Source organism: Pomacea canaliculata, linkage group LG2, assembly GCF_003073045.1.
Source record: "Pomacea canaliculata isolate SZHN2017 linkage group LG2, ASM307304v1, whole genome shotgun sequence".
Classification (NCBI taxonomy): domain Eukaryota; kingdom Metazoa; phylum Mollusca; class Gastropoda; order Architaenioglossa; family Ampullariidae; genus Pomacea; species Pomacea canaliculata.
The window spans coordinates 23,452,888-23,524,385 of NC_037591.1; the positions used below are offsets into that span (position 1 = coordinate 23,452,888).

At 40.3% G+C, this 71,498-nt stretch overlaps 3 protein-coding genes and 1 long non-coding RNA gene across 6 annotated transcripts in view; 2 read left to right on the forward strand and 2 right to left on the reverse strand.

Moving 5' to 3' along the window:
* Window positions 1-5,388: 5,388 nt before the first annotated feature.
* On the reverse strand, window positions 5,389-44,146 carry LOC112556680. Of its 3 annotated transcripts, XM_025225901.1 has the most exons (10): window positions 43,789-44,146; window positions 14,968-15,075; window positions 12,305-12,628; window positions 10,909-11,036; window positions 10,468-10,642; window positions 9,521-9,775; window positions 8,074-8,226; window positions 7,846-7,935; window positions 6,903-6,968; window positions 5,389-5,669 (listed from the first exon to the last, which is right to left on the reverse strand). In XM_025225901.1, exons 2-10 carry the CDS (start codon window positions 15,038-15,040, stop codon window positions 5,599-5,601), a joined length of 1,335 nt encoding a protein of 444 aa, XP_025081686.1. In that variant the 5' UTR covers window positions 15,041-15,075; window positions 43,789-44,146; the 3' UTR covers window positions 5,389-5,598. The 3 variants fall into 3 exon arrangements, with proteins under 3 accessions (XP_025081686.1, XP_025081685.1, XP_025081688.1); XM_025225900.1 differs by lacking the exon at window positions 43,789-44,146 and having other exon boundaries at window positions 14,968-15,358; XM_025225903.1 differs by lacking the exons at window positions 9,521-9,775; window positions 43,789-44,146 and having other exon boundaries at window positions 14,968-15,348.
* LOC112556679 (cytochrome P450 3A41-like) lies at window positions 30,656-38,610 on the forward strand. The gene is made up of 12 exons (XM_025225899.1): window positions 30,656-30,795; window positions 31,700-31,796; window positions 32,053-32,105; window positions 33,801-33,897; window positions 34,163-34,282; window positions 34,762-34,853; window positions 35,552-35,706; window positions 36,000-36,109; window positions 36,282-36,536; window positions 37,261-37,349; window positions 37,608-37,745; window positions 37,889-38,610. The coding sequence occupies exons 1-12, from the start codon at window positions 30,746-30,748 to the stop codon at window positions 38,127-38,129; spliced, it is 1,497 nt and encodes a 498-aa protein (XP_025081684.1). The 5' UTR covers window positions 30,656-30,745; the 3' UTR covers window positions 38,130-38,610.
* Window positions 44,147-60,562: 16,416 nt separating the features above from the next.
* On the forward strand, window positions 60,563-68,059 carry LOC112556678 (cytochrome P450 3A18-like). The gene is made up of 12 exons (XM_025225898.1): window positions 60,563-60,681; window positions 61,826-61,922; window positions 62,187-62,239; window positions 62,853-62,949; window positions 63,210-63,329; window positions 63,768-63,859; window positions 64,602-64,756; window positions 65,062-65,171; window positions 65,345-65,599; window positions 66,521-66,609; window positions 66,869-67,006; window positions 67,150-68,059. Exons 1-12 carry the CDS (start codon window positions 60,632-60,634, stop codon window positions 67,388-67,390), a joined length of 1,497 nt encoding a protein of 498 aa, XP_025081683.1. The 5' UTR covers window positions 60,563-60,631; the 3' UTR covers window positions 67,391-68,059.
* Window positions 67,884-71,498, reverse strand: part of LOC112556681 — a 5,092-nt gene continuing 1,477 nt past the window's right edge. Inside the window, exons 4-6 of the long non-coding RNA XR_003097804.1 lie at window positions 70,983-71,237; window positions 69,504-69,754; window positions 67,884-69,192 (exon numbers count right to left, since the gene is read on the reverse strand). This is a non-coding gene — a long non-coding RNA (uncharacterized LOC112556681). The remainder of the gene's footprint in view (window positions 69,193-69,503; window positions 69,755-70,982; window positions 71,238-71,498) is intronic.

Genomic DNA, 71,498 nt, shown 5'->3' on the forward strand with positions numbered 1-71,498 from the left:
ACAAACTGTCGTTACCTGGTCCAAATTTATCTCAGTCAAAACCAACATTATAGAAAAGATTATCTGCTAGAAGAGAGGAGTTAAGAAAACGAGAACATGCAAGCAAGCGAGCGAGAGAGAGAGAGAGAGATTTCCTCATGAATGAAATAAGTGGAGAAACAGACGATAAGGCTACAGAATATGAATATTGTGACATTGCCGACAGGGTTCCGCTCGTCTGTCACAGTTGTCACGCTTCCTAATGTTAATGTAAAGCTTGTGATCTGCTGCTCTCCCGGCAGGTAGTAAGTACAGGCGTACAGGTGAGGCTCGAAAAGTACGGAAGAGGAAAGCAAGTAGAAAAGGCGGTTTTAATGGTGGAGGAAATAGGCGAGTTCTCATCTTGTCTTCCTCAAAGCAAGTGAGTCATACTTCTTCTAAGAGATAGACCATGTCGTCTAGATGGACAAACTACCCCGGGTGCCTGGAAAAACCTTTGTTTTATATATAAATACCATTGGCTGCAGACTAGGGTCTTGCTGTCACGAGACATGACATCATTGGTTCAGCCTCTAGAGATGAGGTTAGTGAAGTCACACTACTCAAGTTTGTGACAGTGGATATAAATATAACATTTGTAATATTTTAAACCAGATTTTCGCACAAGTTTTCAAAAATCCTGGATTGTCATAAAACTAAAATATTTTTTAAAGTATGGCTTAAACAACTTTATTTATTTAATTTGGTAAACATAAATCTACAAACGGCTAAGCACCATCAAATTTTCCCCCCTGTATATTTTCGAAACAATGTGTCATCCGCAAAGTGTCAGCTGTGCAGATAATTAATTTTGTTTTAAAATTTCTTACCTTTTTTCCTCGTTTCCTTTTCTACTATCTGTCATTCATACTTTCTTCAAGCTCTTGAGAAAAAAAAAATGAAGTTCAAGGCAAATGCGTTTGCTCCATTTATTTCTTGAAATAACCAAGTGTCCTGTGCCTATAATAAATCTCTTTTGCGCTCGGTATTATAGGTCAGCTCGACACTACATCAACTTTTCAGCATCCAACAAAAATAAATAACAAATACTTGCAGAAACATTCAGACACGACAAAGTACACGCAAAACTTCATCGACTTGAGATACTTTCAGCCATTGTCTCTTGTTCCCAGAATGTCTCGCGATCTTGGCAGCCAGTCATACAGTCATTTGTTTCTTGATGTGTGCATGTTGTTAGAATGGGTGGGTCGGTGGGTGGGGAAGCGCATGGGTAGACGTGGCAGATGACTCACGCCAGTCTTGGCGATAGTAAAAATACCCGGCACGGGTACCAGTCCACTTCCTCGTGGTTGTAAGTTCTTCCTCGCAGCGTCGATCACCTTCCACTGTTCCTCGAAGGACAATCTTTGATGATGTCCTGCTGGGTCCCAAGACCAGACCAGCTTGCGCCTCTTGACTGTTACAATTTGGAGTTTCTCGTGGTTATTTCGCAAACGGTGACCCAAAGGGCGGCTGGGTCATTGCCAAGCCTCCTATCTTATGCTAATGGACGTTTTAAAACTTCCGGTCTTTTTTCAAAAGCGATGAAGGGAAGAATTAGCCCACTTCTTACTGAATGGTAATAGGTGTCGGTTAATTAAATCTCCCCTTTTTTGCACCAGCTTCATCAAATGCAAGAACATAAAATCTTTCAAAAACAGACGTTTTAAAGCCGAAAATGTTAACTCTCGAGGCAAGACATGCATAGGTTTTTGGGGAAAGTCAGAGATAACAATAACCAAGTGAAAAAAGCCAGAACTACCACATCTCGGTTCGCCCTAAATATGCATGGGTACTACTGCAAACATTTTTGGTAGGTACAAAACAATTGTCTCATGACAAGGAATACATTAAGATTTTCCTCCTTAAACATTACGACGCGTCAATAGTCACATTTGAAGGATATCGAGGGGAAGGGTTCCATGGAAAGTTTCGTTACCGTGAGGCGGGGCTGCCATAGCCACAAGGAAACACACTTTCGTGTGATGTTTTCTTTTTATAAATATATTTTAGGCCTATAGGATGGGATTAATACTCTTTCTCTGGTGGGAAATGGATGTGGCAACGACAGATTGCAGCTGCAGCGTGTGTCGGAATTGATATCACTGTCAAAAATGTTGGCATTTACCTCTGTGTAGAAAGCCAAACATGTCTGGACAATGATTAGACGAACGGCATGGGCGATATGTGCGTATATCACTGCGATATATCACTGCTCTGTCTCCATTCCTGCTCACTGACAATTAACGTGTTTAAATATAAATAAAATTGTTAAATAATGTCCGTCTCGCATTAGAACCTCTCTATTTATGTACCACTTCACTCTGTGGACATAATTACACTTTCACTGACGAGTAGCAATATTCAATGAAAAGACATGTGTAAAATTCTACCTATATTGTAATATTGAGTTTTTTGTGACATGTTGTGTATAATAATTTATTGCTTACTTTTTAAAAAAATCATCTCATCGCACACCCTGTAAAATTCAGGATTTTACTTGCATTAAAAGTACATACTATAAATTATCGTGATGCCTTATCCTGAATTATAATTATGATCACTAAGCAATGAACATAAACATGGAATTTACACGACCTACACGAGAGCCATTTTTCCAATTATGTAAAATTTTAAAAAAATAGGAGATAAAAAAAATCTCTATTTATACGCTTGTCATCGTTTTAGGGGTGTGCTCATCCTAATAATATACTCTTTTATTTCCGCTTTCATGAGCAGATGAAGCGCATTGTACACACCGCCCAAACAATGATCGTGTGGGTGGCCCACAATGAGGCTGACGGCGATAATAAATGATTTGTCAGCTTCGCCTTCACAAACGTTTCCACCCACCAAGCCTCCTTCTTTCTTTCTCTCTCTCTCTCTGTCGCCGCCGAGTAAGGAAATCCTGTTTCAACACATGTATGTATAGCTGCGTCCCCTTTTCTCATGTGGAAGACCTTGCTATCAGTCTTGAGAAGGGAAATATATGGCTGTAACACTTGAGGATTTACAGTGACAAAGTAGAAGACAACAGCGCCATATATCCTGTCGCTGATGCTCACCCGAGTTGTAGCCATCACGAACGTGATGTTGTGATCTGCTCGCCCCATCCCTGACAATAAAGTTGACTGTCGCGACTGTCCAAAACCGTATGACAGGCTCGCAAGGTCCGGTGTACCTGTAAGAAAGGCTAAGAAAAACCCTCAGAAGGTGTCGCCCTAAGCTCAAAATAGTTGGCCTGACTCAGTACCCTTACAAAACTAGTCTCACACTATTTTTATTTTTTGGAGTAGGAAATCTATTTAAACATTTGTCAAACAATATCACGAACCACCTTCAGAGCATAAGGTCAGCAGGGCAGTTTCTGTCAATGATCAATGTCACCTTAAATTTCTTTTCCTGCACTTGTTGAACTCACCTGTCGTTGAAGGGTAAGGAGTATTTTTTTTTTTTGAGTCCTTGGTGAAAACCAGAAAACCAGAGAAATGTACTATTCCTAAAGATATTTCGATAAAATTTTAAATATGAAGAAGTCGCGTGACAGAAGCAGAAAACTAAACGTATTTGGTCCATGCTCACTTTTCTTCTATCTCTTGTGCACATCACTGAATCATCTCAGGCTATTTTATTTTTACCTGAAAAAATAATTGTAGAAGCACTTTCTACAATATACTTAATGATCTTTTAGTCTATAATTGAGTGCTCACAAAAATTCTCTCTCGGTGAACTTGTACAATCCTAAAAGGCCCTAAAATCATTGGAGAAAAATCCAGGGGACAGTTTTTCTACATTCACACTGATATTTTTGTTTACCTGAAGGAGAAGATTCATGCTCTCTGAAACTAAAGAATTTCAAAATTAAAAGAGACTACTGTTTAGCTGAGTCAGAAGCCACGAAGGTTCAGATTATTATCAATGTTCTCGATTTATGTTTTCTTCCGGGGGTGGGAAACGTCCGGGGTCAAAATCATTTGGTCTTGCCCTGCAACAGCATGCGCCTCGCGAACTTCAGTAAATCTTGGAGATTTTTTTTCCAGTTATAAAGTTAGCATCATAAAATTACATCAAGTGAATCATAAAAATAAGTTAAACATTGTGGCAAGCAACAAATGTCCATTACGGATAGTGAAGAGACATCAGAGCACATGACGAGACAGACAAGTATGCTTCTTGTCAGATGCCTGTGTCGCGTAGTCCGTGTCTGGGACAAAATGACCATCTGAGCATGGTCGCGCATGCGCATACCGAGCTCATTACCGCTCTGTATATCATCTGCACAATAAAAAAAATCTGTGGACAAAACTTCGCATGTGAGTGGTCTCTCTGGCTGTGAAGAGAATGAACTAAGACTAATTGAGCGTTAACAAGACGAGACGTAGACAGTTTGAAAAAAAAAAGAAGCAATGAGTTTTTGTCTGTATGCGCATGGGCAGACCATTTCAAGACGGTCGTTCCGTCACGGACATCGGGTACGTCTACTGTTATTGCGAGTGTATAAGTTACAAAATGTTAATACACTGTGACGAAGCTACATCTTTACCAAATATAGTAGGCTAATTTTTGTAATTTATAATTTTGCACGGCCTGCGAATGATCGTTATAAATATTCAAACTGTCATTGGCAGAAAAAGTCCCCCCCCCTTTTTTTTAGTCAAAGCTGATTGTTTTTCATATTAAAATTTTTGCCGTGATGATACAAGAAGAAAACCACTTGCAAGCATCAGGAACGTGTAGGGTTGGGAAAGAAGGAAACTAAAAACTATTTTTAATTATGCTATCTTCAGCTTCATCCTTTATCGAGGTTGGAGGAAGGGGGAAAAGAGGAAATGGACTGCTGTTCGCCGGGTTGTCTCCAAGTTAACAAGTTGGTTCCATGTAGCAACGCTTGCACGACACGGCGGACAGATATTTGTATCATTGTATCTCCCACTTTACTCCCTCGCTCACTGCTCCCTCCTTCCATCTTTCTACGTCTACAGTCACATTCTCTCAGCTACAAAGCACGTCTTCCTGCTGCTGTCGTCTGCTGCAGCAAGTATTATCCTCGTAACCTACTTCTTGTCTCGACGAGCAGCTTTGATTCTTGGCCTGTGGTGAGTGGCTCACCCTGACCTTGGCGCGATCACGTGGTCCAGTCGTAGTCAGTGTGGAAATCTTCAGATCATGATCCTAACATTAAAGTCAAGCATTATCCATGTCTCTTGTATGTGTATGACAGTCACAATGTTTTACACTAACTTCCCGAGACGCAGGATTTACAGAATCAAGCTGTGTTTACTGAAGTTCATCACCATTTTGCTACAAAGTAAAGTTCAGAGAGCAACAACGAAACACAAGATAAATATTGCATTGACGCTTCAAGAAAAATTTTTCAAATATAAAACATGTATTTCAAAACTAGTGAGCCATACAAATATATATTTTTATTTACATCTTTTCAACATAAAACTGTGTTAGAATCATGAACAAGGGTTTTCAGTAGTATTATATTAGTGGCCCATAGGTTTCTGGTCACTGAGAGTGTTGTCGTTTGGAATTATATGTCTGGAATCTACAATCGACTTTTAGCGAAGCAGATTATTTTAACCGGTTCTTTAACCGTGCCTTATCCACGACAGCATAGGTAGCGTCCATGTTCTCAGCAAGATCTGAAAAAAAAATAAAACAATCTCAAAATACTTTTTAATCTTTGGAATGGAACGCAGCTTCGAACAAATAATAATATTTAATTTTATTTTAAAATATAAAAGTAGTCCCTTGATCTTGCCGTCGTAGGGAACTGAGGCCCACTATTGTGTCGGCCAGATTGTGTGACTGAGTCCGTGTCCTCTACCTTGCTACATTTCCTTCACCAACCCATAAGGGCTTGGCTACCCACTCCCCACCCGAGTCAACATCAGTTTGTAGTTCGCTGGTGCTGTCCGGCATCAAATCAACATCATCTGCAAAGAGTATTTTTGTTACATAGTGGCCTTCCCCCAGCCTAACTGGTAGGAAGTGTGGTGGTCTTGAGGAGTTTTCGGTTTTCGCGGAATATTTTTCACATAAATGCTAAATAGCACTGGAGACAAAGGACGGCCTTGACGAACGCCAACCGGCATCAGAAAGGTTATTAAGAAGTACTGAGCTCCTGGATTATCTGTACAGTGCTTCAATAGTTTGAATGAGACTTTCTTCTCATTAATTTTTGCATCACGTGCCACAGGGTTTCGTGCTAGATTTTATCAAAAGCCTTCCTGAAGTTAATAAGGCAGTAACGATCCCTGTCGTGCTACAGATGTTTCCGATCACGATGAGACTGTTGAAAATCTTCTCAATTGTGTTCCTGTCTGCTCTGAAGCTGGATTATTCTCTTCCTAGCATCTCTTCAGTCACAGTTGTGAGTCGTTTTTAAATCACTTTCAACATAGACTTGCTCGGATAGCTAAGTAGGCTTATTCCTAAGTCGTTCTGATATACTCATTCATCTTATTATAAACAGGCTAACATTCAGTTTGGAAGATTTGACGACTGAATTGTGCAAGAGACGTTTACAACGTGAGTGACAACATTAATAGAAGACAAAATAAAAATGACAGACTCCCTAGAAGTATGCTATTTACTGTCGTGTGAAATAAACACCAAATCAAAATAAACGTTTACAAAGATAAAACTGTGCGCATGTTTATCTTGTGCTGACATTTGGTGCAAGAAAAGTAACTGTGATGATGTAATCAATTTGAACATTGTGTTAGAGTGGTGTACCTACTAGAGTGTTCGTTACAGGCTTACTGACAGGTAGTGCTACAGAAAAAGTGTCGGCAGAAATGTTCAAGTTTTAGTAAACATGATCAGACTCATGACATTTCTCCAGAATTCACAAATAAACAAGAACACGCTACCGTTGCTCTGGTTTGTCCGCAGATCAGCACATCCTCCATACAGGACGTTGACATGGTCCTCGAAGTCTGCAAAAGGGGAGAGAAGCAATAAACGTCTTATCGGAAGCTATTTTTGGCTTCTTACACTCATTTTAGAATAAATAGATACTTATCTTATATGTTACTATGTCCTACGGTATTGGTGCAAACAGTACATCATATCATTCAGTAAAACAAGAAGTAGACAAAGAAAAGTCCGTTTCGTTCTATTTTCATGTTTAACAGACTTGCTTGCGTCTTAGTTTGACTCAAATGTTATTGTCACCGTTGTCGAAAACAGAAAATAGATTTCAATAAGATATACAATTTTTAAAATAGGTGTCGAACGGATTTTTCGTATCTGTTTTAATTTGGGAAAACCAACAGAACAAAACATCATGTAATATCTGAACGCTTTTAGCAGATGTCTAGTCTGCACTGGCGGTTCAGTGGCTCAAGGGTTAAAGCCTGTCTAATACAGTGACAGTTGGCTGTCTTGGGTACAGCTCTCGTCTAGGTGTTCTGAATGTGGGATCATTTACAATGTTGGCTGTGTTGCCCTGACAGCCTTAAACTCTGAATCGGAGTAAAAAAACACTGATTTCCCCACACCCCCTCCCAGTCTTCACTGTTTAAAGACAAACAGGAAAGTATTCCCAGCTGTGGGACATCTAATAATAAGTCAACCCCAAACTTCCCCAAAATTCAACACCCCCCCCAAAAAAAAAACAAACCCAAACAAAACAAAAAGAAAACTACCAGATGTCACAGTTTTCATTTCTTCAAACACACCGTAAACTGAATTCAACGTCTTTCAGCCATTAGCATTCGACATTACTCATCGGCATAATTTGTTTCACCGTTTCATCAGGTCCTCATCTTTTGCTTGGGGTCACTTTAACACTTGAGCGTCGCATTTGTTTACCTTGACCGTCTTTTGTCGGAGCAGAGGGCGCTGTGTCATTAACGGGTTTTTCCTCTCTGTCCCTTCCCTTCAAGTTCATTCGTCCTCGATCTGTAAAACACATTTTAATTATTTAAATGTTGTAAAATAGACATAAGCAAACAGATCAACCCTACATCAGAACTTTCGTTGGAAAAATGCGCACCAGTCATGTCATATGCCGTGACACACGTCTAACATTTACTACACCTTGCTGCTTTCCTCTTCGTCTTCTGGTGATGCAGACGACCAGAATGGCCACAACAGTTATCACCAGAACTGCACCAACAGCTCCGAGGATTACCAATAACATGGGAAAACCTTGAGAGCTTGCTGATGCATCACCGCCTGTAGGTGAAGTACCTAATAAGTAAATATCTATTAGATATATGTTTTATTTTATTATTATTATTAATATTAATAATAATAGGTTAACATTCATTGTAATCAACATACGATCACCAAATCTTTAAACCAAGAGTATGTTTATTAAGTACTGCGACCAAAGAAGACGTTTACGGAGGCTGTACTATAATAACTGTTTGTTTAGTATTGATGTACAAGGGAGAGAACTGACATATACTGGCATCAGGCAAAGGTCTAGTTGGAAAGACCGTAACCCAACCATGTTGCAAGGTGTTCTGTTTGAGAATTTTACACATTCACATATACACATACACTCTGGATTGCTACTTGGGAAAGAGGGATACAGTGCACGACAGAACAATTATTTTCGGGGAAACAAACGAGTACTGTGTGAGTTGATATTATTTGATAGTTATATTATAATTATTATTTTTTTAGACAACATCTCTAATTGTGGAAAGTATAGCAATACCGATAATATGTTGCGGTATATGCGATAACATGATCGTGCTGAAATCAGTAGTTCGCCAAAGAAATAATTTTGCAATGTAACTTTTTTTAAAATAAATTGATACACTTAATCATGTGACATAAATGGAGGAGGAATTGGTTGCCGAGCCAACAACAAAGGCTATATCACGGCAAGGCAGGCAGCCCTGTAAACAGATGTCACGTGCAAAGAAAGAACACCATGCCCGAGACGAGAGCTGAACCCAGGACAGCCAACCCTCACTGTATTGGTGATGAGAGGTGTTAACCATTGCGCCGCAGGACCGTCAAACACATACATGGAGAGAAGTAGATCACAGTCAGTGTAAGGCAGAATAAAACATAGCGAAGGCATGTCTGATAAAGAAAGCACAATACAGTTATTGTTGATTTTTTTTTAAAGATATACGTATTGCAGCATTATTTGTGTTAGAATAAACAACAGTGAGGTTATTTCTGTTAGAAACACAATGCGAGCATTGTTGAGTTTGTTAATAGATAATGCGTACTGCGATATTCTTTATGTTAGTAAATTATCAGCAAAGTCTCCAGGGTGTTGCCATAATAGAGGCTGTTCGCACTAGTTTTAATACAGAGTTTGATATTATCCGTGGTTTGATGTGTCCGCTGTGTGTCTTGGAACGAGCTACCTGAGGATTCTTTTAACAAAAGGATAGTCTTGCCGTTACTAATAAACAGTGTTTTTATTATTCATGGGCGTTCACTTTTGCTAATCGAAGTTTACAATTTTAGGAATCATATTACAATCTTTCACGTGTAAACAAAATAAACAAAAACTTACTGGCCACAGTCTGTGTCACTGTTAGTGAGTAGAGTAAGACTCTGTACGTGTCATTGCGCCACACTAGCAGACACGTAAAGTTTGAGCCGTTGTTCTCCAGCCTTACGTTCTCAATTTCTAGAGTGTCACTCTTATATCCATCCCATAATACTAGACCAGGTGGAGTTCCAGTTCTGTTTGTCTCGCATTGGCATCTGAGGCTTTTCCCTTCTTCTATCACCTCCGGACATGTCGTGGACAGATATCCGGGTGTCTCTGCAGAAATTAGTCCCAAAGTAAAATATTTGAGAAAGGTAAAGCTACCTGTAGAGCGAGAAACTTTGTAAGTGGCTCAGCAGGTGTAGGCCAGAGCATAAAGATGGCACCACCTTCGTCTTTCCCTGGTAAACAGATCCCCATTCGCTGCTGGGTGTGAAGAGCGACAGGTCACCATTTGGTGATGGGCGGACAGGAGGAGTATTTTCTTTGCTCGTCTTCGCGAACATCAAACCTTCTACTGTCCTCTTTGGAGTCGTGCGTGCTGACTACATAGCTACGGAGTTTTCATTAAAAAATCTTCTCACTGACCACAGGACTACAGAACCCTCGAAAAATAATTTTCTTACTAAGCACATGGATACAGGACCTTCATAATGTTATCGAAGATGAAATATGTAGCAGTGAGTAAAACCAGATTAGTTGGAGAAGAAACTAGGTCAGTATTCGAATTAATGGAGATTTTAGATGCTCACATGAGACAGAAATACAGCAAGCGGCATTCATAAAGGAAACGATATGCAAATACAATGTAGTCCACGAACATGCAAACATACACGTCTATGCAGTGTAAACACTTGTATAGAGGAAGTTGCTAGTTTGTGTGTAAAGATTACAATACTATCCCATAATGATTTGCTTAAAAACTGTAATCACACTGGAAAATCTTGACAAAAATAATCTGCACAGACCTACGGTTATTGTACTTGAATATCCCTGTATCTGAAAAGTGTCAGCAGAGATGGTGTAGTTGTATATTCCTTCATCGCGCGGTAAAGGCTGTGAGAAGGAGCAGGTCCAGTTCTCCAAGTACTCGCGTCCAGTCTGGTTGCTGAGTTCAGTAGTTTCTGCATAGGATACATTTTGCTGCAAAAATATTAATTCCGTCTTAAAACTTTTAGGTGTTGGGTGAGGTGTCATGATCTGGTCAGTGAAATACATATTGCAACATAAGAATACACAGACAGCCACATATTCATGCAGGCAAAACAAGTTCACACTTGCACATTTACTCGCATGAAAAGAATAATGTCTGGAAAGGCACGCACGCACTCGAGCGTGTACATAGAGTGCAGTGAATAAAGCTTATTATTTGGCATACTCAAATACTTAAAACTAAAAGGAGTTAATACTTGTATATTATTCTGCTTCCAGATACATCTGTAAGTGCCATCAGAGGAGTAGGCGTTTGTCACTCGACAGATGCCAGTCACAGTGAAACCGTCGCTGGTTATGCTGCAGTTCTCGAGCTTTGGGTGGCCTGCAACGACAGATGCGAGACTAGAAAACATTTTAGCCCAGCTGTCTGTCTGTCTGTCTGTCTGTCTGTCTGTCTGTCTGTCTGTCTGTCTGTCTGTCTGTCTGTCTGTCTGTCTGTCTGTCTGTCTGTCTGTCTGTCTGTCTGTCTGTCTGTCTGTCTGTCCAAGTCCATAGCGTTTTATGCGAAGCAAGAAGAAATTACTGTGTCAGTGGTCATGAACGTCAAAGACCAGAAGGGTGGATTTTTTTCTAACGATTGGGTAAAGGTGAGTGCAAGGTTCTAGTTTATAAAATTCATGTTCTTTACCCTCTTACATTCTCGAAATATACATATATAATTAACATCATCATGCACAGAGAGAGATCAACAACACAGACGTCTGATAGCACATGGATAAGTCTATGTTGTAAAAGCTGGAAATATATTTCTATTTAGCCAGTGTGTGTGTGTGTGGTTTGTAGGCGTCTCGAGAACAGATGAGGAGTATTCACGCAGAACTTGAGAAACTTCATAAGAGCTATATTGATAACCTAAGCATAAAAATATCTTTTTAAAAATATTTATGAAAACCGTAAAAACTACTTGTGTATATGATATCATGAGTGCCACGGTTAAAGATGTCCTTATTCTTTTGTAAAAGGTTTCATGTGATTATACTTGTAAAGATGGCCTTGTACAAGAAATTACGGGATTGGTGCCACTGTTGACCATGATCATTAATTTTGTGTGTAGCATCAGCAGTCCACAATTCTTCCAGGACTGGGTTGGTATTTCGTAAAGATTGCGGGAGAACATGCACCCTGAGATATATATATATCCACGCATACTTGAATTTTGTTCTTTATTTTCCTGTTATAACGCCTTGGCGTTTCATTAATTTTTTGACAGTGAAAGGGATAAAAAAAAATATTACACAAACAAAACAGGGTTAATAAATCAACATGATCACAAAAAACGCCAGTAAAACCAAATTAACCGTAAAGTATCAAGAGATATTAAGTTTTGCAATAATAAACTGAAAAAGAGCCTAAAAAGCAATGACACTTACATATTTAAGCATTTCTTGATCAATTTTAATGTGTATGATCAGTTCTACACTTCCAGGTGTTTTAGTTTCACCTAACATCAGCATCTGATCATCTCACAAAAGATCTCAAGCTGAATATTTTATTATTTCATAGACACAAGACTAGTCCAAGTCAGTCTAGTAATATTAGAGAACAATTACCCGATGTGATTTAATGAAACTGGACAAACCAAAAACTTACTTTTAATGATAAGGTGACATTCTGAATCGGGCTGAAGCCGAGTCCCATCATGACAAAGAAGAGACTGATTTTTATAGTTGCGATGGTCTCTCCATATTGTCATGTGACTCTCTGTGAGACTTGCTGATCTGCTGAAGTTGTGTACCTGGTTAGGATAATGAACTTGGCAGCTGCCGTTCTTGTAACAGACTCCTATCTCAACATAACTACCACCTAAACTCCATCTGACCTCAGCATTGCGAGGAATGTTTGTACAAGTGAAGGTTGCAGGTGAATCTTCAAACACGAAGATTGTCTCGTTGTGGCAGCCACGTATCGGAAAACCTGAAAAGACCGAAACATGTCATGAAAATGAATCATGTCACAAAAAATTGTGCTCATCTACAACCACTCTCAGTGGTGGTGGTGGTTGCGACTTACCAGGGTGAAATATTTTCATATATTTTATATATTTATATAAATATATAATGAGATTTCAATCCGTTTAATGAGTTTTATCTCCCTTTATCAGCACTGGTCATAAGCGCAAGTTCGACTGTAAGGCTGTCTCTTTTTGCACATTTGTCAATCAGTATATAAACACGGTATATTAAGTCGGCACTTTCTAGTATGCTAGTAATCTTGTCCTTATACTGGAAGAGCTGCCAATGATATCTGCACCTTACAGTTTATTAATAGATCGTTACAGGCAATATACTACCAATGCTCTGGCTTCAATTCAGGTATGATACTTTTAAGATTATTTTTCTGTATCGGTCTGTTCACTGGATTTCCAACTTTCACTTCTAACTTTAATCAGACTTTTTCAGTGCCATCGATCAATTACCTACTAATATCAATTATAGATAGGCAGCCATCCACTACTTAGTAACCAGATTAAATGTATGCGTACTGTTTTCACGTTAACTCCAATCTGTGTGACAAGTGTGTGTGTGTAACTGAGAGACTTACTGTTTACTTAAAGACAAACCTGAACGGATTGCGTTTTTTTTTGTTTGTTTGTTGTTGCTGTTGTTGTTGTTGTTGTTGTTTGTTTTGTTTTTTTTGCAGATATCAGTAGACAGGGCCGTGCTTAGGGGCAGGCGGACGAGGCATCTGCCTAGGGCCCCGCGCTTTTGATTGATATGGTAACTAGGCATATGGAAGTGTAGTCAGCCGTATCATATTCTCGCTGGACGCGCTTGGAGACGGAAGGCTGCTGGACACCGAGGATTTATCGCGCATGAACGTTCGTGCATTGAGCTATTGCTGGATTTATGTGAGGGCCCCGCACATGCCCTTTGCCTCGGGCCCCGCGGGGGCTAAGAACGGGCCTGTCAGTAGATATAGGAGATATAAACCTAACCTATAAATTTCAACCTTCAAAACCCATCTGTTAATTAATTATCCACAACGATTCGCACCTGGGATCAACGAGCGCTGATAACAGTGTACTAAGTCACGTTGGTACATCATTCACAACATTACCTGCAGTCAACACCACACAGTGTACTACGTCACGTGGGTACACCGTTCACATTGCTGACAGTCAACACCAATCAGAGAGAGAGAGAGAGAATGAGCGACAGTTGGGATTATTCAGTGCTGACAGTCTTCATTTCTCGTGGTTCTGAACAACTGCAACTTTAGCACGAGAAATGCAGACTTTCAACATCTGAATAATAATCTGAAAAACTGTCGCTCTGACTGGTGTTGAAGGCTGGTAATGTTGTGAATGGTGTACCAACGTGACGTAGTACACTGTTAGCGGCGCTCTTTGATCCGAGGTGCGAAACGTGTACTTTTCTAGCGAATAATTAATTAAACGATCGGTTTTGGAGGCTGAAATTTACAGGTTAGATTTATATCACCTATATCTACTGATATCTGCAGAAACTATTCAGGTTGGTCTTTAAGTGTGCGATCATCAAGGAGCAAGAGCCAGAGCTTCATTTCTCAAATTTACGGTAACATCCAAGCCAGATAATACGAATGTTGACAATGTTTCAGTTCTTGAAAATAGCAGCCAGAAGGTGTCTTCTGTAGATTGCTTTGTTTATCAACATCCTTTGGTTATAAGCACTTAAAGATTTGGTCCAAAGGGCAAGACTTGAAGTAGAGAGCATGGTGATTGTTAAGAAACATCATCCTTTTCTCTGCTTGTGAATACAAAACTAACTCAGAGATATTTAGTTATGGAGTGAAAACTTGATATGTCTTGTAGTTTTTCCGATACAAAATTACATATGCTAGTGATGCCTGCGGTGTATTCATTCCTTCAATAGTGATTTCTGTGATGTATAGTCTGAACGTACATTCTGAGAGCGTGCACGTGAAGCAGCTGCTTACACTGTATTCAATTTTCTACCACTTGTGATCGCATTACAATTGTTCTCATTAATTTTAAAATCACTATCGTCATAACATCATCAACCCCGTTATCAACGCCGTCTTGCAAGTAACACACACACGCCTGCCCTTAATTTATTTGAGTATAAAAGCAGTGCTGTTCCTATCTCTCACTCCCTCACCTAGTAATTAGCAGGTCTGATTTAACATGTTTATTTACTCATGGTTTGTGTATACTGTGCAGCATAACTTCCAAATGGATATCAACAGGACGCTGAAAAATATTTTAAAAAATGAGAATACCAGGAAATTTAATAGTGAGGGTAAAAACTTGCCGTGAGATCCATAAAGCAGGAACATCACCACCAGGATCTGATAGCTCCCATCGTTAGCGACAGTTGTGCACATCAGCGTATCGCGCGATGACTGACGGTGTTGTGACCCTCGTTCAAGTGCTACAACGGAAATATCACTTCCGTGATTACAGACACTCTCGTGGTGAGGTCGCTAACCAGCTTTCATCGAATCTGACTTGACTCATTGTCTTTCTCTTCTCAGCCTTCCACCTAATGTTTCAAACCAACACACACACACTTGCCAACACACTCTCACTTTCCCACTACTTGTTGCCCCTTGACATGAATAGTGGAATCAATAAGATGGTCAATGGTTCTACTCATATTTATGAATATATTAACATTAAGCTGAGCAGCACAATTCAGGAATAAGATGCAGGATCTTGATATTTGGTAACACTGCCGATTGTGTGGTCCAGCGGTCACAATATGTACAGCCAGACCACCCACTAACAGGAATGGTGACGGGAGAGATACGTCCGAGGGCATCCTGCTTGTAGTCGAGGAAACGACAACACCCATCCTTCATCCTTCATCAGAGGCCGCTTGCATCAAAGTGACACACGTACGCGGCTCTGTTTCTAACACTATGTGTCTGTCTTCGTTTTAAAGCAGATTACTAGCATTTTCAACCATTAAGCCCCTCACCTTACCGTACACAACTGTCAGACTGAAGAACTACTACTACTATCGGTAATAAAGTTTTATTAATATCAGTAAGAATTGTTGTTATTCTCATTGCTAATAAGAAAAAGGTTTTGGGGAATGCAGAACACGCAATTGTATCGAGACAAAATGTGAACTTTATTAAATTACCGTACATTTCGGTCTATTGAATACACCTGTATATCAGCCTCAGCCACTACTTTTTTTTTAAATCTCTACTTTCTTCACTAATGAGCCGAACTGGTTTATAGGCCACGACTTCTACAACTTGTAAACTGCATCGTAATCATCTCGTCTCGTTTTCCTCATGATGAGGGTGTGTGCTTCAGCAACTATCTGAATACTTCAGTTGTACGCGGCTTTGATTTAAAAATGTAAACAGTTAACACTGTAACAAAATGAACACTTAGCAGCTTAGCATGGAGCTCATCGAAATTTTAATCGGAATCTGAAAAATCCTCAAAAATCTGTAAAGAAGCCGCGGGTTTGAAGATGTTTACCGCGTGTAGATTGTGAACATCAAGTACTGAAGAAATAAATAGTATCAGATGCAGTGAATACCACAACAACATCATGAAATGTTCTCACTATTCTACTAACAAGCCCTGCACAGTACTCTGCCACCAGGAAGATCGCGTTGCACGAACCATTTTGCTTTTGCTATTTATTCAGCACAGAAAGGGTGAATGTAAATAAATACCAATAAACAAACAAAACAAGAGCTTTCATGCAGTGTCCCAAAGCAGGAAATGTACACATGGTAGACTTGTGATATCAGGATGCGTGTAGAGCCTGTCTAATGGGTGTGGACAAGAGGGTTGTGTATTGAAACGATGCAGGAATATCTGTTTTTCTATGTGCTTGTACTTTGAACCCAGGATGTGCAAACGAATGACTAAAGTGGATGGTGCGATTCTAGTCCAGATAAAAGAACGCCAGACACTAAGGGATACATTTTCATAAATCTCGCCAGTGTTTTAATCATCGCAATTTTAGACAGAAGTATTATGTACAAAAATATCGTATGATTTCGGCACATTAGAAACAAAAGATGGACATGATTTCAATACTTTAAAGATAATTATTTCGATATAATCTCTTCCGTCATCTTTGTAAAATCAATGTGAAATTAACAACAGCACAAATTATGATTAGTAATCTCACTCTCACACACTCAAAATAGCCCCTACTAGAGCCAGTAGTTTCACAAGTTACATGTGTGCAAAGATTTTAATTTTAAGAGGTTCATCTTATACCTGCCAAAGAAACAGCTGCGCAGTTATCTTCTATGAAATGCTGTAGAAGTTTTCTGTATTACAGCTTGTAGACACAACTTTAGGTAGCACTGTGTGAGATCACGTGTGTTTGTAAGATTTTACCTATTCCTGCTTTTCTTACTTGCGCAGTATACCTCGATATCGCTTCCCCTCGCTGTACAATGATAAGGGGACCTAAACAACGGAAATCGCATTAGCTTCCCCGGGTTACTTCCCCTCATGTCATCGGGTGCAAGTCAGTCCAGTCAGTGTGACATGAAACTAATTGTAAAGTAAAACGTCCCTTGTGCTGTTTATTACGAATTCTTCTTTACTGCTTGCTTAAGGTGACCAGACGTTTCGGGGGCGAAAGCGGGACACATGCCGATGATGGTGTCGTCACCGTCAAAGAACGCCGAAAAAAGTGATTTTTAAAGACAACCGGGACATTTGATGGACTTGCCAGAAAGCCAGAAAGCGGGACATTGGGCGTCTCGCCCGATGATCAGGCGGGACACGAGGTCAAAAGCGGGACTGTCCCGCCTAAAGCGGGACGTCTGGTCACCTTAACTTGCTTTATGTATTCACTGTAAATGTATAATAAACATAGAATATATCGCGTAGTTAATATTCTCGTTTTTTGACTTTCTCCTTAGTCTAATCTATAATTAGGATTACCAGTATTAATAAACTCACTAAAGTTTCCACTTAGTAAGACATTCGTTGATTACCTTGGGACACACATTATGTGTATCATAAATGCTGCTCTGTTTGAAAAGATTTCTCTTTGAAATAAATAACAATACACCCCAATAAAGGGAAAGAAATCTTAACAGACGATTAAGGGGATCGTTTTTTTTTCTATGCGAGTTCTTTCCCTTTGACTAGCGTTCGGTACTAGGTTGCTCGGTCCCATCTTGGCTGATCGAGCTCCCAGTTTGGGAAAACTTATAATTTGTTACTTTACCTTTATCCCTTTTTGAAATCATCCCACTAAGGCTTTCAGGAAGGGCTGTGGGGGTACGGAAGCAGAATTTTTGATTTGTTGGTTGGTTTGTTGGTTGGCTGTTTGGTTAGTCGGTTGGTTGGATAGGAAAGTGCTTGGATATAAAGTAGCTGAATGTGTAGCAAGAAACTACTTCCTGGAGCATGGAGATGGAAGGAGTACCTGGCTTCCGAGAGAAAACACCGACGGCTGAACGTGCTGACAATATGTGAGAGGGATACGATACATAAGGTGTTATTCAATATGGATTAATATATAAAACTGTATGATCTTTGAATTCAAATAGAGTCAAACATTTATATATTTATTTTAGCTCGTCTGAGAAGGGGAGACTATTCACTACTATATTCAGTTTGATCGGTGCATGTCTCTCCCTTTACCGAAAGGTAATTTATCTGTGGGAAAAGAACTGGTACTTTCCAAATTTCTGGTTTTCTAGATAAACTATTATTTTCTCAACCTCCTATTTAGGTAAGACTAATGTAAACTGTATTTGTCTGATCTGATCTTGAAATTAACTGTAAATTGTTGACAGAGGACATCGTGTTCCAAGTCAAGTTCGTACTTATAATCACTAGTGGATATACAATATGTCTTTAACTATAATAAAGCAATAAAAAAGACTTTTATCTGTTAGATCCGTTTTATGACTGGACTTGTGGTGTGGACAGGAACATTTACAGCCCGGATCATAGTTTTTCAATGATTTGCTCACGCTGGAGAGCTTCTTGCTACATATCTTTCATCTCATCTGGCAATCTGTAGGCAACAATTTTGCATGTTAATGTTGCCTTCTTTCTTGTCTTTGTTGTCTTTTTTTCTGTAAAGCGCCATGAGCCTGTCGATAGGACCGGGATACTGCGCTATAGAAGTTGACTCTATCATTATTATTAAAATCAAATAATGTCAATTAGCGTTCTTCCAATATCAAGAATACTCATTTCTACAAACGTATTTTTGATGTAAGAACAAATCTCAATTGAATCCATCCGCTCCCCTCCGTCTCCACCTCTGTTAAAGTGGCGCCACACTTGAATTGCTCTCAACTAAAGGGCGGCAACATGGTAACCACCTGACCCCAGCGGCTGGAGGTGAGGTTTGTGAGCTTTGAAGTGCACTAACCAAAGAAATGTATTTGCGGTGTACAGGAGGGGCGTAGTGAGAATGTTGAAGTTTTTATTGGGGAATAAGTGCATATCTCTTGGGTGGATGATGTGTGTGGGTGCAGTGTGCAAACAAGCATTTCAATATGTGACCATATAAGTGTGAAGTTGTGTAAACATACTCACACACTTACATCTATGTTTTAGACTCATGAATTTCAAGCTGCTGTACATATACAGAAAAATTAATTCAACCGTTGTTTATTTCAACGGTAATTCCACTTTGTTGAGTTTTTCTATCATGGTATTAAGCAGATTTTCACATTTTTGCTGCGGAGATGTACTTGATAACTAAAAATATAACATGTTATATCATTTCATATCTATTCCTCTCACTTTCGTCGTTTGGTCTTTCCTTCCTTTCGGCGTGCAAGTTACCTGTCTCCCCTGTGAATAGGGAATTCATATGTTTACTTGCATTCTTAAACCCTTGTTTGTGATACACATCTACAGGATATGTAAAAGTAGGTGGTATATAAATATCTGTATAAATAATTATGTTGCATGAGACATATACGTGATAATAATAATAAGAAGAAGAAAGGTGTGATTTATAGAGTGCCTGATGACTCTCGTGAACAGCATGCATTCAGCTTGAGACAAAGACAAGCCGTGGACAGCAGAGGAAGAACGGAAGATAAACAACAGTACTGACACATAACAAAAGACAACAACAAAACGGAAAGCATGATTGATATAAGTATCCGTGGAGATATTATGTGTTATATAAATAATTGTCAAAGTAGTGTGATAAATAAAGTGCAAATATATCTACAAAAGTGGGGAGTGGAATGCGGTGACTATCCATGAAATTTATTGTACACAGTTTCGACATTTTGATGAATGTAGACTATTTGCACAACGAAAATTAGTCCCACCGCGCCCAAGGAAATACGAGCCCCTTTGTGTGCTATCTTGAATCTGTTGATCGAAGCTGTTGACATCTCTTTACTTAGAATGTTTGCTCTGCTGGGTCGTCCGGCGGGTGGGTCACAGGGCAGCCGCACTTTACGCAGGGCAGGTCACGGCAAGAGTACACTCATTGATCGCAGACAAATAGCCTGTCAACCTTCTCTCTCTCTTCATAAGCCCGCCTCCTTGGCTAAAGTGCACTCATCGACCTTTGCTGACGAGTAGGTCGACAAAGGACAGGACAACTGAGGCGCGGTGCTTGTTTTGATGGACGTTGACAAAGGTTTTGGTTTAATAACACCGTGGGTTCGTTTCCTGGCGACAGCGGGCTTTTAATTTAATGAGCTTCGTTTTCTCATTCTTTTCTCAGGTCATAATTTTTAAGCGCCCCTGACTGGCACACACACACAACAAACAAAACAAAACCTAAATAAGCAAACCACCAAACATCTATTTATGGGGCAAAAGAAAAGAGTCGCTCTTAATTGACGTGCAAACTAACTATGATTTCAGTTCCCAGTGTAATATTCAAGGAGTCTTTCCTTTTTTTTCCCCCTTTATAAAACGTTCCCCGAAATCTGTTTATTATTTCTAACACATTTCTTAAAGGCAGTCATGCATTTCCTGACAGCACCGCATGCTCTCCAACCGCAAGCAGCAAAAAAACTGAAGAGGACCAGGATGTAGAATATTCTGTAGAGAACCCTGCGTCATATGTAGAGCATCCAATAGATCGTCCTGCAGATGGTAGAGCATCCTGTACAAGAAACTACACATGACCTGCTGATGTAGCGCATAAATCGGTGTCATTGTGGCGTAGGAGGATGCTCGCTTTGGGGTGGTGGTGGTGGTGGTTGGGGTTGGGGGAGGGAAAACGATGCTGAGACTGAACGACAAGGATTAACATTTTTTTAGGGGGACGGCTACTCCCTTCGCTGTTGTTGTTTGCTGCTGCAAAATATTAAAGCCTACAGGTAAGCCCCATATCCAGAAACGGATCCTCGCTATATAAAGGTCAGTTTCCTGGATGATTATCTATCAGGTAAAAAAATGTTTATTTTTATTTTTTTATTTTTTTTTACTCCTTGCCTGTTGTGTTTGCTTGCCGATTGACGTAGTCAGTGTTATTTCCTAATGCACTCTAACGTCTTGCCTTCTCAGCCCTCGGCAGCCAGCCAAGGCTACCGTTTCTCAAGGGCAGAAAGGTCTCCATTCGCTCCCCTTTCCTACCACGACTGGTAAAGTGGCGCCACGCTTGGCTGAGTCTCAACTACTGGGTGGTAACATTGTAACCACGTGACGCCAGTGAGGTTAGTGAGTTCAACTCACGCCGATGCCTACTTTAAGACAGCTATACTGACGTCTTTATTAGTATTGCAGACGCAGACACTGTACTCATGCAATCGAGAAGAGGACAGGTGTGACGTAGCGAGGTCTGTGCTCGGTAGAAACAAAAGTGCAGAGCAAGTCGGAGCGCACTAAAATGTCGAAGTGCCATCATCGATAGCATGAGAGTGTTATAACATTTTTTTTTTTAATTGTCAACGAGGCATGATCATAAAGCCTGAAAAACAAATTTGACACTTTGGCAACAAGCCAAGAAGAATATGCACTACGGAAGTTATGTTATCATTGGAATTTTAAACATGGGGCTTTGAAGTCGAGGAACGAGGCGATGTCGGCACAGTCATTTCATTCAGATGGTCCGTGAAGATACTAAGGAGATATTTCTTGGTTCTCAATGCGCAATTATAATTCTCGACACTAAGACGCATGCATGCACGCATACAGGGTGGGGTAGGGAGGTCAGATAGCCGAGGATTAGTAGCGGAGGCGTCCGAACTGAGAGGCGCACCGGTTCGATACCCGTGCAGCGCATCACAGTTTTTGCTGTCGACCCAGTTGGCGGAAATAGATATCTGACACCGCCCTCATGTAAAGCTGGCCCCGAGAAAAGTGAGGTCTCTGGGTCACGGGATGACCTTTACGCATTCAGACACCATATAACTAAAGAGCAATTAACATAAGCGCCAAAGTTTCTGGAGGGCACGCACGCATCTCTTTCCCTTGCAATGCGACCAGAAGCACCCCACACCCCATCTCCAGACTCCCTCCGCTAGAGTTCACGCGCCACACATATACGCTCGTGCTCGCTGAAAATAATACTCAGACAAGCACTCATGCATGCAAGCGGTGTTCTCCAGATGATGCACATGCGACCTAGACCTTGACAAAACCTTGAAGTGACCCTTCCTCCCGAATCCCACCCTCGATCTATCATTAGGCTGACCAAGCCACGGGCTCCACAGAATGCAGGCAAAAACTATTTTTGTCTTTTTTTAAAAAAAAAAAAAATACCTTCTTGCACGCTTGGCCATACCCGTGCACATGGACGGACTGTGGGTGTGGCCCGAGTACAGTTAGTGACCCCGTTTTGGCTACAGTAGGGCACCAAGGTGACGGGAGGCTGCAGGTAGTCGACAGGAACATCTACCTCGGCCAATCGCCTGATGTACACCTGTGCACAGCCCCACTTACCTCAAGCCGGAAGAGCTGAGCGCTGGCAGCTGTTACTCATCTTGGTACCTGCGTCCTCTCCATCCGTCTCTCTTTTGCTCTACTTCTTTCACCCATTATATTTTAGAAAATTTTTATTTCATTCTTTATAGATTTATACAATAATAATAATAGAGCGTATCCCACCAATAAATAAATTTTATACATACATCTATGCATACACGAAGACAGTATTACTGAGAAACAAACGCACACGCGCACGAACGAGTGCTAACTCCCTACAACATCATACGTGTGAATCAGCCATGAAAAATGAGAGCTTTACTTGGCTGAAGTGAGAAGATAAGGTTTTCACCATGTGTAGTAAAAAAAAAAAAATACTATTGCTTTCTCTCTCTCTCCCTCTGTTGTTGTTTTCCTTTTTTTCTTTTTTTAATATTATGATTCTCAGTCCACCGTTTAGATGCGTGATTTACCATTCCTACAAAACGAACTTTTTAAGCACTACCTGGAAGACATTTTGCTGCCTTTACCTCAAATTTTCTGGGTTTTTAATATTAAATGTAATATTTTCTCAAGCCGTCAATTGTTATTTTTAGTTTTTGTTGAGACAGTGTTGACTTCATCTTGACATCACTGTCTGAGAATCCTTTCCAAGAGGTTTTAAACAATCTTTTTATAAAAAAAAAAAAGCAAGGGAGATAGACATTTTAGGGTTGAATAATAGATGCTGAGGTCACTCACCAAGTCTCAACCCGTTGTGCACTATTTCTCGAAAGCCGCCTACTGACCCGACCTCGTGATGTAGCAGGCATTGTTTGACAAGACAGGCGATCATGGAGGACTTGTTCCATAAACTCTCGGGGATTTAGTTTTTATTTTTGTTGTTTGCTTAACAGCTCATGAATCTCATGTCTGCATTTCACACCACGTACGCAAATAGGTGGGCAGATCACCGAGCTGCTTTATGTAGAATGAATTGCTGGCAGGCAAAGTTTATAGTCTGTTGTGCAATTTTTTATTATTATTATTTTTTTTTTTTGCTTTCTTACCAAATGAGTGTATGAAATGAAGTAAACGACTTTTGCAAAATCAGAAATTAGAGAAACATATTTATGTTAAGAATACTGTTACAACATTGTTTATGCTCGATTTTCTGTTGTCCGCAGACGCCATGAGTTCAGTTGATGGGTAAGTAAAGTCTGACCCGGCCGCCATATTGCGTGGCACGTGATCGACCTCCTACACTACAGCTGGGACCTTCATTTAATTCATTAGGACTTCGAAATGAGGTTCAAGTATTCAGGCAATGGATTCATCGTGTCTCTGTCATTGTGTCTCACACTCCCACACGCACAGGGACAGGCGGTGGGGCGGGGGAGACTATCGAATGTTAATCTTGCTCGGTTACCTCCCCGTGCAGATTACCACGACAATGGCGGCGACACCCTGCCCCGTTTCGGTAGGTAGGCTGATTGTAAAGTTCTGGCGGTTACACACCTGATTAAAATGCGCTTCGGCTTGCAGATACCGACATTAACGACGAGGCATTATGTATGGCCGCAGTTTCAACCCGGATCTCCATTGGAAATGGTGTTCGCGCTCCATTTAGGTGAGCGGAGGGTTTTAACACCGGCCTTGAAACCGTCTGTTGCTGCACGCATGGGGTCGTGTGCAAGTCTTTAGGCGGATGGCTGCATATATATTGCTGTTTTTCACATGCGACACTGCGAGAGTCACGTGGGTCGTGCTCCTAGTTGCAACACTGGCACGTCTGAGCTTGTACACAAACGCACCTGCACTAGGGATTCCCCCAGGTGATGTTCATTCATTTCATCTATCGTAGAGCTCGTTAGGTTTCTCTCCTGAAGGTCCGCGCGTAGGGCCTGCAGGTCATTCACTCGGTTGCACTAAAAACAGTTTTCTACAGAGTACACTTCCCAAAGGCCACCATCTGCATTTAAAGTCTGAAAAAACAAGCGGCCCCATTACGCCAGACTTGTCAAGAACGGTTTTCAAACGCTTGGTGCGGAAAAAGCAAAAGTCCACAAGGGACCAGTCACACAACATGTTTATAAAGCTTAAAATAATTGTAAGGAAGCAATTTTTTCCAAACTCGCTCTAAAGTCATTTAAAAGCGTTTAAGAAAGGTTTTTAAAACTGGATTTCTCTTCTAAATTTAAAACAACTCGGAATTGTTTTTTTATCACAATCAATTGTGTGTAAAAACTCAAAGTGTTTAAAGAAAACAAGAGATCCTATAATGAAATGAAACGACGACAAAGTCCTTCAACGGCTTCGATTTCAGAAAACTTTTATCGCTAGAATTATTGAAGAGATCACTATGAGGACTGATGACAGCATATTGATATTTATGAAATAAATTGTAGTTGGATGTGATTTCAATGATCCTCAATTGACAATCTTGTGAAATTTTGCAAGCTGTGTAGTAAAAGCTATATACACTATTGTACATTGTCATGAAAGTTCGTGTCCCACCGTCCCCACTGTGCATGCCATGTCGACCACATATAGAAACAGTATTTGCTGTGCTAGTCTTGAATTCGACGAGTAAACCATTCAATAGTTAGAAGTGTGCAGCTAGCTCAGAGCTGCAGACTGATTTCTCAAGAAAATTCTACATCTTCTAAAGAAAAAAACCCCATCAAATTAAAATAAAATAATTTTTAAAATGTCTGGAGCTTTTCAACTGCCCCTCGAAGATAGTGTTAAAAGATTCTTTGTCCGTCTTCAGCCATCCGATCATGATGTAGTGACAGTGGTAAAAGTCGCCACCAATGAAAATACATCGGTGTGTGGTGCAGCATGCGTCTGTGGTGTCCGCACCTGCCGCATCATTCCACGCATGCGTACTTCAGACAGATTTTGACAGGGTATGTATGCAGTGATGGGTGTGTCGGGGAGACTAGGAATAGAAGGGGGAAAGGGTAGACAGGGTGCTAATCCACCTGGGGGCCGGAGCTCTAAGAGAGCAGCTGCAAGAATATGGGGCGCGATCACGTTGCACGAGCGAGCAAGTTATTCTACATTCAACACCAGCAGTTATTAAAGAGTTCGGGGTGGAAAGACCAAAAAGAAGAGAAGAAAGGAGATAAGCTTTGCCCGTTCCCTGACCTGTAGGCACAATAACTGGTTTTTTAAAAAAGCAGTGGGAAGTGTCAGATTGAATAATGATCTTTTTTGCAGATTCGAATGCACAAACACAATACAAGGCGCGCGAAAACACTCTGGGTGTGTGTGTGTGAGAGAGATAGAGAGAAAGAAGGGGGAGAAAGAGAGTACTACATTTTCCAAAAGATCTCCCACCGTCAACTTCTGTTTTGTATGACCCTGCTTGAGTTACAAACGCCTTACCACCCAGTCACAATGTTTGGAATTCTTTTCACCTTTTTTTCCCCCTTTGAACTTTATTCACATTGGAAGCCCTTAAATCCGGCCTCAAGCCTCATCTCTTTGATAAATATCTTGTGTGCTACACTCCTCTCTACTCAGTTCTCCTTCTATGCACTTATTTTGCTCACGATTAAGTTTTTTGTATGGTTGACCTTTGCTTTGCTTGTAATCTTTTATGTGCAGTGCATGGAGCTCGCATCTAGACCGTGAAATGTTTTTTACAAAAAATTGTTGTTGTTGTTGTTGTTGTTGTTTAGGGCTGAGTGCCTATGGACGCATGGTTATTCCCCTTTCTCTTCTTCATTGTGGAATGTCAGGCGCATGTGATCAAGGGATTCATTATATCCACCTCTACTATAAACATTTTAATGCAAATGACACTGATTACAATTTGAGCCCTGCGCATGTGTCCTGCGTCTGTTGCTTCAAAGACTAACCTGAGACAACATAAGTAAGCTAGCTGCTGACAGACTAAACTTCTGGTCTCTAGAGGATGCCTTCTCTACCACCGAGGTACAGAGAAGTAGACGCTTGGAAGAACCGCGTCTTTCTCCAACATATTCAGTGCTAGGTTTTGTTATCGTTCTGAACGCAGAGATGCAATATTCTGAAGATGATACCGCAGACAAAGAGTACAGTTTGATATTGATAAATGTGTCAGGTGAATGTACTTAACGTTCGCTGTGTGACCTGTGATTCACGTGCAGGAGATATCATCAAAGTACTTCTTTATCTTGATATTGTTATTCACACTTTTTACAGAACTAGTTTTTTCGCTTTTGCTGCTGTTTATAGTAAGGTCGTGCTATATCTAGAAACACTGACACTTTAAATAGACGTTGTAATCTCTCACGAGCAGTTGATAACTTACTTATCAGCAATAAGAGCAAAATAAAGCACACAATCTCTGAGAACAACCTTTGTCTTCTCCTCTAGCGCTTGTATTTACTACCTGTGATATACAGCCATATGTACTCTAAGAATTAAATATACCCTATCAGATATATCAGCAACACTTCAAAATATATTATTAGCTATCATATCGTGAGCTCTAAGGATAACGGCTCATTTTAAGATTAAAAAATGATAATGACAGAAACCAACCGCTAACACAACCTTGCCTGAGGTTGTACGTTCAAAAATAATCCATTCTGAATTAAGAACTTAACAGCTGTCTGGTTAAAGTTTTTCTAATTATTTTATAAATTCATAACGAAAGAAAGAGTTCCTGCTGTTTATGCAGATAGCAATGACTTAATAACTCTGTGTGTGTGAGAGAGAGAGAGACAGTTTGCACGAGCGCGAATTACTGAGGTAATGAAGGCAGTCGGTAAAGCGAAGAATGACTGAGACAAGAAAAAATTCTCAAGACTTTTTAAAAAAGAAATTTAGTCTGAACATAAATCAGCAATGCTGTGCTGGTATTTCTGTTTTCGTCTTTCTGTCTTCTCTAATTGAATTTTTTTTTTCTTAGTATACATTTGTTTCTTCGACTTCCCTCGTCCCTGCTCCAACTTGACAGGCACAGCCAAGACCACGCCTCTATTGCATGCTGCAGTCAGCCGATGTTATTGTATTATTCTTGGTGTTGGTCGGTTGGTCTGTCCGGTGCACGTTCATACTCAGGGGGAGGCAGCAACGAATTAAAAGTGGAAACAATAGAAATAGTTTACATCCGTGCGTTCGTGATTGTCTGCATGCGCGCGCAGACTTGTTGATCAAGTGACACGCTCTAGGCGGCAAAAAACAAACAAAAACCAACAGCCTCAAAAAGTAAAACGAGCCTGCGCAGTTTTATACATGCTTGAAGATATTTCCGTGTGATATGTCTCTCAGCTTCTGTCATGTGATTGTCGAGGCGTTTTTTATTTACCTTTGTCCCTTTTTTAACTTTTATTACCTTTGGCTTGTAAACAGTTTGCCACAAGGCTGTCAGGAGGTGATAAATCTATCCTTTAAACATTTTAGCCAGTTGATCCCACAGTCTGGCTTACTGTCTTTGTGCAAGAATATCAACACAAAAGTGTTTTGTTGTTTGAAATGTAATATTGAGCGTTTTTTTAAAAAAGGAGTTTTCGCCTTTGAACGGTCTGAAACTAGAAATAAACTCGTGCTCGGTGGGACGGGAGAGTGGGCGACACCTAAGGTTCATGCGAGACAAATTTATGGAGGTTAAAGTGCTTCTGCCCAAGAGACTGTTAGGAGGACGTGCACTTTTAGCGCCTGATTGGCCCTCGTTTTCCTGCTTCGAGCAAAACAAACACGGCTTCGTCATTTCTAGCTGTCTCCGGGGTTAAAAAAAAAAAAAGGAGAATGTTTTAGTATACATGGGTGTGTTTGTCACACTCGTCTCCTTTCAAACATTTCCGCATGCACTGTCTTGTGTGAAGACTTGTGGAATAAAGATCCACTAGTTTAAACAGAACACCAACAGTAGATTTTCCTTGTATGTTTGTTTTGCTGTTTCTACCATATCATCAAAGGATATGATAGCATGTAGTTTATCATTCATTTGTTCTTTCTTTTCTGAGTGAGCAGTTGGGAGGGTGGATGAGTGAGCAGGTGGGAGGGTGAACGACAGATTGTGTTAGTGTGAAAGAGAGAACGTGTATGCGCGCGCAATGGCTTATCTTTGAATGCTCTTGCACACTCGCAAGTATACTTTATTCCCTCGAACGTTAACTCGTGAATAGTTTTCACCTGAGTGTACATTACCAACCGTGCTCGAATGTACTTGAGAGTCCTCGAGTGTGCAGCGCACGAGCATGCTGTTACTGACTCATTGAGCACTCTGATCACTCAAACCCTCTGTGGCTGTAGCCAACAGTGTTAAAACAGCTACTTAGTTACCACCAATGCTACCTCCAACGAAAGCAAACACACACATATATCTCTCGGCTTCACTTCAACGTTCTTAGTGATGGCGTATTTGACGACAACTGTAACGATTAAAGAACAAACGATAACGGAATCAGCCGGTAGACAACAGAGAGGGAGAAAACAATGTTCTAGGGGCCGGGAACATACCAGGTTCGATGTCATTTTACTGTTATTGCGGTCCTTTTGTTAACATGTCTTTTATAAAATAAATGGCTAAATGTAACCATAGCTACCAGCCTTGTTAAATTGAAAACTGCAATTACAGCTCGGCTTAACTCCCTTTTTCTCACCTGCTATCACTCCTTTCTCCCCCCGTCCTCTCCTTTTTCATGTACTTGAAACCTCTCCTTTCTATCCTACGCTCTTGTCTTTCTTCTCTCGTTTTTTCGTTCACGTAACGACCACTTTTACCACCAACACCAACACCAACACCACCACCACCACCACTACCACCACAAAAATGCCGTTCTTGTTATCTAACCGTCCAACGGCAGCTGCCCCAACCTACACCGCATTTCCGCGAACAAGAAATGTGTTGCGGCCTCGGGAGAGGTGGGAAGGGATGGGAGGGTGGGGGTGTGGAGGGCGGGGACACCTGCGGGAGCCAACTGGCGCAGACGTCGCAGCTTAGTCCGTTTCCCAAGGTCACTGGCGATGGGGTCATCTGCACTTGTGGGGCGACTTCGCGGACACCCGTGTTTGTCAAGACGCCTACTTGTCGAACTGGCGATATGATCAGGGGATTGTGTATTTAGAGTAAATGTCGGGCAGGGACTGTACTCAATAGCTTCTTCTGTTTGTATCCCTTCTGTCGAAACTAGTGCAAACACCTACCTACGCTGCACTTTTTTTCCCCTGTAAGATGCATTAGTTACCAAAAAGAAACTTGTAACTGCGGGATTTATTTCAACTCATAAAGGAAAATTATTTACCAATCCAAGTGTAAATAATTTTTCTCTCACCTAACACTCTTAAAATTTCGTTGCTTTCAGTGCCAACGAGAATAGCAACCGAGGTAATGAGTGATTATTTTAATTCAATTCCTAAAAGGTCTGAATTCATTTTCCAACTGAGAAAAAAAAAATGACAATGATTTAGTTTATTGGCTTTCTTCTTCGCAATTTGTAGGTGCTTCATATCTACTCATTATTTTATATCTGATCTTTAATGCGGTTAACTGCATTCTCGTTACAGGCACAGATCGTAACCGAGTTGACATTTAGTAAGAACCTTTTTTTTTATTTGTATTATGAGACAGTTGTTGGATAGAAAGGTTTTTTTTTTTTTAATACCTCTTTCGGGTCTCCCTTTATGTGAGTCCAGTACCCATCTCCTCTTACTTCCTAGTCACGAGAAATCTAGAGAAAGAATTTTGAAGGCGGCCACTTCCCTGTAGAGCTGCACAAGCCGCCTCAAGCTGTGAGAGTCACACACATGGTTACTGTTCACTTCTTTCTAAAGGCAACAGCAGGGAATACCACTTAAATGGAATTCCTTGGCTTACTTGTATTAAATGTGTTCCTCCCCACCCATTCAATACTTTTAATTAAGTTTTACAGACGACAAACTTGTCTCTTTCATTAAACGTGCGCGGACATCCCTGTAACCGGTTGTCACCCTCCGTCTCACTGAATACCTTTTCCTTCAGTCATTTCCAATCCGTTTTTTATTTATTTATTTTTTTTTTTTAAACAGCGATTAGTTTAAAAGTACATCGCTAGACCAGTAAATAAAGTATTTGACAAGATGACAGTTTTACCCACAGATCTCCATTTGTCGCCTTCGGTTCGCCCGTCCTCTAGCTGGTGACGTCAACATGCGCAGGCGCATGCGCGCTGCGTCATTGACGCTGTCTATATATAGGCCACCTTCGCGAAGCAGACGACACTTCGGACGCCCTGAAACTTGCTGCTGTACGCGAGGTGCGAGAAAAACCGGGTAGCATGTATCTGACTCTTGTCATCGTGCTCTTCGCTCTGCTTCTCTTTTACAGGTGAGACATTTTTGCGTGAAACAAATTCACTTTGTTGTTGGTATGCTACAAGATGTTCCGTTTCTCGGTGACAGAAAATCCACATGTCTCTACCGTGACCGTCTGTGATCTGTGTTTCCAATCAATATGATTGATTAGTTTCGTTTTGAATTTCGTCTCACACTTTACTAGCGAATGTCGATAATGTTCCGAAATGGTGTTTACACTCTTTTATAACTGTCGAACACATCCACCGGTTTTCACCGCACCCCTGTCTCTGGTGCAGAATGTCCGGCGTTTGTCTCAGGTATAGTGAGCTCAGCCGGGTAGCTAGTACACCTCAATTTTTGCCCCCTGTTAGAGTGCAGTTTCTTGTCACAATTGATTTTAAATTTTGATTCATTTTTCATTTTTAAATTTCATTTTAATAATTTTAGTCGTTATTACTACCTATAGTGTGTTTATAATAATAATAAATAATAAATAAATGGAACGTTCCTATAGCGCCTATTTCCAGCATCAGTATGACTCAAGCCGCTTTACATACAGGCATATAAGCACATCATATTAATTATACATATAATAATATAAATATAATATTAATTATAATGTGAAATAATAAATCATATTAAAAGAAGAAGTAGAAAATTGCTAGCGGTTATTATCACACCAAGATGAACTTGTGCGCTTATCTGCTGCAATAATCATACTGAATTTTACATACATATACACATGCACACATACATACATCAGAAATGAAGAATTAACACTAAAGTACGCTAAGTGATAAAATAGAGACGCGAAAAACAAGACCAACAGAAAAAAAGTGAGGTTGTGGAGTGTTGGTAATAAATTATAGGAGGTAATCACAAATCGGTTACTGCCATCATAAAATTAGATATTGCAGTGAATACTTTGGTTCCAGATATCTCAAGGAGAACTACAAACTTTTTATCAAAGATGGCGTAGATGGTCCAACGCCTGTCTATATTTTCGGAAACCTCGGAGAGTTTGCCGGAAAGGTATTAAAAAATTAGCCTTTCAAAAATACTTTCAAAGTTATAAATTTCATGTCTTCTTAACAGGTGGTAATGCCATTGAAGGACTTTTACCTTTAATTTTGCTTTCAGATATGACGAGAAAATATTTGTCTTAACTGTGAGTGCTTAATAAGATTACTTAACGGAAGAAAGGGTTAAGGGGAGCGACAACAAATTATTTCACAAGGTTGCTTTGATGAAAGAAATGATATGCGAACATTTGTTTCTTTTATTTCAGGATCCCCTTGAGAAGTTTACAGAACTAACAAATCGCTTTGGCAAAGTATTTGGGTAAGTAGGTAGGAAGGGACGCAATACAATCTGTCGGAGATTAAGACAAACTCGGATTAACATATTACTAAAGCCAAACACTTGTTTCAGAATGGTTAAAAGTATTAATGTAACGGATAAGTACTTAGTAGAGGGGGTTAGGAGGGAAGATCGACAACCGTGGTTGATCTGATTTAGCGTAGTGGGCTGGAAGTTGTTTGCCCTTGAGCAAATGACGCAAACTGGGACGTCAAAATAAGGTGACGTAAAATTTAGAGGAAAATAACGTTAGAGAAAATAACGGTGGGCAGAGAGCAGACGGCGAAACAAAAGTTGGAGCTGGTGGATTTTTCTCGGGACTTTCTCGCAACTGCTGCGACAGCGGAAAAAGTATTACGGGAAGTAATACCGTGGGTAAACTACAGGTGGATGTACTTCACAGGTCGTGAGTCACTGTAGTCCGTGTTCGCACCGTGGGGGAGCTCTGTGGCTTGGGCATCCCAGTTTCTTGGCGGGTCAAGAAACTAAACACTGGTATCAGCGAGAAAAGAACAGAAAACTTGGTGCAAGACTGGGGCACCGACTTCCATCTGTCGCCTGGAAGGGGCAGCTCTTCACAGCCTGAGAGTAAGCGCCGGTGGAGGAAAGGTTTCCTCCGGCCTTCAGCGAATCTAACATCATCCGGCCAAACATCTAGGAGGCGGCCGCATGCGCAAGATCGAGACGTCTGCTTATAAACTGTGGGTACTGTGAAAAACCATTTATTTTCAATCATAAATAGACTTCGTGGAAAGAAGATCAGTGGGATTAATTGGAATAGAGGACTTGGGAGGGTCTCAAAGACTTTAAAATAAGAGGTTGATGTTTCATCGGGAGCGAACATTGGGTTCTTCATCAGTGACAATAATTTAGGAGAGTCGATTTTATTGTTACCTTTAATATTATGTGGGATGAATGATAACATATTGGTAATACATCTTGTGTGGCGAATGAAGGAGTGAATCTATGAGTGTGGATTTTGCCTTTGTTTCATTTGACTTTGTATTTGATTTGAATAATTATTTGTGCCTCTAAGAAGGTACGCCCACCCTCAAGCGATCAGGATATTTTGGTTTGTGGAAAGAATGCGCATGTCTGCGGACGGTCCGTGACAATTACCAAGAGTGTTAGTTTCCTTCACAAGAATCTATCATTTTTTTTTAACTTAAGTGACAGATCAGAAGCATATATTCAAACGCATGTTTTCTATTTATTTGTTTGTTTTTATTTTATATATTTTACTTTTACTAAGAAGAAATAAACAGAATTAGAGTTAAACTAGATGCAGCTGTAAATGTGACCTACCTTAAAAATAAGTTATTGTATTTTGTGATCATATTTTGTGTGATTAAAGTGCGGTGTTGATATTACTACGTGTGAGATTATGAAAACATGAACTATATGAAGACTCGGTAGAAAAAAAAAATGTTTAAAATAACTGAATGACTGGTGAGATCAAAATATCCTTCCTATTCTTTTTTTGCGGAACCAGTAAACCAGTACATTAATTTACATTAGCAATGTAAAATCAGAGTTGCTCTCGGGTTTATGAGTCTTTATTAGGAATTTATGACGAAACTTAAGTTTTGTAAAAACTATATAATCAGAATTTTAAAGTTATATTTATTTACACGTGTGTAAAAGCTATTTAGTTTGATAACAATCTTTTTCAAATAGGTTCTACCAGGGGTTGACTCCAAGTATTGTTGTGTCGGATCCTGATCTTATTCAGCAGATCCTTGTCAAGAACTTTTCCAAGTTCAACGGCAGGCCGGTAAGATTTTATTATGCTCTTCTTCTTCATCTCCCTTCTCCATGTCCTCATTGTCAGACGTTGCCATGATGTTCATTTCTTAGGTTAGAACTTGCAGTGAGGTTGTTTTATTTTTCTCGTTGACCTCGTTAACTCGAGTAGCTTGTCATTTCTTAACTAGCTTACCTGGTTTAGCCTACTTTGTAGCTTTTAACTAGACCATCTCGGCATTGATAAGAGGGTAACATTGCATAATAATCTGAAACAACTGTTACATTCGTTACAGCGCTTTTTACCTTTCCTCCACTTCGAAGAAAAGGAAATTCTACAGAATGTCTGTGGAAGCAAATGGAAAAATATGCGTGAAGCTATGGCATCAGCGTTCAATAACACCAATATCCAAAAGGTAACTAAGAAAATTTCCTTGGGGCGATGACATCTGCTGAACACGTGTGTGTGTGTGTGTGAGCGCGCGCGCGTGCGTGCGTGCGTGCGTGCGTGTGTTAGAGAGAGAATGAGTGCTTGCATAACTGCAGACGGTTATGTTCCTTAACTGTCTGACTGGGAATTGAATTTTGTGAGCCGCTCTGTAAAATTTCAATGAGAATATTTTCAGATGGATTCTTTTATGCTAAGTTAATAGTTTCTATAAGCTAGACAGTGCACTGTTTATACTGTATATCTTTTCTTGATCATAGTAATTTGGATTGACTGCAAACATTTTAAAAGCTTTGCTGACTGCATTGCAAATTCTGTGAAAGCATCTTGAGGTCAATTTTACCTTCCTTTAACAAACTAAGGGCAATAGTTTTGAAAAACTGCCTAAAACGCTGAAATGTCGATTGTTTGTTCCTGTGCATAAAACAGAGTTATGGCCCTTTCCAGGTTTTTCCCAGATTACTGCACGTTGCTGACCAATTTGTTGATGAGCTGCAGCGGTTGGTCTTGAAACACCCGCAAGGATTCGACATCCAAAAGTAAATCGTAGTTTAACTAGACCTGTCATAACATTAAGCAAGACGTCCATAAGACGATCATGTCATCGTCGTCGTCCATCACACTCATCATTCTTCGCTGTTCATCTCTGATAAATAAAATTACAGACCATTCATCACGTGAAGAATAATTTGCCATTTAAGACAAGATTGCTGTTAAAATTGAGAAAATAAACTCATCGAACCCATTGATAATGAACACTGTCCTAAAAGACCGATGCAGCATATTATGAAAGTGTGTTGGGAAGGAAAGGGTTCATGGAAGAACTGAGGGACACTCTGGACGCACTTCACCTTGCATGACAGCATTTTTTTCAGTCTTTGATTTTAACTGCACCCCCTCATTTTCTCCGGCAGCTAATTCAGCAGCAGCAACAGTTGTGGTGTAATATGTTACAGTGATAATTATTTGAATTTAGTTTTAAAAATTAGTAGGAGTAATTTTAGTCTGTTTAGAGTAAAATGGCTCTGTTGAATGTGTCAAAGCAGACCTCATTATAGCCTTTTCTTAGGGATAAATTTCCTTTTTTTGTAGTAACTGCCGTACGTGCATTATTTTGTTGCTTTCTTTTAATGTGCTGACTGGGGTGTGGTTTAAGTCGCAAGCCCGCAGGTGTCTGTGTTACTTATTGCAGTATGTTATGTTAAAAGTCTGCAAATGTCCGTGTTACCTGTTGCAGACTCAATGAGTGCTATGCGCTCGATTCCGTGGCGTTTACAGCCCTCGGCCTTGAGACCAAAGCCATAGCCCATGGAGAGGAATGCATGATGCTGCAATACGTGTACGCGTACGACAATTCTGCTTCACCTGAAAACGCGGCTTCTGGTCTAGCCCGTGAGTTACTTGCCCATGACATCTCCACCCCTTCCCTTTTCCCTTCCCTCTATCCTTGTCTTTTTGTCTCCACTACCTCTCCCATATCTGTGAATGCGTCACTATATCTGCTTTCTCTCACTCGCTGAATGCATCTCGCCTTCTCTCTTTCTCACGGTGGGTGTTTGTGTATGTGAGAGAGAGAGGGACGAGAGAGAGAAGAAAACATACATTCAAGGAATCATTTTTGTGTGTGTGTGTGTGACCCGGACAAATTTGCATCCTATACAGACAATAAAAATTGATCAATACAGGTGCGTATCAATGTTTGGAAGTCTTGAAGATAGTGGACATAAAGCACAAGCGACTGGCCAAAGAATATTTTGATTGTCTTTCCCATCATATGGAATCAGAGCGACAGAAGGTTTGTGCCGCTATGTTTTTGGCTGTTAGAGTCTGTATGACTTCTTTACATATTCTTAAGTGCCTGTATTAAGGTATTTCAATGAGAAAATTAATCTCAAGTCGGTGGCAGCATGATCACGCACATTTTTTGTCGACTTGTCTGTCTGAGGCACATACACATATTTTTTCAGGTGAATACCTCTGCACGGCCAAAAAGCATGTTGCAACACCTGCTAACGTATAACCCCACCAGCAGGGACCATGCCACCAACCCCGCGCGCAGCCCGCTGACCACCAGCGAGATCCTGGGCCTGACGTCAAGCATGGTCGGGGGAGGGGTGGGCTCCACTGCCTCGGCCCTCGACTTCACGCTCCACTGCCTGGCTGTCCATCCACGCCACCAGGAGAAGTTGCGGCAAGAAGTGCTGAACGTTTGCGGAGTGGAGGTAAGAACACGATTACTAATCCCTCCTTGTCCATAGCTGTCACGCGTTCATTTTCCTTCACCAACACAGATACGAGACACAATCTTCCTTTCAAAATTCATGTGTGTTATTATTCTGTACAGCTCGAGGATTTGTATCCCACCCTTGTTGTAAGTATATGCATAAAGTTTGCGGCTGGGTGTAGACTTTTAACAAAACAAATTATTATTATTTTTTTTTTTCTTAGAACTGAGCGATACACATTAACCAACTCAGAAGGAATGTGACCAGGAATGTAGGCCTTAAGATAAGAGTGCTAGAATTAGAAATTGTAAAAAGATCTGGGCCAACATAGAATAGCAAGAAAAATACTGGATTGGGTAATTGGCGATGTGCTGATCTATCTTTAAGTATACGTCTTCGTGGATACAAGCAAAACCGAGAATAAGTCTTTGACCGTCGAAACGTTAAGAGTGACAGCTGTTAAAAAGCCTTGAACTGTACAGTCGCGACATCTGGGATGTGGAATTGTTTGTTACATTGAAGTATGAGAGACGCGGACTTTAAAGCCAACCGAAATGCAAGTTCTGTGCTCGCTAACATTAACGTACAAAAGAACCGAATTTCATTTACTAATATACATGGATGGACGGGCGGATCGAATTACAGTTTGTTTCTATGAAGACAAATTAGTTCCTAAACCAAACCAAGGTACTAACTATGCGACATTTTGTTTTACTTTCAGGGAAACTTTACTATTGAACAGGTGCGAGAAATAGACTACTTAGACCAGGTCATCAATGAATCTCTGAGATTTTATCCTATTGCTCCGGGGTATGTTGGCGCTTCTTATTTTTTTTATATAATTTATTTATGTATTTTTTGTTGTATCTCCTGGCAGTCGTAAAAGTGAGAAAAAGTATAGAAACTCATTGTGTCTGTCTGTCTCTCACACACACATTCTTACTTGACAATGCAGATTTTTTGTTTTGTTTTTTGAAGTGTCTATTATAATGAAGCAGGCATGTTAAAAGGAATAGGACGTAAGCGGTGTTTACAAGAAATTTACATATTTATTTTTCGTCTCTGTAGTGTGGCCCGAACCTGTTCAGAGGACTGTGTAGTGAACGGCGTTCAGTTTCGAGCGGGTACAGAGGTTCGTCTAATGGGAATTACACAATACAAGGACCCAGAGATCTTCCCAGACCCCCTAACCTTCAAGCCTGAGAGGTGCTGAAAACGTCTCAAACTGCTGCGTATAATTTGCAGACATGGTATTTAACTGAATAAGCGGCATTTTGATCTTTTGGTAAGAGTGTATGTTTGTAAACTTGTTTATCTTGTGCCTTTACATAACTTCCCTTTTGCCGCAGGTTTTCAAAAGAAGAAAAATCAAGACATCCCGGTTCTTGGTTTCCGTTCGGCGCCGGTCCTCGCATGTGTGTGGGAATGCACCTGGCCCAGCTGCACCTCAAAGTAGCAATCATCAAGCTCCTTCAGAACTTTGAGATCTCGACCTCTGACTTAACGCAAGATCCCCTGCCGGTGACATTGCGCCCACACTTGAGCCCCAGAAATGGTGTTCACATTCGATTGACGAGAATCGCTCGCTGAAGACTTGAGAAACAATATTTAGTCCCGGCACCTGTGTTGGTAAAGGGAGGCAAGTAATGGGAGGTTACTAGTATTTGTAGTAACAAAAATATCCAGAGTTGTGTCCCTTGTTACTAAGCGAGTGCCCTTCCACACAACGAAGGTGAGATTTGAGAAAGTTATCTTCTTTCTTCACTCTGTGCTGGTGCAGCGTCGCTTCGAACACAAACGACATACCCGATTCGTTTAGGCAAGAAGAAGGAATCTTTGATAGTCTCATGATTCCTGTTTCCCTCTTTCTTTCCAGGAATGTTTCCACAAAGCGAATGAGCTGTGTCGATGGACACTCTTCAGCTATGACTATTTGCTACTGATGATTCACATTATATTCGCTGTAATGACGATAACAACTTGCAGTGTTTTTAAGGCAGCTCGAACAATATGTAAATAATACATGATAATAGATAAGGTTGTGTGTGTGTGTGTGTGTGCGTTTGGACTCTTTTTTTTTTTTTTTTTTTTTTGTGTGTGTGTGGTAGAACACATATAGGTAGATAAGTTGTTTGTGTAAGTGTTTGTGGGCATGTGTTTTGAGTGCTTTTACTGTATGTGATGTTGTTTCATATACAACATACATACAAAGAACAACTAACAGCAAATCATTTTATACCATAAATATTATCTTTATAATAAAAAATGTGACCTTAACTATCAATGTTTTGGTTTGTGTGCTTGAAAGAGAGAGATAGGGAAGGAGAGAAATAAAAATGTAATGGTTGGAATGCTGCAATGCATTTTCAGTTTTCCCTTGATCGCTGACCAATAACTGAGACCCATACAACTAGCTCCAAGTTCATCAACTTCTTGGTACCTCACCCCACCCCTCCACACCTTTAAATTTTTATTTAGCATGAGCCTTGACTTTGACTCCTTTAATTTTGTAATTTAATTGGCTTTGCGTTTTCTACAATTGATCAGCAGGGTATATGTTCCTGGTTTTGCACCATTTTATCACAGCCAGCTTTCCTTTTGAGAAATTTTACATCAAAATCCCCACAAACGTTGTATTTAGTTATACAGTTCAACACAAAAATGCCTTTCACAGCTTAAATGTAATAAAATGTTTTTATACTTTGATCGTCTGACACCTTTCGCTCTTTTAATTCGTTTGCTTTTATAATGCCTCTTGATAACAGCTTATTGCCTTGTCCACTCCCAGCAAAAGTTTACTTTCTAAGGAAAGAAAAAAAAATTCGGGGGTGGGGGTAACAAACGATGAAAACACACCCACGTATAGCAATGCAAAGTTTCTGTTCTGTGACTGTGAACCTGCAGAAAAAGGAGCTCATAAGCCATAAAAAGATCCAAGAAAGGACCCACCTTTCCGACGGTCGACGGTTGAGCAAGCCGCTAAAAAGAAATAAACTTTCAGCAACTATTAAAAAAATTCTAAGGAGAAATTATAAATGCAGAAAACAAAATTTAAAAGCAGATGTGTTATAGAGATTCACTAAGAAAAAAATACAAGTGTTCTTTTCGGGTCAGGAAGTATAGGTCCCTATGGCACCGATGAAACAACAGATAGGTAGAGAAAAACTATTTAACCACCACAACCACCATCATCATCACCACCACCACCACCACCACCAACACCACCACCACCACCTTCATAAAGAACTATAATTATCGTTAGGTACCGTCCTTCCTATCCTAGTACAATTTCATGCCATGCGATTTTCCTATCTTACTTCTCCCACTCTTAGAGTCCAGAGTAGGTGTTTCCTCGTTCTTGCATCTGTGGCCTCATATTCGTGTTGTTGTTGCTCCAGATGACTTGGCGAGACTCCGTCAACATTAGCCTGTAACTGTGCAAACAAACTATCTCAATGCAAATGCACAGCTTAAGCAGCATCAGTGAATTACAAATACCAGAACAATATTTTCAGCGGTATTCTGGGGGATGGATGTTAGGCGTTCTTTGAAGACCTATAGTTACCTAGAAATGGTAGCGAATTAGAAGATCAAGAAGCTTAGTCTGATTGAGAATGTCTTTACCATTTCTAGTTTTATGGTTTTCAATCAGCATCATAGTCGTCGTCGTCAACAGAAGAAAGAGCGATAACAATAATTTGAAAGTTTCAGATCAAACCATCCGTAAGACTTACCTTGATAAGGATCATGATGCTTACAAACATACGGCAAATTAAGAGTGAAAAGACACTGTTGTCCGTCTGCCAACTCAAGAGTTGTCTGCTGGCGGAAAGTTCTGTGAAAAAGCTGCGGTTTTGGGGCGACAAATGTCATTAAAGCGCGCAGCAGGTCCGTGAAGCAAAATTAATCCGACGAGCGCGATCTCGGATCGGGGGTCTCGGGTTTGCTTCTTTATCAAAGGCCGTCTTTTCCCGTCTGTGTTCTTATTAGACCGGATTCCTAACAAGGCCACCCGTAATAAGAAAGTAAACGGGCTGATCGTAACACGTGGCATTTACATGCACAAAGGAAATCCAAACACATTCAAACCTTATTTTCCTCCCCACATTTTTTGTTTAAAACCTTTTTGCGTTTTTCTCGAATTGCTTTTATATTAAATTTAAAGTTTCTGCAATTATATATTTTTTACTTCTTAGTTATATTGGTGTGTATTTTCATTTTATAAATCTTCTACTTCTAAGAAAATTGAAATTGTGTCGTTGGGTTATTATTAATAGAAAAATAGAAAGTTTCTTTCTTTTGTTTTCGCCTTGGACACCAAACACCTGTCTGTGTTTCGCACAACATACTGAGAGATCCATAAGTTCCCTCTCCGTCTTATCCCTAACTGATAAAATCAATATGTTCCGTTAATTTCAAATTTAAACTGCCGCATTTGTTTCATTACAATTCAAAATTTAGGAGTAGGCGTTTGTCACTCGACAGAAGCCAGTCACAGTAAAATCATCGCTGGTTATGCTGCAGTTCTCGAGCTTTGGGTGGCCTGCAACGACAGATGTGAGACTAGGAAACATTTTAGCACAGCTTGTCTGTCTGTCTGTCTGTCTGTCTGTCTGTCTGTCTGTCTGTCTGTCTGTCTGTCTGTCTGTCTGTCTGTCTGCCTGCCTGCCTGCCTGCCTGCCTGCCTGCCTGCCTGCCTGCCTGCCTGCTCAAGTCCATAGCGCTTTATGCGAAGCAAGAAGAAATTACTGTGTCAGTGTTCATGAACTTCAAAGACTAGAAGGGAGCATTATTTTCCCACGATTGGGTAAAGGTGAGTGCAAGACTCTAGTGCCTAAAAGCCGGCTGTTTACCCCTCTTACATTCTCGAAATAGACGCATATAATTAACACCACCATGCACAGAAAGAGATCAACAATACAAAAGTCTGATAGCACAAGGATAAGTTGTAAAAGCTGGAAATATATTTCTGTTTTCTAATTAGGCATATCATGTGTGTGTGTGCCCGCGATGATGTTTGTAGGTGTCTCGAGAACAGATGAGGAGTATTCTAGCACAACTTGAGAGACTAAGAGCTTATTGATAACCTAAGCGTAAAAATATCTTTTTAAAAATATTTGTGAAAGCCGTGAAAACTACTTGTGTATATGATATCATGGGTGCCACTCTTACAGATGTCCTTATTCTTTTGTAAACGGTTTCATGGTAAAGATGGCCTTGTACAAGAAATTACTGCTGACCATGACCATTTAGTTTTGTGTGCAGCATCAGCAGTCCACAATTCTTCCAGGACTGAGTTGGTATTTCGTAGAGATTGCGGGCGTACAATATGCACCCTTATATATACATATCCACGCATACTTAAAGCTTGTGGTTTATTTCCCTGTGTTATGACGCCTTGGTGTTTCATTCATTAATCTTTTTACAGTGAAAGGGATAAAAATGTATTACAAAAACTAACCAGGGTTAATTAATCGTCATGATCACAAAAAGCGCCAGTAAAATTAAGCGTGAAGTATCAAGAGATATCAAGTTTTGCAATAATAAACTGAAATTGAGCCTAAAAAGCAATGACACTTACATATTTTAAGCATTTCTTGATCAATTTTAATGTGTATGATCAGCTTTACACTTCCAGGTGTTTTAGTTTCTCCTAACATCAACATCTGATCATCTCACAAAAGATCTCAAGCTGAATATTTTATTATTTCATAGACACAAGACTAGTCCAAGTCAGTCTAGTAATATTAGAGAACAATTACCCGATGTGATTTAATGAAACTGGACAAACCAAAAACTTACTTTTAATGATAAGTTTACATTGTGAATCGGGCTGAAGCCAAGTCCCATGACAAACAAGAGACTGATTTTTATAGTTGCGATGGTCTCTCCAGATTGTCATGTGACTCTCTGTGAGATTTGCTGATCTGCTGAAGTTGTAGACCTGGTTATCATGACGAACTTGGCAACTGCCGTTCTTGTAACAGATTCCTATCGCAACATAACTACTACCACGTAAAGTCCATCTGACATCAGCATCGAGAGGAATGTTTGTGCAAGTGAAGGTTGCAGGTGAATCTTCAAACACGAAGATTGTCTCATTGTAGCAGTCACTTATCGGAAAGCCTGAAAAGACCGAAACATGTCATGAAAATGAATCAGGTGACAAAAAATTATGCTCATCTACAACCACTCTCAGTGGTGGTGGTTGTTGAGACTACCAGCTTACCAGGGTGAAATATTTTCATATATTTTATATATTTATATAAATATATAAGTGTGTTTGTAACTGAGAGACTTACTGTTTACTTAAAGACAAACCTGAACGGTTTTTTTTTTTATTGATTTTTTTTTTTGGAAGATATCAGTAGATATAGGGGACCAGCCTAATCTGTAAATTTCAACCTTCAAAACCCATCCGTTAATTAATTATCCACAACGATTCGCACCTGGCATCAACGAGCGCCTCAACAGTGTACTACGTCACGTTGGTACACCATTAACAACATTGCCTGCAGTCAACACCACACAGTGTACTACGTCACGTTGGTACACCATTCACAACATTGCCTTCAGTCAACACCATTCAGAAAGAGAGAGAGAATGAGCGACAGTTGGGATTATTCAGACGCTGACAGTCTGCATTTCTCGTGGTTCTGAACAACTGCAACTTTAGCACGAGAAATGCAGACTTTCAACATCTGAATAATAATCTGAATAACTGTCGCTCTGAGTGTTGTTGAAGGCTGGCAGTGTTGTGAATGGTGTACCAACGTGACGTAGTACACTGTTAGCGGCGCTCATTGATCCCAGGTGCAAATCGTGTACTTTTTCTAGCAAATAATTAATTAAACGATCGGTTTTGGAAGCTGAAATTTACAGGTTAGATTTCTATCGCCTATATCTACTGATATCTGCAGAAAACCAAAACTATTCAGGTCTTTAAGTGTGCGATCATCAAGGTGCAAGAGCCAGAGCTTCATTTCTCAAATTTACGGTATCCATCCAAGCCAGATAATACGAATGTTGACAATGTTTCAGTTCTTGAAAATAGCAGCCAGAAGGTGTCCCCTCTAGATTGCTTTGTTTATCAACATCCTTTGGTTATAAGCACTTAAAGATTGGGTCCAAAGGGCTAGACTTGAAGTAGAAAGCATGGTGATTGTTAAAAACATCATCATTTTCTCTGCTTGTGAATACAAAACTAGCTCAGAGATATTTAGTTATGAAGTGAAAATTTGATCTGTCCCTCGTTCAAGTGCTACAACGGAAATTTTACTTCCGTGATTAGACACTCGCGTGGTGAGGTCGCTAACCAGCTTTCATCGAATCTGACTTGACTCATTGTCGTTCTCTTCTCAGCCATCCATCTAATGTTTCAAATGTCACACTTGCCAACACACTCTCACTTTTCCCACTACTTGTAGTCCCTTGATATGAACCGAATAGTGGAATCAATAAGATGGTCAATGGTTCTACTCCTACTTCTGAATATATTAACATTAAGCTGAGCAGCACAATTCAGAAATAAGAAGCAGGATCTTGATATTTGGTAACACTGCCGATTGTGTGGTCCAGCGGTCACAAGATGTACAGCCAGACCACCCACTAACAGGAATGGTGACGGGAGAGATAGGTCCGCAGGCATCCTGCTTGTAGTCGAGGAAACTATGACAACACCCATCCTTCATCCTTCATCAGAGGCCGCTTGCATCAAAGTGACACACGTACGCGGCTCTGTTTCTAACACTATGTGTATGTCTTCGTTTTAAAGCAGATTACTAGCATTTTCAACCATTAAGCCCCTCACTTTACCGTACACAACTGTCAGACTGAAGAACTACTACTACTACTATCGGTAATAAAGTTTTATTAATATTAGTAAGAATTTTTGTTATTCTCATTGCTAATAAGAAAAGGTTTTGGGGAATGCAGAACACGCAATTGTATCGAGACAAAATGTGAACTTTATTAAATTACCGTACATTTCGGTCTATTGAATACACCTGTATATCAACCTCTACTACTTTTTTTAATCTTTACTTTCTTCACTTATGAGCCGAACTGGTTTATAGGCCACAACTTTCTACAACTTGTAAACTGCATCGTAATCATCTCGTCTCGTTTTCCTCATGATGAGAGTGTGTGCTTCAGCAACTATCTGAATACTTCAGTTGTACGCGGCTTTGATTTAAAAGTGTAAACAGTTAACACTGTAACAAAATGAACAATTAGCAACTTAGCATGGAGCTCATCGAAATTTTAATCGGAATCTGAAAAATCCTCAAAAATCTGCAAAGAAGCCGCGGGTTTGAAGATGTTTACCGCGTGTAGATTTGTGAACATCAAGTACTGAAGAAATAAATCGTATCAGATGCAGTGAATACCATAACAACATCATGAAATGTTCTCGCTATTCTACTAACAAGCCCTGCACAGTACTCTGCCACCAGGAAGATCGCGTTGCACGAACCATTTTGCTTTTGCTATTTATTCAGCACAGAAAGGGTGAATGTAAATAAATACCAATAAACAAACAAAACAAGAGGTTTGATGCAGTGTCCCTAAGCAGGAAATGTACACATGGTAGACTTGTGATATCAGGATGCGTGTCACAGTGTGATGATGGGTGTGGACAAGAGGGTTGTGTATTTAAACGATGCAGAAATATCTGTGTTTTTTCTATGTGCTTGTACTTTGACCCCAGGATGTGCAAACGAATGACTCAAGTGGATGGCGCGATTCTAGTCAAGATAAAAGAACGCCAGACACTAAGGGATACATTTTCATAAATCGCGCCAGTGTTTTAATCATCGCAATTTTAGACAGAAGTATTATGTACAAAAATATCGTATGATTTCGGCACATTAGAAACAAAAGATGGACATGATTTCAATACTTTAAAGATAATTATTTCGATATAATCTCTTCAGTCATCTTTGTAAAATCAATGTCAAATTAACAACAGCACAAAATAGTCCCTACTAGAGTCAGTAGTTTCACAAGTTACATGTGTGCAACGATGTTAATTTTAAGAGGTTCATCTTATACCTGCCAAAGAAACAGCTGCACAGTTAATTCTATGAAATGCTGTAGAAGTTTTCTGTATTACAGCTTGTATACACAACTTTAGGTAGCACTGTGTGAGGCACTTGTGTTTGTGTGTAAGACTTTACCTATTCCTGCTTTTCTTACTTGCGCAGTGTACCTCGATATCGCTTCCCCTCGCTGTACAATGATAAGGGGACCTAAACAACGGAAATCGCATAAGCTTCCCCGGGTTACTTCCCCTCATGTCATCGGGTGCAAGTCAGTCCAAGTCCAGTCAGTGTGACACGAAACTAATAAATTGTAAAGTAAAACTTGTAAAACTGTCCCTTGTGCTGTTTATTACGAATTCTTCTTTACTGTTGCCATATGTATTCACTGTAAATGTACAATAAACATTTAATATATCGTGTAGTTAATATTCTCGTGGTTTGTTCTTTTTTTACTTTCTCCTTAGTCTAATCTGTGATTAGGATAAGGTGACCAGACGTCCCGCTTTAGCCGGGACAGTCCCGCTTTTGACCTCGTGTCCCGCCTGCTCATCGGGCTGGACGCCCCATGTCCCGCTTTCTGGCTTTCTGGCAAGTCCATCAAATGTCCCGGTTGTCTTTAAAAATCACTTTTTTCAGCGTTCTTTGACGGTGACGACATCATCATCGGCACGTGTCCCGCTTTCGCCCCCGAAACGTCTGGTCACCTTAGATTAGGATTACCAATATTAATAAACTCACTAAAGTTTCCACTGCGTAAGACATTCGATGTTGACCTTGGGACACACATTATGTGTATCATAAATGCTGCTCTGTTTGGAAAGATTGCTCTTTGAAATAAATAGCCATAGACCCCAATAAAGGGAAAGAAATCGTAACAGACGATTAAGAGGAGCGTGTATTTTTTATGCGAGTTCTTTCCCTTTGATTAGCGTTCTGTACTAGGTTGCTCGGTCTCATCTTGGCTGATCGAGCTCCCAGTTTGGGAAAACTCCTTTTATAATTTATTACTTTACCTTTATCACTTTTTAAAATCTTCTCACTAAGGCTTTCAGGAAGGACTGTGGTGGTACGGACGCCGAATGTTTGATTGGTTGGTTGGCTGTTTGGTTAGTCGGTTGGTTGGATAGGAAAGTGTTTGCATATAGCTGAATGTGCAGCAAGAAACTACTTCATGGAGCATGAAGATGAAAGGAGTACCTGGCTTCCGAGAGAAAACACTGACGGCCTGAACATGCTGACAATATCTGAGAGGGATACGATACATAAGGTCTTATTCAATATGGATTAGTATATAAAACTGTATTATCTTTAAATTCAAATAGAGGCAAACATTTATCTATTTTTTCTTGTCTGAGAAGGGAAGACTACTCACTCTATCCTCAGTTTGATTGGTGCATGTCTCTCCCTTTACCGAAAGGTAATTTATCTGTGGAAAAGAACTGGTACTTTCTAAAATTCTGGTTTTCTAGAAAAACAATTATTTTCTCAACCTCCACTTTAGGTAAGACTAATGTAAACTGTATTTGTCTGATCTGATCTTGAAATTAACTGTAAATTGTTGACAGAGGACATCGTGTTCCAAGTCAAGTTCGTAATTATAATCACTAGTGGAAATACAATATTGCTTTAACTATAATAAAGCAATAAAAAAAGACTTTTATCTGTTAGATCCGTTTTATGACTGGACTTGTGGTGTGGACAAGAACATTTACAGCCCGGATCATAGTTTTTCAATGATTTGCTCACGCTGGAGAGTTCTTGCTACATATCGTTCATCTCACCTGGCAATCTGTAGACAACAATTTTGCATGTTAATGTTGCCTTGTTCCGTGTCTTTGTTGTCTTTTTTTTTTCTGTAAAGCGCCATGAGCCTGTCGATAGGCCGGGATACTGCGCTATAGCAGTTAACTGTATCATTATTATTAAAATCAAATAATGTCAATTAGCGTTCTTCCAATATCAAGAATACTCATTTCTACAAACGCATTTTTCATGTTAGAACAAATCTCAATTGAATCCATCCGCTCCCCTCCGTCTCCACCTCTGTTAAAGTGGCACCACGCTTGGCTTGCTCTCAACTAAAGGGTGGCAACATGGTAACCACCTGACCCCAGCGGCTTCAGGTGAGGTTGGTGAGCTTTGAAGTGCACTAACCAAAGAAATGTATTTGCGGTGTATAGGAAGGGCGTAGTGAGAATGTTGAAGTTTTTATTGGGGAATAAGTGCATATCTCTTGGGTGGATGATGTGTGTGGGTGCAGTGTGCAAACAAGATTTTCAATATGTGACCATATAAGTGTGAAATTGTGTACACACACATACACACACACTTACATCTATGTTTTAGACTCATGGTTTTCAAGCTGCTGTACATATACAGAAAAATTAATTCAACCGTTGTTTATTTCAACGGTAATTCCGCTTTGTTGAGTTTTTCTATCATGGTATTAAGCAGATTTTCACATTTTTGCTGCGAAGATGTACTTGATAACTAAAAATATAACATGTTATATCATTTTATATCTATTCCTCTCACTTTCGTCGTTTGGTCTTTCCTTCCTTTCCGCGTGCAAGTTACCTGTCTCTCCTGTGAATAGGGAATTCATATGTTTTCTTGCATTCTTAAACCCTTGTTTGTGATACACATCTACAGGATATGTAAAAGTAGGTGGTATATAAATATCTGTATAAATAATTATGTTGCATGAGACATATACTTGATAATAATAATAATAAGAAGAAAGGTGTGATTTATAGAGTGCGTGATGACGCTCGTGAAGAAGAGCATGTATTCAGCTTGAGACAAAGACAAGCCGTGGACAGTATAGGAAGAACGGAAAGATAAACAACAGTACTGACACATAACAAAAGACAACAACAAAACTGAAAGCAGGATTGATATAAGTATCCGTGGAGATATCATGTGTTGTATAAATAATTGTCAAAGTACTGTGATAAATAAAGTGCAAATATATCTACAAAAGTGGGGAGTGGAATGCGGTGACTATCCATGAACTTTATTGCGCACAGTTTCGACATTTTGATGAATGAAGACTATTTGCACAACAAAAATTAGTCCCACCGCGCCCAAGGAAATACGAGCCCCTTTGTGTGCTATCTTGAATCTGTTGATCGAAGCTGTTGACATCTCTTTACTTAGAATGTTTGCTCTGCTGGGTCGTCCGGCGGGTCGGGTCACAGGGCAGCCGCACTTTACGCAGGGCAGGTCACGGCAAGAGTACACTCATTGATCGCAGACAAATAGCCTGTCAACCTTCTCTCTCTCTTCATACGCCCGCCTCCCTGGCTAAAGTGCACTCATCGACCTTTGCTGACGAGTAGGTCGACAAAGGACAGGACAACTGGGGCGCGGCGCTTGTTTAGATGGACGTTGACAAAGGTTTTGGTTTAATAACCGTGGGTTCGTTTCCTGGCGACAGCGGGCTTTGAATTTAATGAGCCTCGTTTTCTCATTCTTTTCTCAGGTCATTATTTTTAAGCTCCCCTGACTGGCACACACACAACAAACAAAACAAAACCTAAATAAGCAAACCACCAAACATCTATTCATGGGGCAAAAGAAAAGAGTCGCTATTAATTGACGTGCAAACTAACCATGAGTTCAGTTCCCAGTGTAATATTCAAGGAGTCTTTCCTTTTTTTTTCCTTTTATAAAATGTTCACCGAAAAATCTGTTTATTATTTCTAACACATTTCTTAAAGGCAGTCATGCATTTCCTTACAGCACCGCATGCTCTCAAACCGCAAGCAGCAAAAAACTGAAGAGGACCAGGATGTAGAATATTCTGTAGAGAACCCTGCGTCATATGTAGAGCATCCAATAGATCGTCCTGCAGATGGTAGAGCATCCTGTACAAGAAACTACACGTGTCCTGCTGAGGTAGCGCATAAATCGGTGTCATTGTGGCGTAGGAGGATGCTCGGCTTTGGGGTGGTGGTGGTGGTGGTTGGGGTTAGGGGAGGGAAAACGATGCTGAGACTGAACGACAAGGATTAACATTTTTTTAGGGGGACGGCTACTCCCTTCGCTGTTGTTGTTTGCTGCTACAAAATATTAAAGCCTACAGGTAAGCCCCATATCCAGAAACGGATCCTCGCTATATAAAGGTCAGTTTCCTGGATGATTATCTATCAGGTAAAAAATGTGTTTTGTTTTTGTTTTGTTTTTGTTTTGTTTTTTTTACTCCTTGCCTGTTATGTTTGTTTGCCGATTGACGTAGTCAGTGTTATTTCCTAATGCACTCTAACGTCTTGCCTTCTCAGCCCTCGGCAGCCAGCCAAGGCTACCGTTTCTCAAGGGCAGAAAGGTCTCCATTCGCTCCCCTTTCCTACCACGACTGGTAAAGTGACGCCACGCTTGGCTGAGTCTCAACTACTGGGTGGTAACATTGTAACCACGTGACGCCAGTGAGGTTAGTGAGTTCAACTCACGCCGATGCCTACTTTAAGAGAGCTATACTGACGTCTTTATTAGTATTCCTACGCAGACACTGTACTCATGCAATGAAGAAGAAGACAGGTGTGACGTAGCGAGGTCTGTGCTCGGTAGAAACAAAAGTGCAGAGCAAGTCGGAGCGCACTAAAATGTCGAGGTGCCATCATCGATAGCATGAGAGTGTTATAACATTTTTTTTTTAATTGTCAACGAGGCATGATCATAAAGCCTGAAAAACAAATTTGACACTTTGGCAACAAGCCAAGACGAATATGCACTATCATGGGAATTTAAAACATGAGGGTTTGAAGTCGAGGAACGAGGCGATGTCGGCACAGTCATTTCATTCAGATGGTCTGTGAAGATACTAAGGAGATATTTCTTGGTTCTCAATGCGCAATTATAATTCTCGACACTAAGACTCATGTAAGCACGCATACAGGGTGGGGTAGGGAGGTCGGATAGCCGAGGATTAGTAGCGGAGGCGTCCGAACTGAGAGGCGCACCGGTTCGATACCCGTGCAGCGCATCTCAGTTTTTCCTGTCGACCCAGTTGGCGGAAATGGGTATCTGACACCGCCCTCATGTAAAGCTGGCCCCGAGAAAAGTGAGGTCTCTGGGTCACGGGATGACCTTTACGCATTCAGACACCATATAACTACAGAGCAATTAGCATAAACGCCAAAGTTTCTGGAGGGCACGCACGCATCTCTTTCCCTTGCAAGGCGACCAGAAGCACCCCACACCCCATCTCCAGACTCCCTCCGCTAGAGTTCACGCGCCACACGTACACGCTCGTGCTCCCTCAAAATAATACTCAGACAAGCACTCATGCATGCGTGTGTATACCCCGGCATGCAAGCGCTGTTCTCCAGATGATGCACATGTGACCTAGACCTTGACAAAACCTTGACGTAGCCCTTCCTCCCAAATCCCACCCTCGATCTATCATTAGGCTGACCAAGCCACGGGCTCCACAGAATGAAGGCAAAAACTATTTTTGTCTTTTTAAAAAAAGAAAAACCTTGCGGACGGACGGTGGGTGTGGTCCCAGTACAGTTAGTGACCCCGTTTACAAACGCCACGATAACCTTTTGGCTACAGTAGGGCACCAAGGTGACAGGAGGCTGCAGGTAGTCGACAGGAACATAGACTTCGGCCAATCGCCTGATGCACACCTGTGCACAGCACCACTTACCTCAAGCCGGAAGAGCTGAGCGCTGCAGCTGTTACTCATCTTGGTACCTGCGTCCTCTCGATTGATCTCTCTTTTGCTCTACTTCTGTCACCCATTATATTTTAGAAAATTTTTATTTCACTCTTTATAGATTTATATAATAATAATAGAGCGTATCCCACAAATAAATAAATTTTATACATACATCTATCTATACACGAAGACAGTATTACAGAGAAACAAACGCACACGCACAAACGAGTGCTAACTCCCTACAACATCACACGTGTGAATAAGTCATGAAAAATGAGAGCTTTACTTGGCTGAAGTGAGGAGATAAGGTTTTCACCATGTGTAGTAAAAAAAAAAAAAAATACTGTTGCCTTCTCTCTCGCCCTCTGTTGTTGTTTTCTTTTTTTCTTTTTTAAATATTATGATTCTCAGTCCACCGTTTAGATGCGTGATTTACCATTCCTACAAAACGAACTTTTTAAGCACTACCTGGAAGACATTTTACTGCCTTTACCTCAAATTTTCAGGGTTTTTAATATTTAATGTAATATTTTCTCAAACCGTCAATTGTTATTTTTAGTTTTTGTTGAGACAGTGTTGACTTCATCTTGACATCACTGTCTGAGAATCCTCTCCAAGAGGTTGTAAACAATCATTTTTTTTAAAAAAGCAAGGGAAATACACATTTTAGGGTTGAATAATAGATGCTGAGGTCACTCACCAAGTCTCAACACGTTGTGAACTATTTCTCGAAAGCCGCCTACTGACCCGACCTCGTGACGTAGCAGGCAGTGTTTGACAAGACAGGCGATCATGGAGGACTTGTTCCATAAACTCTCGGGGAATTAATTTTTATTTTTGTTGTTTGCTTAACAGCTCATGAATCTCATGTCTGCATTTCACACCTCGTACGCAAATACGTGGGCAGATCACCGAGCTCCTTTATGTAGAATGAATTGCTGGCAGGCAAAGTTTATAGTCCGTTGTGCATTTTTATTATTTTTTTGCTCTCTTACAAAAAGAATGTATGAAATGAAGCAAACGAATTTTGAAAAATCAAAAATTAAATAAACATATTTATGTTAAGAATATTGTTACAACATTGTTTATGCTCGATTTTCTGTTTTCCGCAGACGCCATGAGTTCAGTTGATGGGTAAGTAAAGGCTGACCCGGCCGCCATATTGCGTGGCACGTGATCGACCTCCTACACTACAGCTGGGACCTTGATTTAATTCATTAGGACTTCGAAATGAGGTTCAAGTATTCAGGCAATGGATTCATCGTGTCTCTCTCATTGTGTCCCACACTCCCACACGCACAGGGACAGGCGGTGGGGCGGGGAGGCTATCGAATGTTAATCTTGCTCGGTTGCCTCCCCGTGCAGCTTAGAACGACAATGGCGGCGACACCCTGCACCGTTTCGGTTGTTTCGGTAGATAGGCTGATTGTAAAGTTCTGGCGGTTACACACCTGATTAAAATGCGCTTCAGCTTGCAGATACCGACATTAACGACGAGGCATTATGTATGGCCGCAGTTTCAACCCGGATCTCCATTGGAAATGCTGTTCGCGCTCCATTTAGGTGAGCGGAGGGTTTTAACACCGGCCTTGAAACCGTCTGTTGCTGCACGCATGGGGTCGTATGCAAGTCTTTATGCGGATGGCTGCATATATATTGCTGTTTTTCACATGCGACACTGCGAGAGTCACGTGGGTCGTGCTCCTAGTTGCAACACTGGCACGTCTGAGCTTGTACACAAACGCACTTGCACCATGGATTCCCAGGTGATGTTCGTTCATTCATTTCATCTGTCGTAGAGCTCGTTAGGTTTCTCCCTTCAAGGTCCGCGCGTAGGGGCTGCAGGTCATTCACTCCGTTGCACTAAAGACACTAAAGACAGTTTTCTGCAGGGTACACTCCACGATCTGCATTTAAAGTCTGAAAAAACAAACGGCCCCATTACGCCAGACTTGTCAGGAACGGTTTTCAAACACTCAATGCGGAAAAAGCAAAAGTCCACAAGGGACCAGTCACACAACATGTTTATAAAGCTTAAAATAATTATAAGGGAGCAATTTTTTTCCAAACTCCCTCTTAAGTCATTTAAAAGCGTTTAAGAATGGTTTTTAAAAGTGTTTTTTTTCTTCTAAATTTAAAACAACTCGGAACTGTTTTTATCACAATCAATTGTGTGGAAAAACTCAAAGTGTTTAAAGAAAACAAGAGATCCTATAATGAAATGAAACGATGTCAAAGTCCTTCAACGGCTTCGATTTCAGAAAACTTTTATCGCTAGAATTATTGAAGACATCACTACGAGGACTGATGACAGCACATTGATATTTATGAAATAAATTGTAGTTGGACGTGATTTCAATGATCCTCAATTGACAATCTTGTGAAATTTTGCAAGCTGTGTAGTAAAAGCTTTATACACTATTGTACATTGTCATGAAAGTTTTGCAAAAGAATTTCTACATCAAGAAATTGGTCAAGTTGTCCTAGTGAGCATCTTTACCGAGTGGTCGAGCTGGGCTGTCGCGTCGTCGTGTTCATACTCTGCCGCGTTCGTGTCCCACTGTCCCCACTGTGCATGCCATGTCGACCACATATACAAACAGTATTTGCTGTGCTAGTCTTGAATTCGACGAGTAAACCATTCAATAGTTAGAAGTGTGCAGCTAGCTCAGAGCTGCAGACTGATTTCTCAAGAAAACTATACATCTTCTAAAGAAAAAAAAGAAACCCATCAAATTATAATAAAATAGTTTTAAAATGTGTGGAGCTTATAAACTGCCCCTTGAAGATAGTGTTAAAAGATTCTTTGTCCGTCTTCAGCCATCCGATCATGATGTAGTGACAGTGGTAAAAGTCGCCACCAATGAAAATACATCGGTGTGTGGTGCAGCATGCGTCTGTGGTGTCCGCACCTGCCGCATCATTCCACGCATGCGTACTTCAGACAGCGTTTGACAGGGTATGTATGCAGTGATGGGTGGGTGGGGAAGACTAGGAATAGAAGGGGGAAAGGGTAGACAGGGTGCTAATCCACCTGGGGGCAGGAGCTCTAAGAGAGCAGCTGCAAGAATATGGGGCGCGCTCACGTTGCACGAGCTAGCAAGTTATTCTACATTCAACACCAGCAGTTATTAAAGAGTTCAGGGTGGAAGGACCAAAAAGAAGAGAAGAAAGGAGATAAGGTTTGCCCGTTCCCTGACCTGTAGGCACAATAACTGGTTTTAAAAAAAGCAGTGGGAAGTGTCAGATTGAATAATGACGATCGGTTTTGCAGATTCGAATGCACAAACACAATAAAAGGACCGCGGAAACACTCTGGGTGTGTGTGAGAGAAATATAGAGAGAGAAAGAAGGGGAGAAAGAGAGTACTACATTTTCCAAAAGACCTTCCACCGTCAACTTCTGTTTTGTATGACCCTGCTTGAGTTACAAACGCCTTACCACCCAGTCACAATGTTTGGAATTCTTTTCACCTTTTTTTCCCCTTTGAACTTTATTCACATTGGAAGCCCTTAAATCCGGCCTCAAGCCTCATCTCTTTGATAAATATCTTGCGTGCTACACTCCTCTCTACTCAGTTCTCCTTCTATGCACTTATTTTGCTCACGATTAAGTTTCTTGTATGGTTGACCTTTGCTTTGCTTGAAATCTTTTATGTGCAGTGCATGGAGCTCGCATCTAAACCGTGAAATTTTTTTTTACAAAAAAATTTGTTGTTGTTATTTGTTTTTGTTGTTTAGGGCTGAGTGCCTATGGACTCATGGTTATTCCCCTTTGTCTTCTTCATTGTGGAATGTCAGGCGCATGTGATCAAGGGATTCATTACATCCGCCTCTACTCTAAACATTTTAATCCAAATGACACTGATTACAATTTCTTCGTTGAGCCCTGCGCATGTGTCCTGCGTCTGTTACTTCAAAGACTAACCTGAGACTACATAAGTAAGCTACCTGCTGACAGACTAAACTTCTGGTCTCTAGAGGATGCCTTCTCTACCACCGAGGTACAGAGAAGTAGACGCTTGGAAGAACAGCGTCTTTCTCCAACATATTCAGTGTTAGGTTTTGTTATCGTTCTGCAGGCAGAGATACAATATTCTGAAGATGATACCGCAGACAAAGAGTACAGTTTGATATTGATAAATGTGTCAGGTGAATGTACTTAACGTTTGTTGTGTGACCTGTGATTCACGTGCAGGAGATATCCGCAAAGTACTTCTTTATCTTGATATTGTTATTCACACTTTTTACAGAACTAGTTTTTTGCTTTTGCTGCTGTTTATAGAAAGGTCGTGCTATATCTAGAAACACTGACACTTTAAATAGACGTTGTAATCTCTCACGAGCAGTTGATAACTTACTTATCAGCAAGAAAAGGAAAATAAAGCACACAATCTCTGAGAACAACTGTTATCTTCTCCTCTAGCGCTTGTATAAGTCAGGGATATCACAGTAAGCCTGTGATGTACAGCCATATGTACTTTAAGAATTAAATATACCCTATCAGATATATCAGCAACACTTCAAAATATATTATTAGCTATCATATCGTGAGCTCTAAGGATAACGGCTCATTTTAAGATTAAAAAAATGATAATGACAGAAACCATCCGCTAACGCAACCTTGCCTGAGGTTGTACGTTCAAAAATAATCCATTCTTTCTGAATTAAGAATTTAACAGCTGTGTGTTTAAGTTTTTCTAATTATTTTATAAATTCATAACGAAAGGAAGAGTTCCTTCTGATTATGCAGATAACAATGACTTAATAATAACTCTGTGAGAGAGAGAGAAACTCTGTGTGTGTGAGAGAGAGAACGACAGTTTGCACGAGCGCGAATTACTGAGATAATGAAGGCAGTCGGTAAAGCGAAGAATGACCGAGACAAGAAACAATTCTCAAGACTTTAAAAAAAAAATTAATCTCAACATAAATCAGTAATGCTGCGCTATTTCTTTTTTTCGTGTTTCTAATTGATTTTTTTTTCTTAGTATACATTTGTTTCTTCTACTTCCCTCGTCCCTGCTCCAACTTGACAGGCAAGACCACGCCCCTATCCCATGCTGCAGTCAGCCGATGTTATTGTATTATACTTGGCGTTGGTCGGTTGGTCTGTCCGGTGCACGTTCATACTCAAGGGGAGGCAGCAACGAATGAAAAGTGGAAACAATAGAAATAGTTTACATCCGTGCGTTCGTGATTGTATTCATGCGCGCGCAGACTTGATCAAGTGACACGCTCTAGGCGGCAAAAAACAAACAAAAACCAACAGCCTCAAAAAGTAAAACGAGCCTGCGCAGTTTTATACTTGCTTGAAGATATTTCCGTGTGATATGTCTCTCAGCTTCTGTCATGTGATTGTCGTGGCGTTTTTTATTTACCTTTGTCCCTTTTTAACTTTTATTACCTTTGGCTTGTAAACAGTTTGCCATAAGGCTGTCAGGAGGTGATAAATCTATCCTTTAAACATTTTAGCCAGTTGATCCCACAGTCTGGCTTACTGTCTTTCTGCAAGAATATCAACACAAAAGTGTTTTGTTCTTTGAAATGTAAGATTGAGCGTTCTTTAAAAAAGGAGTGTCCGCCTTTGAACGGTCTAAAACTAGAAATCGACAATCGGTGGGACGGGAGAGGTGGGCGACACCTAAGGTTCATGCGAGACAAATTTATGGAGGTTAAAGTGCTTCTGCCCAAGAGACTGTTAGGAGGACGTGCACTTTTAGCGCCTGATTGGCCCTCGTTTTCCAGCTTCGAGCAAAACAAACACTGCTTCGTCATTTCTGGCTGTCTCCGGGGTTAAAAAAAAAAAAAGGAGAATGTTTTAGTATTCATGGGTGTGTTTGTCACACTCGTCTCCTTTCAAACATTTCCGCATGCACTGTCTTGTGTGAAGACTTGTGAAATAAAGATCCACTAGTTTAAACAGAACATCAACAGTAGATTTTCCTTGTGTTTGTTTTGCTGTTTCTACCATATCATCAAAAGATATGATAGCATGTAGTTTATCATTCATTTGTTCTTTCTTTTCTGAGTGAGCAGTGGGAGGGTGGATGAGTGAGCAGGTGGGAGGGTCAGTGAGTGAGCGAGTGACAAATATGCTTTCCACGAGAGTTCTGTGAGACTTCACCCTCAAGACAGGCAGAAATTTGAAACCTCTCGTGAGATTCTCCCTGATGTGTGCAGCCGTGTGTGGAATGGACGTGAGCAGCCGGGACGGATTCTAACATTTAAATGTGTCACTTCATATAGACGCTGAGTTTGTGCGCAGTATAAAGGCTTAAAGATCTGCCTCAGTTGTTTTTTTTCTTCAAAAGACTACACTGGGCTGAGTAATAGATAACGGTATTTCTCAAAATATGAGTAACATATCTGCCTTCTTGAGATATAAGCCTACACATATCACATTTGCGCAGAAAGATCTGGGACCACGTTAATTAGGGGTGTCCATTCAAATTCTTGATGAAATTTCATACCCTCTATTGGGGTTAAACCCGATGACGGCGGGAGGTTATTTACCCAAACTTAAGGGATAAAATATCTTGGACTGAACTCAACACCACGAGGGTAAGACACCTGAGCGCACTTTATAATAGATCACCTGGTTCTAAATGTCAAGGTCTCTAAACACGTGAACCAAACGACTTTTAAAAAACGTTTACCTGACGTTTTTAAACAAAGGATCTGGTCGAGTGGGAAAACAAGTGTCTTGACACAATCGAAGGATTTAGAAAAACAAATTTTTGCTCTCAGTTCAGTTGAAAAGGAGTGGTGGAGAAAGGAAGAACTGGAGTACTTGTGAGGTGTCTGTCAGTGTTTGCAGGCGTTTGTTCTGAGAATGACATTGTATACCCGTTTTGAGTCCAGTATTACGCACCACTAGTCGCGTGCCGTAAGTGGGTCGTGAATGTCACGGTCTCCGAAAACGGAATCCGGATGACTTTAAGAAACCCGAGACCACATGTACCTTTTTATAAATAAATGATCTAAGTCTTGGTGCTGGATCACACCACGCACACCGTGGGTCAGCCATACTCTTAGCACAGCTAAGAAATTATGTAGTTGTTAATAACGAATATCGCAAAAACTAGTTTGGTTCGGGCATGTCGCTGGGCACGACACCCAAGACGGTCCTCCAGGGATGTGTGGAGGGAAGCCAGGACAAACAGAAGAAGTGGTGGCTGAGCGACATCAAGGAGTAGACAGGCCGCCATTAGGGAGACCTTCAGAAATCGGTGAACAGGTCAGGCTGGCACGCGCACACGACTATTGCTGCAATTTATCATGTCCACCCAACGATTGGTCACAGTTAAGGGACAGAGAGAGAAAGATAGTAGTATCCGACGGCCATCTGGAGGCGACATTTATGTTGGGTGAACGACAGATTGTGTTAGTGTGAAAGAGAGAACGTGCATGCGCGCGCAATGGCTTATCTTTGAATGCGCTTGTACTCTCGCAAGTATACTTTATTCACTCGAACGTTAACTCGTGAATAGTTTTCACCTGAGTGTACATTACCAACCGTGCTCGAATGTACTTGAGAGTCCTCGAGTGTGCAGCGCACGAGCATGCTGTTACTGACTCATTGAGCACTCTGGTCACTCAAACACTCCTGCGGCTGTAGCGGTCCTTATGTTAACATGTCTTTTATAAAATAAATGGCTAAATGTAACCATAGCTACCTGCCTTGTTAAATTGAAAACTGCAATTACAGCTTGGCTTATCTCCCTTTTTCTCACCTGCTATCACTCCTTCTTTTTCTCCCCCCACCTCCTCGCCTTTTTCTTCATGCACTTTAAACCTCTCCTTTCTATCCTATGCTCTTGTCTTTCTTCTCTCGTTCTTTCGTTCACGTAATGACCACTTTTACCACCACCACCAACACCACCACCACCACCACAAAAATGCCGTTCTTGTTATCTAACCGTCCAACGGCAGCTGCCCCAACCTACACCGCATTTCCGCGAACAAGAAATGTGTTGCGGCCTCGGGAGAGGTTGGGAGGGTGGGGTGGGGTGGGGTGGGGAAGGTGGGGACACCTGCGGGAGCCAACTGGCGCAGACGTCGCAGCTTAGTCCGTTTCCCAAGGTCACTGGCGATGGGGTCATCTGCACTCGTGGGGCGACTTCGCGGACACCCGTGTTTGTCAAGACGCCTACTTTACGAACTGGCGATATGATCAGGGGATTGTGTATTTAGAGCGAATATGTCGGGCAGGGACTGTACTCAATAGCTTCTTCTGTTTGTATCCCTTCTGTTGAAACTAGTGCAAACACCTACCTACGCTGCATTTTTTTTTTCCCAGATGCATTAGTAACCAAAAAGAAACTTGTAACTGCGGGATTTATTTCAACTCATAAAGGAAAATTATTTACCAATGCATGTGTAATTTTTCTCTCACCTAACACGCTTAAAATTTCGTAGCTTTCATTGCCAACGAGAATAGCAACCGAGATAATGAGTGATTATTTTAATTCAATTCCTAAAAGGTCTGAATTCATTTTCCAACTAACAAAAAAAAAAAAAAAAAAAAAAATGACAATGATTTAGTTTATTGGCTTTCTTCTCGCAATTTGTAGGTGCTTCATATCTACTCATTATTTTATATCTGATCTTTAATGCGGTTAACTGCATTCTCGTTACAGGCACAGATCGTAACCGAGTTGACATTTAGTAAGAACCTTTTTTTTAATTTGTATTATGAGACAGTTGTTGGATAGAAAGGTATTTTTTTTAATACCTCTTTCGGGTCTCGCTTTATGTGAGTCTAGTACCCATCTCCTCTTACTTCCTAGTCACGAGAAATCTCGAGAAAGAATTGTGAAGGCGGCCACTTCCCTGTAGAGCTGCACAAGCCGCCTCAAGCTGTGAGTCACACACTTGGTTACTGTGCACTTCTTTCTAAAGGCAACAGCACGGAATACCACTTAAATGGAATTCCTTGGCTTACTTGTATTAAATGTGTTCCTCCCCACCCATTCAACACTTTTAATTAAGTTTTACAGACGACAAACTTGTCTCTTTCATTAAACGTGCGCGGACATCCCTGTAACCGGTTGTCACCCTCCGTCTGACTGAATACCTTTTCCTTCAGTCATTTCCAATCCGTTTTTTTTTTTTATTATTATTTTTTTTTTTAACAGCGATTAGTTTAAAAGTACATCGCTAGACCAGTAAATAAATTATTTGACAAGACGACAGTTTTACCCACAGACCTCCATTTGCCGCCTTCGGTTCGCTCGTCTTCTAGCTGGTGACGTCAACATGCGCAGGCGCATGCGCGCTGCGTCATTGACGCTGTCTATATATAGGCCACCTTCGCGAAGCAGACGACACTTCGGACGCCCTGAAACTTTTGCTGTACGCGAGGTGCGAGAAAAACCGGGTAGCATGTACCTGACTCTTGTCATCGTGCTCTTCGCTCTGCTTCTCTTTTACAGGTGAGATATTTTTGCGTGAAACAAATTCACTTTGTTGTTGGTATGCTACAAGATGTTCCCTTTCTCGGTGACAGAAAATCCACGTCTTTACCGTGACCGTCTGTGATCTGTGTTTCCAATCAATATGCTTGATTAGTTCCGTTTTGAATTTCGTCTCAGACTTTACTATCGAATGTCAATAAAGTTCCGAAATGGTGTTTACAATCTTTTATAACTGTCGAACACATCCAGCGGTTTTCACCGCACCCCTGTCTCTGGAGCGGAATGTCCGGCGCTTGTCTCAGGGTAGTGAGATCAGCCGGGTAGCTAGTACACCTCAATTTTTGCCCCCTGTTCGAGTGCAGTTTCTTGTCACAATTTATTGTAAATTTTTATTCATTTTTTATTTTTAAATTTCATTTTAATAATTTTAGCAGATATTACTACCTGTTGTGTGTTTATAATGATGATGATGATAAATAGAACGTTTGTATAGCGCCTATTTCCAGCATCAGTAAGAATCAAGGACCTTTACATATAGGCATGCAAGCACACCATATTAATTATTGCAACAAAAAATTAATAATAATAATAGATCATATTAAAAGAAGAAGTAGAAAATTGCTTGCGGTTATTATCACACCAAGATGAATTTGTGCGCTTATCTGCTGCAATAATCATACTGAATTTTACATACATACAACAGAAAAGTAGAATTAACACTAAAGAACGTAACGACGAGAAATAGATGGTTTGTTTGGACAAAGTACCAAAGTATGAGGGTCTGTTGACTCTAATATTCAAGCATAAAACAATGTTCTTATGAAATAGAAAGCTACCGGGCGTTAAAAGTGCTGCTGAACTTTGCTGTCAGTCGGGTTGGCTTCATTCTTTCGCAACTTTGAGGTTGTTACCTCTTAGTCAGATACATTAATCTGCATCTTCATATTTTAAAAACGATCGGCATCAATAAAAACATCAAGTAGACTCGTAGAGTAATGAAAAGACAAAATGTATGCTGCTTCGATGCAACGGAGACGCGAAAACAAAACCAAAACCAAACGAAATGAGGTTGTGGAGTGTTGGTAATAAATTATAGGAGATAATCACAATGCGGTTACTGCCATCATAAAATTAAATATTGCAGTGTAGACTTTGGTTGCAGATATCTCAAGGAGAACTACAAACTTTTTATCAAAGATGGCGTAGATGGTCCAACGCCTGTCTATATTTTCGGAAACCTCGGAGAGTTTGCCGGCAAGGTAAAAAAAAAATTAGACTTTCAAAATTACTTTCAAAGTAAGTTAGAAATTTCATGTCTTCTTCGCTGGTGGTAATGCCATCTAAGGACTTTAACCTTTTATTTTGCTTTTAGATATAACGAGAAAATGTTATTTGTCTTAACTGTGAGTGCTTAATAAGACAACTTAACGGAAGATAGGGTTAAGGAAAACGACAACAAATTGGCTCACAAAGTTGCTCTGATGAAAGAAATGAAATGCAAACATTTGTTTCTTTTATTTCAGGATCCCCTTCAGACGTTTACAGAACTAACAAAGCGCTTTGGCAAAGTATTCGGGTAAGTAGGAAGGGACGCAATACAATCTGTCGGAGATTTTACACAAACTCGGATTAACATATTACAAGAGCCAAACGCTTGTTTCAGAATGGTTAAAAGTATTAGCAAGATTGTTAGCTTCTTTCACAAGAATCTATCATTTTTTGACTTTAGTGAAAGATCAGAAGCATATATTTAAACACATGTTTTCGGTTTATTTATTAGTTTTTATTTATATATTTTATTTTTACAAAGAAGAAATAAATAGAATTACAGTTAAACTACATGCATCTGTAAATGAGACCTTCCTTAAAAATAAGTTATTGTATTTTGTGATCAAATTTTGTGTACTATATGAATACCCGATAGAAAAAATTGTTTAAATTAACTGAATGACTAGTGAGATCAAAATAACCTTCCCATTCTTTGTTTGCGGGACCAGTAAACCAATACATTAATTTACATTAGCATTTATAAAATCAGTGTTGCTCTCGGGCTTATGAGTCTTTATTAGAAATTTATGACGAAACTTAATTTTTGAAAAAAAACTACTTAGTCAGATTTTTAAAGTTATATTTATTTACACGTGTGTATAAGCTATTTAGTATGATAACATTAACATCTTTTCAAATAGGTTCTACCAGGGGTTGACTCCAAGCATTGTTGTGTCGGATCCTGATCTTATTCAGCAGATCCTTGTCAAGAACTTTTCCAAGTTCAACGGCAGGCCGGTAAGATTTTATGATGTTCGTCTTCTTTCTCTCCCTCCTCCTTGTCCTCATTGTCAGACGTTGCCAGGATGTTCATTTCTTAGGTTAGAACTTTCAATGAGGTTACGTTTCCTCGTTGACCTCGTTAACTCGACTATCTTATCCTTTCTTAACTAGCTTACCTTATTTATCCTGCTTGTAGCTTTTAACTAGACATCTGGACGTTGATAAGATGCGTAACATTGCATAATAATCTGAAGCAACAGTTACATTCGTTACAGCGCTATTTACCTTTCCGCCACTTCGAAGAGAATGAAATTCCACAGAACCTCAGTGGAAGCAAATGGAAACATATGCGTGAAGTTATGATGCCGGCGTTTAAGAATACGAATATCCAAAAGGTAACTAAGAGAATTCCCTCGAGGCGATAACATCTGCAGAACACGTGTGTGTGTGTGTACGTGCATGTGTTTTAGAGAATGAGTGCCTGCATAGCTGCAGACGGTTATGTTCGACTGGAAGTGGAATTTTGGGAGTTGCTTTATAACATTTCCATGAGAATATTTTCAGATGAATTCTTTTATGCTAAATTAATAGTTTTTATGAGCTAGACAGTACACTGTTTATATATTTTTTCTTGATCATAGTAATTTGGATTGACTGCAAAATCTTTTAAAGCTTTGCTGACTGCATTGCAGATTCTGTGAAAGCATCTTGAGGTCAATTTTACCTTCCTTTATCAAATTAAGGGCAATATATTTTTTTTAAAACTGCCTGAAACACTGAAATGTCAATTGTTCGTTCCTGTGCATAAAACAGAGAATTATGGCCCTTTCCAGGTGTTTCCCGGATTACTTCACGTTGCTGACCAGTTTGTTGATGAGCTGCAGCGGTTGGTCTTGAAACACCCGCAAGGATTCGACATCCAAAAGTAAATCGTAGTTTAACTAGACGTGCCATAACGTTAAACAAGACGTCCATAGGACGATCATGTCATCATCGTCGTCTTCGTCTATCACACTCAACATTCTTCGCTGTTCCTCTCTAACATATATTAAACCATTAACCATTCATCACGTGAAAAATAAATTGTCATTTAAGACAAGATTGCTGTTAAAATCGTGAAAATAAAATCATCAAACCCATTGATGATGAACACTGTTCTAAAAGACCTATGCAGCATATTATGAAAGTGTGTTGGGGAGGAAAGGGTTCATGGAAGAACTGAGGGACACTCTCGACGAACATCACCTTGCATGGGACAGCATTTTATTTTTTCAGTCTTTGATTTTAACTGCAATATTCCCCCTCATTTTCTCTGGCAGCTAATTGATTAGTAATACATCATAGCAACAGTTGTGATTGCAAATATGTTACAGTGATAATTGTTTGAATTTAGTTAAAGAAGTAGTAGGAGCAGTAATAATTTTAGTCCGTTTAGAGTAAAATGGCTCTGTTGCATGTGTCAAAGCAGACCTCATTATAGCCTATTCTTAGGGAGAAATTCACCATTTTGTAGTAACTGCCGTAGGTGCATTATTTTGTTGCTTTTGTTTAATGTGCGGTACTGGGGTGTGGTTTAAGTCGCAAGCCCGCAGGTGTCTGTGTTACCTATTTCTGTCTTAATGAGTGTTTTGTTAAAAGTCTTCAAATGTCCGTGTTACCTGTTGCAGCCTCAATGAGTGTTATGCGCTCGATTCCGTGGCGTTTACAGCCCTCGGCCTTGAGACCAAAGCCATAGCCCATGGAAAGGAATGCATGATGCTGCGATACCTGAAGGCGTGGGAAGATTCTGCTTCATCTGAAAACGCGGCTTCTGGTCTAGCCCGTGAGTTACTTGCCCATGACAATTCCACCCCTCCCCAGCTCTTCCCCCTCCCCTCTATCCTTGTCTTTTTGTCTCCACTACCTCTGTTATGTCTGTCTATGCGTCACTATCTCTGCTTTCTCTCACTGAATGCACGTCTCTCTCCCTCTCTTTTCTCACGGTGGGTGTGTGTGAGAGAGAGAGTGAGAGGGGGCGAGAGAGAGAGAGAAAAAAAGAAAATATGCATTCAAGGAATCATATTTTTTGAGCCGGACAAATTTGTATCCTATACAGACAATAAAAATTGCTCAATATGATGTTTACAGTTGCGTATCAATGTTTGGAAGTCTTGAAGATAGTGGACATAAAGCACAAGCGACTGGCCAAAGAATATTTTGATTGTCTTTCCCATCATATGGAATCAGAGCGACAAAAGGTTTGTGCCACTATGTTTTTGGCTGTAAGAGTCTGTATAACTTCTTTATATATTTTTAAGTGTGTGTATTAATGTATTTCAATGAGAAAATTAATCTCAAGTCGGTGGTAGCATATTTACGCACATTTTTTGTCGACGTGTCTGTCTGAGGCACATAGGCTGTATTTTTTCAGATGAATACCTCTGCACGACCAAAAAGCATGTTGCAACACCTGCTAACGTATAACACCACCAGCAAGGACCATGCCAGCAAAACCGTGCGCAGCCCGCTGACCACCACCGAGATCCTGAGCATGGCTTCTGGCATTGTCGTGGGAGGGGTGAGCCCCACTGCTGCGGTCCTCGGCTTCACGCTCCACTGCCTGGCTGTCCATCCACGCCACCAGGAGAAGTTGCGGAAAGAAGTGCTGAACGTTTGCGGAGAGGAGGTAAGAACACGATTACTAATCCCTCCTTGTCCATAGCTGTCACGCGTTCATTTTCCTTTACCAATACAGATAGGAGACATGATCTTCCTATCATAATGACACAGGGCTTCTGCTTACGCAAAAAATTGCGTACAGTACGCATTAAAAGTTCAGAGGACCCCTTCAATTTTCGTCAATGGGGTCCCCTTCAAACTTGGGCGAAGAACAGGGACCCCTTAAAAATCTGAAGAAGGGGTCCCTGGGACCCCAAAGAATTTAGCCTTAGCAGAAGCCCTGAATAATGCATGTGTGTTGTTATTCTGTACAGCTCTTTGTATCTCACCCTTATTATAAGTATATGGATAAAGTTTGCGGCTGGGTGTAGACTTTTAACAAAGCAAATTTATTATTTTTTTATTTATTCTTAGAACTGAGCCATGCATACTAACCAACTCAGAACGAATGTAACCGTGCATAGGCTTTAAGATAAGAGTGCTAGAATTCGAAAAAATTGTAAAAAAAGATCTGGGCCAGAGTAAAGAGTGGTATAGCAAGCTAAGAAAAAATACTGGATTGGGTAATTGGCGATGTGCTGATCTATCTGTAAGTATACCTCTTCGTAGACAAAAACAGAACCGAGAATAATTCTTTGACCGAGGAAAAGTAAAGATTGACAGTTGTTAAAAAGCCATGAACTCTACAGTCGCGACATCTGGGACGTGGAATTGTTTGTTACCGTGAAGTATGAGAGACGCGGACTTTAAACCAACCGAAACACAAAGTTCTGTGCTCGCTAACATTAACGTACAAAAGAACCGAATTTCATTTACGAATATATATGGATGGGCGAACGGATCGAATAACAGCTTGTTTCTATAAAGACAAATTAGTTCCTAAACCAAACCAAGACACTAACTATGCGACATTTTGTTTTACTTTCAGGGAAACTTTACTATTGAACAGGTGCGAGAAATAGACTACTTAGACCAGGTCATCAATGAATCTCTGAGATTTTATCCTACTGCTCCAGGGTATGTCACCACTTCTTAATCTTTTTACTCCTGGCAGTCGTAAAAGTGAGAAAAAGTATAGAAACTCATTGTGTCTGTCTCTCTCTCTCTATTTCCCCCTCTCTCTCTCTCTCACACACACACACAGAGACACAAACATTCTTACTTGACTATGCAGATTTTTTTTAAGTGTCTATTATAATGAAGCAGACATGTTCAAAGGAATAGGACGTAAGCGGTGTTTACAAGAAATTTACATATTTATTTTTCGTCTCTGTAGTGTGGCCCGCACCTGTTCAGAGGACTGCGTAGTGAACGGCGTTCAGTTTCGAGCGGGTACAGAGGTTCGTCTAATGGGAATTACACAATACAAGGACCCAGAGATCTTCCCAGACCCCCTAACCTTCAAACCTGAGAGGTGCTGAAAACGTCTCAAACTGTTGCGTATAATTTGCAGACATGGTATTTAACTGAATAAGCGGCATTTTGATCTTTTGGTAAGAGTGTATGTTTGTAAACTTGTTTATCTTGTGCCTTTACATAACTTCCCTTTTGCGGCAGGTTTTCAAAAGAAGAAAAATCAATACATCCCGGTTCTTGGTTTCCGTTCGGCGCCGGTCCTCGCATGTGTATGGGAATGCACCTGGCCCAGCTGCAGCTCAAAGTAGCAATCATCAAGCTCCTTCAGAACTTTGAGATCTCGACCTCTGACTTAACGCAAGATCCCCTGCCGGTGACATTGCGCCCACACTTGAGCCCCAGAAATGGTGTTCACATTCGACTGACGAGAATCGCTCGCTGAAGACTTGAGAAACATTGTACAATATTTAGTCTCGGCACCTGTGTTGGTAAAGGGAGGCTATTACTGGGAGGTTACTAGTATATGCTAGTAACAAAAATATCCAGAGTTGTGTCCCTTGTTACTAAGCGAGTGCCCTGCCACACAACGAAGGTGAGAAGGGAGAAAGTTATCTTCCTTCACTCTGTGCTGGTGCAGCGTCGCTTCGAACACAAACGACATACCCGATTCGTTTAGGCAAGAAGAAGGAATCTTTGATAGTCTCATGATTCCTGTTTCCCTCTTTCTTTCCAGGAATGTTTCCACAAAGCGAATGAGCTGTGTCGATGGACATTCTTCAGCTATGACTATTTGCTACTGATGATTCACATTATATTTGCTGTAATGACGATAACAACTTGCAGTGTTTTTAAGGCAGCTCGAACAATATGTAAATAATACATGATAATAGATAAGGTTGTGTGTGTGTGTGCGTTTGGACTCTTTTTTTTTTTTCTGCGAGAACACATATAGGTAGATAAGTTGTGAACAAAAGTAAGTGTTTGTGGGCATGTGTTTTGAGTGCTTTTACTGTATGTGATTTTGTTTCATATACAACATACATACAAAGAACAACTAACAGCAAATCATTTTATACCATAAATATTATCTTTATAATAAAAAATGTGACCTTAACTATCAATGTTTTGGTTTGTGTGCGTGAAAGAGAGAGATAGGAAAGGAGAGAAATAAAAATGTAATGGTTGGAATGCTGCAATGCATTTTCAGTTTTCCCTTGATCGCTGACCAATAACTGAGACCCATACAACTAGCTCCAAGTTCATCAACTTCTTGGAACCTCACCCCACCCCTCCACACCTTTAAATTTTTATTTAGCATGAGCCTTGACTTTGACTCCTTTAATTTTGTAATTTAATTGGCTTTGCGTTTTCTACAATTGATCAGCAGGGTATATGTTCCTGGTTTTGCACCATTTTATCACAGCCAGCTTTCCTTTTGAGAAATTATACATCACAATCCTCACAAACGTTGTATTTAGTTATACAGTTCAACACAAAAACGCCTTTCACGGCTTAAACGTAATAAAATGTTTTTATACTTTGATCGTCTGACACCTTTCGCTCTTTTAATTCGTTTGCTTTTATAATGCCTCTTGATAACAGCTTATTGCCTTGTCCACTCCCAGAAAAAGTTTACTTTCTAAGGAAAGAAAAAAAAATTCGGGGGTGGGGGTAACAAACGATGAAAACACACCCACGTATAGCAATGCAAAGTTTCTGTTCTGTGACTGTGAACCTGCAGAAAAAGGAGCTCATAAGCCATAAAAAGATCCAAGAAAAGACCCACCTTTCCGACGGTCGACGGTTGAGCAAGCCGCTAAAGAGAAATAAACTTTCAGCAACTATTACAAAAATTCTAAGGAGAAATTATAAATGCTGAAAACAAAATTTAAAAGCAGATGTGTTATAGAGATTTACTAAGAAAAAAATACAAGTGTTCTTTTCGGGTCAGGAAGTATAGGTCCCTATCGTACCGATGAAACAACAGATAGGTAGAGAAAAACTATTTAACCACCACCACCACCATCATCATCACCACCACCACCACCTTCATAAAGAATAATTATCGTTAGGTAACGTCCTTCCTATCCTAGTACAATTTCGTGCCATGCGATTTTCCTATCTTACTTCTCCCACTCTTAGAGTCCAGAGTAGGTGTTTCCTCGTTCTTGCATCTGTGGCCTCATATTTGTGTTGTTGTTGCTCCAGATGACTTGGCGAGACTCCGTCAACATTAGCCTGTAACTGTGCAAGCAAACTATCTCAATGCAAATGCACAGCTTAAGCAACATCAGTGAATTACAAATACCAGAACAACATTTTCAGCAATAATCTGGGGGATGGATGTTAGGCGTTCTTTGAAGACCTATAGTTACCTAGAAATGGTAGCGAATTTTCTTTTAGTTAGAAGATCAAGAAGCTTAGTCTGATTGAGAATGTCTTTACCATTTCTAGTTTTATGGTTTTCAATCAGCATCATAGTCGTCATCGTCAACAGAAGAAAGAACGATAACATTAATTTGAAAGTTTTAGATCAAACCATCCGTAAGGCTTACCTTGATAAGGATCATGATGCGTACGAACATACGGCAAATTGAGAGTGAAAAGACACTGTTGTCCGTCTGCCAACTCAAGAGTTGTCTGCCGGCGGAAAGTCCAGTGAAAAAGCTGCGGTTTTGGGGCGACAAAGGTCAGCAAAGCGCGCAGCAGGTCCGTGACGCAAACTTAATCCGAAGAGCGCGATCTCGGGTTCGTTTCTTTATCAAAGGCCGTCTTTTCCCGTCTGTGTTCTTATTAGACCGGATTCCTAACAAGGCCACCCGTTATAAGAAAGTAAACGGGCTGATCGTAACACATGGCATTTACATGCACAAAGGAAACGCAAACACATTGAAACCTTATTTTCCTCCCCACATTTTTTGATAAAAAACTTTTTGAGTTTTTCTCGAATTGCTTTTATATTAAATTCAAAGTTTCTGCAATTATATTTATTTTTTACTTCTTAGTTATATTGGTGTGTATTTTCATTTATAAATCTACTACTTCTAAGAAATTGAAATTGTGTCGTTGGGTTATTATTAATAGAAAAATAGAAAGTTTCTTTCTTTCGTTTTCTCCTTTGACACCAAACACCTTTCTGCGTTTCGCACAACATACAGAGAGATCCATAAGTTCCCTCTCTGTCTTATCCCTAACTGATAAAATCACTCTGTACTGTTAATTTCAAATTTAAACTGCCGCATTTGCTTCATTACAATTCAAAACTAAATGTACCTTTGTGACAGAAGTATGGTAATAGGTTTACATAAAATTTCATGCTTTGCACAGTTCAAATAAAAAGTACAAATAAGGAAATAAGAGTTAGGATAGTCATGCCATTACTAAAAAAATTGCGTACAGTACGCATTAAAAGTTCGGAGGACCCCTTCAATTTTCATCAGTGGTGTCCGAGGGGACCCCTTCAAATTTGGGCGAAGAACAGATACAGAATTGGGTAACTGTAGTGTTTGACATCAAAGCCCAATCTATTGTTGTCGTCTGCTACAAGGTGAGAGTTACTTCCCATGCACTGAGTTTTTTTTCCCTTACCGGGAAGAGTTCCATTAACCTATTTCCAAGATGTTGTCAGCATAGCTAATTAAAATCATCGTCTCAGAAACGGAAAGTGTGCACCCCAAGTACAGCGAGCACAAGTTCATCACATATGCTTGCGCAGACTTCGTGGCTCAGAAATCTCGCCGTTTCTGACAAGACACTACAGTGCTTTGTGTGCCTGAAAGGCAGTTGAACAAAGTATGTTGATGTGTTGATTTTTTTTTTCCACATTTTGAAGGGACCCCTTAGAGTTAGCCTGGGACCCCTTAGAAATCTGAAGAAGGGGTACCTGGGACCTCAAAGAATTTAGCCTTAGCAGAAGCACTGAATAAACAGTATTTTTATTATTCATGGGCGATGACTTTTGCTATTCGAAGTTTAAAATTTTAGGAATCCTATTACAATCTTCCACGTGTAAACAAAAGTAAACAAAAACTTACTGGTCACAGTCTGTGTCACTGTCAGTGAGTAGAGTAAGACTCTGTACGTGTCATTGCGCCACACTAGCAGACACGTAAAGTTTGAGCCGTTGTCCTCCAGGCTTACGTTTCCAATTTCGAGAGTGTCACTCTTATATCCATCCCATAATACTAGACCAGGTGGAGTTCCAGTTTTGTTTGTCTCGCATTGGCATCTGAGGCTTTCCCCTTCTTCTATCACCTCCGGACATGTCGTGGACAGATTTCCGGGTGTCTCTGCAGAAATTAGTCCCAAAGTAAAACATTTGAGAAAGGTAAAGCTACCTGTGGAGCGAGAAACTTCCTTAGTTACTCAGTGGGTTCATAAAACAAAATCTGATCACTGACCACAAGGCTGCAGAACCCTCGAGAAATAATCTTATTACTGAGCACATGGATACAGGACCTTCATAATGTTATCGAAGATGAAATATGTAGCAGTGGATAAAACCAGATTAGTTGGAGAAGAAACTAGGTCAGTATTCGAATTAATGGAGA

Bases quoted from the DNA above. Each gene is read 5' to 3' on its own strand.
- LOC112556678 (XM_025225898.1), top strand. From the start codon at position 60,632: ATGTACCTGACTCTTGTCATCGTGCTCTTCGCTCTGCTTCTCTTTTAC. The intron at 62,240-62,852 runs GTAAGTAGGAAG...CTTTTCAAATAG, and splicing joins CGCTTTGGCAAAGTATTCGG to GTTCTACCAGGGGTTGACTC. The intron at 64,757-65,061 runs GTGAGTTACTTG...TGATGTTTACAG, and splicing joins CGCGGCTTCTGGTCTAGCCC to TTGCGTATCAATGTTTGGAA.
- LOC112556679 (XM_025225899.1), top strand. From the start codon at position 30,746: ATGTATCTGACTCTTGTCATCGTGCTCTTCGCTCTGCTTCTCTTTTAC. The intron at 34,854-35,551 runs GTAAATCGTAGT...TACCTGTTGCAG, and splicing joins CAAGGATTCGACATCCAAAA to ACTCAATGAGTGCTATGCGC. The intron at 37,350-37,607 runs GTATGTTGGCGC...TCGTCTCTGTAG, and splicing joins TTTTATCCTATTGCTCCGGG to TGTGGCCCGAACCTGTTCAG.
- LOC112556680 (XM_025225901.1), bottom strand. From the start codon at position 15,040: ATGTGCACAACTGTCGCTAACGATGGGAGCTATCAGATCCTGGTGGTG. The intron at 7,936-8,073 runs GTGTAGTAAATG...TGTGTTTTACAG, and splicing joins ACGAAGAGGAAAGCAGCAAG to ATCGAGGACGAATGAACTTG. The intron at 6,969-7,845 runs GTAAACAAATGC...CCCCTTTTGCAG, and splicing joins TCCGACAAAAGACGGTCAAG to ACTTCGAGGACCATGTCAAC.